Source organism: Neovison vison, chromosome 5, assembly GCF_020171115.1.
Source record: "Neovison vison isolate M4711 chromosome 5, ASM_NN_V1, whole genome shotgun sequence".
NCBI classification, from domain to species: domain Eukaryota; kingdom Metazoa; phylum Chordata; class Mammalia; order Carnivora; family Mustelidae; genus Neogale; species Neogale vison.
Genome location: NC_058095.1, coordinates 73,289,436 through 73,361,524, shown reverse-complemented (window position 1 = coordinate 73,361,524; position 72,089 = coordinate 73,289,436).

Sequence of the window (72,089 nt, the reverse complement as noted above, 5' to 3'; positions counted from 1 at the left end):
ACATTCTAAGATCTCCCTGGTAACAAACCAGCATTGTGTCCCACCTGCAAGAGATTCCATGTCAACTCAAGGACTTGCTACTTGCTACTTTGCTCCAGAGACAGCAGAACGAACCTGCCATGTTCTTCAACTGCAATGGTCAATGGAGTTGAGCTTTCCAGGCATACATGCGGAAGAGCTCTGCTACCCAAACTTTCCACATGAGAGAGCCTGGAGCAAGTAAACCGATTCCACCTGTCCAGTGGAATGAAACATTGCTGTGTGGATCAGCTCATAAGCCTCAGCGTGAAAACCCCTCTGTGGCCTCTGGACGCCACCCGTCTATTTGTCATACATCAACGACACAAACTCCAGGGTGAGCAAATATCTGACATCTGCCCTTACTCAGGTGCTGGATATCTCGAATAAGCCGCTGCACATAGGAACTGCCTTCCGCTTGCACTGAATTGAACCGTACCTTGTGTTTACAATTACATCCTCACCCGAGCTGTCCCCAGTCCCTCTTGATAGGGATTTCTGGAGCCACAATGCAGCATTCTGCCTTCCCTACAGAAAGAAGTGCCTGGTGAGTCTGGCCAGAAACACCACATGAGGATTAATCTGCTTGGCCCTCGAGGGAACCCAAATTTATAGGTTGCCCGGCCACTCGTGCTGTGTCAGACAGAGACTGGAAGGCCCCTGAGCCCACCCCAATATTGCCGGCCACTCAGGACGCAGATTCGCAGTATGAAATACCCTGATCACCTACATCCAGGGAGATAGCCATGTCAATGATCGTGAGTTAGAAGATTGAACCTGAAATGGCCCTAGGCCCTCAATGGAACCCCATTAGGTTTTCAGACATCTGTCCTCAGGGGCCTTTTTTGAATACCAATTTATGACACATGATGTGGTCCCTGAACCACATGACAGTACATCTCCTGTCCACAGCAGGATACAGTGCTCTTCGACCTGTGCCAAACGCTCAGGGTAGGAGAATCCTTCATGGCACCTTGGCAACGAGCACATTCTAAGAGCTCCTTGGTAACAAACCCGTATTGTGGCCCAACTGCAAGAGATTCCAAGGCCTTGGTACTTCAACTCAAGGCCTTGGTACTTGTCCCCAGAGCCAGCAGATCGAACCTGCCATGTTCCACAGTTGTAATGGTCAATGGAGGTGTGCTTTCCAGGCATCCAGGCCGAAGAGCTCTGCTTCACAAACTTTCCACATTGGGGAATCTAGAGCAAACAAACCAGACTTCACCTTCCCAGTAGAAGGAAACCTTACTGTTCGAAGCAGCTCACAGACCTCAGCGTGTGAACTCCTCCATGGACTCTCGACATCACCCTCCATTTGTCGGTCATCATAGAGACAAACTCCAGGGTGAGCAAATATCTGATATGCACCCTTATTTCGGTGCTGGATGTCTCGAATAAACCGCTGCACATTGGAACTGCCTTCCACTTGGCACTGAATTGAACCATGGCTTGTGTTTACAATTCCATCATCACCAGACTGGTCCCCAAGCCCTCTTGATAGGGAAATCTGGAGCCACAATGCAGCATTCTGCCTTCCCCATCAAAGGAAGAAGTGCCTGGTGAGTGTGCCCAGAAACCCCATATGAGGATCAATCTGCTCGGCCCTGGAGTCAACACCGAATTAAAGGTTGTCCTGACCACTAGTACTCTGTCTGACAGAGACTGAGCCCCAACCGAGTTTCAGCCACCAGTCAGCGGGCCCCATATCCAGCATTTTGGATGGTCATGGCCCAAATATGTCACCTCTACCCATCTTTGGTATTCAGGGACCTGTCCCCAGACCTTGGCTGGAATCCCTGATAATGGGGGAACCTGAAGCACAATAGAGATCTCCTCTTTCCCCACGGCAATAAACCGGGCTATTGGGATGGATGCCCAACCCTCAAAGGGGAGCCAATTACAAGACCAGTGAGACCTCGCCCACTCCTGAGGGCCATCCTGGGCACAAACAGGCACTGTGACCCTCAGTCTGAGTATGCATTCAAATAATCCCTCTCAGTTGCACCACCATGATCCCACATGCAGGCCTGTATGCCTCTAGGCACAAATCCTAAAACTTGGTGGGATTTTCCAGGTGCCCAGACCCAGAGCCCATCTCTGGAATCCCTGTTTTGGGGTACCCCTAAGATGGAAAAGATCACTCTTCCCTTCCCTGAAAAAGCCAACAAACTATGGGGAGCTGCCAGGATCCATAGAGAGGAAAAGTCTCTCATGGATGCATGAGAGCACACCTGCATTTCGAGGCAATCCTGGACACACAAACCAGAGTGAAAAGCCTGTGCTATCTCCTTCCAGTCACCCTAATTACAGTTACAGACGAACTGCCCTCCAGGTCTATGCATTGAGCCTGCAATCACATTGTCATTCACTCTAATCCGAATTTGTGTTTGCAGACTTCTCTACCAGAACCATGGCACACATGCCTTCCAGGATGGGGTCTCTGGATCCACATGAGAGCACTGTCCCTTCCATCCCCATGGAAACTGTTCCTGTCCAGTTGCCCAAACCTTCTAGATTAGGAGAAATCTGAAGGTCTCTGAGTCTACCCCAATATTGGCGGCCACTCTGAATGCAAATGCGCAGTCTGAAGCACCCAGATCACCTACATACAGTCAGATAGCCAAATCAATGGTCCCGAGTCAGAATAGTGAATGTAACATGCCCTAGGACTTCATTGGAACCCTAGATTCTGTTTTCAGACATCTGCCCTCGGAGGTCTGCTCTGGAATGTGAACTTATGATACAACATGTCCCTGGGCCACACAACAGAACATCTCCTGTCTCCAGAAGGAAACCGTGCCATTCCATCTGTGCCAAAGCCCAGGGTAGTAGAATCTTGCACAGCACCTTAGCCAACAGCACATTCTAAGATCTCCCTGGTAACAAACCAGCATTGTGGCCCATCTGCAAGAGATTCCATGTCAACTCAAAGACATGGTACTTCGCACCAGAGACAGCAGAACGAACCTTCCATGTTCCTCAGTTGCAATGGTCAATAGAGTGGAACTTTCCAGGCATCCATATGGTAGAGCTCTGCACTTAAACTTTCCACATGGGGACCCTGGAGCAAATAAAACAGACTCCACTTGTCCAGTAGAATGAAACCTTGCTCTTTAGGGCAGCTCATAAGCCTCTATGTGAAAACCCCTCCGTGGATTCTGGACGCCACCCCTCCATTTGTCACTCATCATAGACACAAACTCCAGTGTGAGCAAATATCTGACATCCGACCTTACTCAGGTAATGGATATCTCGAATAAGCCTCTGCACATAGGAACTGCCTTCTGCTTGGCACTGAATTGAACCGTAGCTTGTGTTTACATTTCCATCCTCACCCGACTGGTCCAAAAGTCCTCTTGATAGGGAATTCTGGACCCACAACACAGCATTCTGCCTTCCCTACAGAAAGAAGTGCCTGGTGAGTCTGGCCAGAAAACCCACCTGAGGATCAATCTGCTCAGTCCTCAAGGGAACCCCAATTTAAAGGTTGCCCTGGCCACTAGTGCTGTGTCTGACAGAGCCTGAGCCCCGTCCTAATGTCAGTCACCAGAGAGTGGACCCCACATCTAGCATTTGGGATTGTCATGGCCCAAGTACGTCATCTCTACCCATCCTTGGTATTCAGGCACCTGTCCCCAGACCCTTGCTGGAATAGCTGCTAATGGGGGATCCTGAAGCACAATAGAGAACTCCTCCTTCCTCATGGCAGGGCATTTGGCTGTTGGGAAGGGTGTCCAAACCTCAAAGTGGGAGCAAGTTACAAGACCAATGAGACTACGCACACTCTTGAGGGCTGCCCTGGTTTCAAACAGGCATGTGACCCTCAACCTGAGCGTGCTTTCAAACAATCCCTCTCAATTGTACCACCAAGATCCCACATTGCAGGCCTCATATGCCCCTAGGCCCAAATCCTAATACTTGGTGGGATGTCCCAAATGCCTTGAACTAGAGCCCGTCTCTGGAATCCCTGTTTTGGGGCACTCCTAAGATAAAAAACAACACTCTTCCCTACCCCGAAAAAGACACCAAACTATGGAGATCCGCCAGGATCCATTGAAAGGAAAAGTCTCCCATGGACCCATGAGACCACACCTGCATTCCGAGGCAATCCTGGACACACAATTCAGAGAGAACTGCCTGTGCTACTACCTTCCAGTCACCGTAATTAAATTTCCTGATGATCTGCCCTCCAGGTCTACGCATTGGGCCTGCGATCACATCACCACAAATTCGCTAACCTGAATTTTTGTTTTCCAACTTCACTCCAAAAACCATGGCACACATGCCTACCATAGTGGGATCTCTGCAGTCAAACCAGAGAACTCTGGCCCCCAATTGCAAGGACATTGTGCATTTCAAAGTTGCCCAAACCTTCCAGATTAGGAGAAACCTGCAAAGACCCTGAGCCCACCCCAATATTGCCAGACAATCTGGACACAAATGTGCAGTCTGAAACACCCTGATCACCTACATCCAGGGAGACAACCAAGTCAATGATCGTGAGTTAGAAGATTGAACCTGAAATGCCCCTAGGCCCTCAATGGAATCCCATTGAGTTTTCAGGCATCTGTCCTCAGGGGCCTGTTCTGGAATACCAAATAATGACACATCATGTGGTCCCTGAGCCACATGACAGAACATCACCTGTCCCCAGAAGGATACCGTGCTCTTCAACCTGTGCCAAACCCTCAGGGTAGGAGAATCCTGCATTGCCACATAGCAACCAGCATTCTAAGATCTCCCTGGTAACAAACCAGCATTGTGACCCATCTGCAAGAGAACCCATGTCAACTCAAGGCCTTGGTACTTCTCCCCAGAGCCCCAGAACGAACCTGCCATATTCCTCAGCTGCAATGGTCAAGGGAGGTGTGCCTTCCAGGAATCTATACCAGAGAGCTCTGCTTCACAAACTTTCCACATGGGAGAACCTAGAGCAAACAAACCAGACTTCACCTGTCCAGTACAAGGAAACATTACTGTTTGCATAAGTTCACAGGCCTCAGAGTGTGAACTTTCCATGGCCTCTCGGGGACACCACTCCATTTTTCGGTCATCATAGACACAAACTCTAGTGTGAGCAAACATCTGACATGCACCCTTATTCCAATGCTGGATGTCTCGTATAAACTCCTGCACATTAGAACTGCCTTCAGCTTGTCACTGAATTGAACTGTAGCTTGTGTTCACAATTCCATCCTCTCGCTACTGGTCCCCAGGCCCTTTTAATAGGTGATTGTAGAGTCACACTGCAGCATTCTGCCTTCCCTATAGAAATAAGTGCCTGGTGAGTCTGGCCAGAAACCCCAAATGAGGATCAATCTACTTGGCGCTTGAGGGAACCCCAATTTATAGGTTGCTCTGGCCATTAGTGCTGTGTCTGAAAGAGCTTGATCCCTGACCTATTGTCAGTCACCAGTCTATCTATCATTTGGGATTGCCATGGCTCAAGTACGTCATCTCTACCTATTCTTTGTATTCAGGCACCTGTCTCCAGACCTTTGCTGGAACCCCTGCCAATGGGGGAACCTGAAGCACAATAGAGAACTCCTCCTTCCCCATGACAGGAGACCTGGTTGTTGGGATGGGTGTCCAACCCACAAAGTGGGAGCCAGCTACATGGCCAATGAGACCACGGTCACTACTGAGGGCCACCCTGGGCACAAACATGCATTGTGACCCTCAGCCTGAGCATGCTTTCAAACAAGCCCTCTCAGTTTCACCAACATGATTCTGCATTGTAAGCCTGGTAAACCCTTAAGCCCAAATCCTAAAACTTGGTGGTATTTTCCAGGGACCCAGATCCAGATCTAATCTCAGAAATCCCTGTTTTGGGGCACCTCTAAGATGGAAATCAGCACTCTTCCCTTCCCCAAAAAAGCCACCAAACTATGGAGAGCCACCAGGATCCTAAGTGAGGTAACGTCTCCCATGGACGCAAGAGACCACACCTGAATTCAGAGTCCATCCTGGACACACAGTCCAGATAGAAAAGTCTGTGTTATCGCCTTCCAGTCACCCTAATTACAGTTCCTGATGAGCTGCACTCCAGGTCTATGCATTGGGCCTGCGATCACCTTTCCACTAACACTAACCCACATTTGTGTCTGTAGACTTTGCTCCCAGAACCATGGCTCATAGCCCTCCAGGATAGAGTCTCTGGATCCACACCACAGGACTGTGCCTGCCATCCCCAAGGAAACTGTGCCCGTCAAAGCTGCCCAAACCTTCCAGCTTAGGAGAAACATGCAAGGCCCCGAGCCCACCCCAATATTGTCAGCAGCGCTGGATGCAAATGCCAGTCTGAAACACCCTGATCACCTACATCCAAGCAGACAGCCAAGTCAATGTTCCTGGGTCAGAAGATTGAACATGACATGCCCCTAGGACCTCATTGGAACCCTAGATTAGGTTTTCAGGCATCTGTCTTTGGGTCCTGTTCTAGAGTACCAACTTAGGATACAACATGTGGTCCCTGAGCCACACAAAAGAATATCTTTTGTCCCCAGAAGGAAAACGTGTCCTTCGACCTATGCCAAACCCTCAGGTTTGGAGAATCCTGCAGAGTACCTTAGACACCAGCACATATGCTAGTTTGTGAGTTGCTCCAAATCACAAGGTTTCCATCTGCAGGACAGTTGAGTCCTGTTAAATGGCTCCAGATCGTCCCATACGGAAGGACTGGAGAGCAGGGTTCAAAGGATGGGTGCTTGTACCACATACCTCCCATACCCATTGGCTCTTTGCGTCAAGACATGTTTGAACTAATGGCTCTGGGGTGAGCTACCCAGGGGGCTGAATTGAAACGGACTATCCTGAGGATGGGTCGTAATGTGGGTTTGTGTCCATGGAGACCTTGGAATGTTCTTGTGGCTCAGGGGCCTTGCAGAATTTGCCTAACCGAAGGGTTTGATATGGCTCCAATAAAAAACTCCCCATGTTTAGATGAGAGAGGTTCTGTTTGGTGCCTCAGAGAAGCCCCAGATTCTGGTCTTCAAACCAGTTCTCTGAGGAGAGAAACCTGGAAACCAAAACTAGGGCTCAGATTAGGGCCTAGGTGCCTGTCCGTTTCAATCTTCTGTCTCTGGGGACACTGTCTGAGTGTCTAAGTGGAGATAGTTGCTCAGCTGGTGTCAGAGTGCCTCTCTTAGTCCAGGGCAGCCTACACTATTGGCATGGCCTCGGAGGCCTTGGAGGTTTCTCATAATCTGTAGGGTTCTGGCCAATGGATTGGGCACAGTTTCCTTGGAGAGAACAGGCACAGTCCTTTGGTGTGTCTCCATAGGCCCTAGCCTGGATGGTGTGTAGGTCCGGGCTGTGGGCACAGAAGTCTGAAAGCACTAATGAGGATTAGGTGTGGCACGGAGGGTATGGCAGGCCGGATCCACAGACCATGAGGGGAGCTCCTCGGCTTATGAAAGAAGGGCGACTGAGAGGCAGTCACGCAAGCTTTTGTCTCTGGATGTTGTGTCCAGGATAGCCGTGGAAAGAAGGAGTGGCCTCAGGGGCTGTGGAAGAGTCTCCCTCTCTGATGAGTTGGACCAGCTCCCAAGATTTTGTGGTCATTTTGGGGAAAGGGTGGAGTCCTGTTGTCTGCTTCAGGTGTTCCTCCAGGAGAGGGACTCCAGATCACAGGCCTGGGTACGAGCAACTGGATAACTTGAACTCTGGTGAGGAATGGGAGCATTGGGGCTTAGCAAGCCCCATATGTGGTCTCTTGGTCCAGGCCCTGACGGGCCTTACTTTGACATGGGGCTCACGCTGATGGTCACAATGCGAGTTTGTGCCCAAGGAGGCACTCAAGTATGTGCTTGGCCTCAGGGTCCATGAAGGTTTCTCCTACTCTGAAGGTGTGACTCTATGCCAATAGCAAGCTTTACAGCCATGGGGAAGGAGGAGTTCTGATTTGTGCTTCAGGTACCAACGTGTGCCAAGATTTGATATAATGTCTAAGTTCAGATGTCTGAAAACTCAGGTTGGGAAGAGATGACGGCATAAGGCCATGGCGTGTCCGATGTGCTGGGTGTGAGGCCAGGTGTCTCCTTGTCTGTCGGGACGTCTGGCCTCAGGCTGTGTCAGACAGAGCATTAGTGCCCAGGGCAGCCTATCCATTTGGGGTGCAGTCGAGGCCCGAGCATGTTGATCCTCATTTGGGGTTTCTGGAAAGCCCCATAGGGCAAAGTTTTTATTCTGGTGGGCAGGCAGAGGACTGTGTTGTGGTTCCGGAATTCCCAGTCTGGAGGGCTTGTTTGCCAGGAGTGTGAGGAAGGAAGTCTGAAAACACAAGCTAGCATTAGGTTTGGGGCCGAGGGCACGGCAGGCCCACTCTGTAGAGGCTGAATCAAGATCTCCTGAATCTGAGGTCAGGGTGAGTATCAGACGTTGCCTCAGGCTGGAGTTTGTGTTCATGATGGCCCCTTCCTGTAGGGGGTGGGGGCTTCATGAGGCCAGGGAAGTTTTCGTACATTGAGAGTTGTGAGCTGCTCCAAACCTCAAAGTTTCCTTTTGCAGGACAGTCGAGTCCTATTAGATGGTTCCTGGATACCCCATACGGAAAGACTCGAGAGCAGGGGTCTAAGCTTGGATGCCTGGAAACGCCACCTCACATACACACTAGCTGATCGGGGCAAGGAAGGCTCAATCTGTGGGCTCTTGGGCTAGCTACCCAGTTGGCTGAGTTGAAATGGACTCTCCTGAGGATGAGTCACAATGTGGGTTGGTGGCCATGGCTATCTTAGAATTTGGCGGTGGCTTAGGGACTCTGCAGGATTCTCCAACCCAAGGGTTTGACACAGCTCCAACAAGAAAGCTTCTAATGTGGAGACGAGAGATGTTCTGTTTGGTCCCTAAGGAAAGCCCCATACGCTGGTCTTCAAACCAAGGCCTCTGAAGAGTGACAGCTGGACACCAAAGCAAGAGTTTAGATTAGGGCCTAGGGGCCTGTCCAGTTTAATCTTCTGTCTCTGTGGACATCATTGTGCATGTCTGTGTGGAGGTAGTTGCTCAGCTTGTGTCAGAATGCCCCTGTTTGTCCAGGGTGGCTTACAGTAGTGGGATGTCCTCGGGGCCTTGATAGTTCTCCTATTCTGTGGGGTTGTGGGCAATTAAAATAGCACAGCCTCCTAGGAGAGAGCTGGAAAGTCCTGTGGTGTGGCTCCAGAGGCCCCAGCCTGGAGGCTGTGTGAGCCAGGGCTGTGGGGACAGACATCCAAAAACACAAACTCGGCTGAGGTTTGGGGCAGAGGTAATGGCATGAGTGATCTATAGTCTGCGAGGCAAGCTCTTCATGATTAGAAAGGAGGGCGAGTGAGAGGCGGTAATTCAAGTTTTTGTCTCTGGATGTTGTATTCACAATGGTCGTTTAATGTAGTGGAGGCCTCATGAACCATGGAAGAGTCTCCCTCTCTGATGATTTGTCAAGATCCCAAGAGTTTGGGATCGTTCTGTGGGAATGGAGGAGTCCTGTTTTCTGCCTAATGTGTCTCCCCAATAGATGGATCCTAGAGCAGAACCCTGGGTACAGACAACTGGAATACCCACCCTCTGGTTAGGCCTGGGGGCCTATGGGCATGGCAAGCCCCATATGCAGGCTCTTGGTCCAGCCACTGAGAGGTGTTACTTGAATAGTGGACTTATGCTGATGGTCTCAATGTGTGTTTGTGCCCAAGGCGGCCCTCAATCTTGGGTGGGGCCTCATTGAGCATGCAGATTTCTCCTACACTGAACCTTGGACATGCCAACCTAAAGGTTTCTTGCCACGGGGAAGGGGGAGTTCTTATTTCTACATCATGTTCACCTCTGGGCAGTGATTGGAGATAAGGTCTAGGTTCTGAAGTCTGAAAACCGAGGTTGGGAAGAGATGACGACACTAGGCCATGGCGGGTCCAATGTGTTCAGTTTGGGGTCAGCTTTCTAGGTGTCGTTCAGGAGGTCTGTGCTCAGGCTGTGCCGGACAGGGCATTCATGCCCAGATAGGCTGTATAATTGGGGTACAGTCAAGTGGCATGCAGAAGATAATCATTTGGGGATTTTCAGTAGCCAAATATGGCAAAGTTGTTCTTCTGGAGGGCTGAGAACACAAGTTTGGCTTTGGTTTTGGGGCGAGGACATGGCAGGCACACTCTGCAGAGCTGAATCGAGATTTCGTGCATCTGTAGTCAGGGCGAGGTTCAGACATTGGCTCAGGTTGGAGTTTCTGTCCATCATGGCCCCTTCATGAAGGGGGTTATCAAGACGCCATGGGGGTTTTCCCATTATGGGAGTAGTGCGATGCTCCAAACCACAAGGATTTTCTGTGGGTCAATTGAAAACTGTTGGATGGCTCCAGGACATCCCATATGGAACGACTCCAGAGAAGGGTTCTAAGGATGGATGTCTGGGCAGCCCGCCTCGCATTCCAATTGTCTTCTAGCGACAGGACACGTTTGATCTGCTGGCTCTGGCGTAGCACCCGATGGGGCTGAGTTCAAATGGATTCTCCTGAGGATGGGTCATAATGTGGGTTTGTGTCCATGGAGACCTATTTGAGATATCCAGCACCCAAGTAAGGGCGGATGTCAGGTATTGGCTCACACTGGAGTTTTTGTCTTTGATGACTGACAAATGGAGGGGTGGCTTCAAGAGGCCATGGATGGGTTTTCACGTTGAGGCTTATGAGCTGCTCCAAACAGCAAGGTTTCGTTCTACTGGACATGTGGAATCTGACTTATTTGCTCCAGGGTCCCCCATGTGGAACGTTTGGGTAGCAAGCTCCACCGCATGGATGGCTGGAAAGCTCAACTCTATTAACCATTGCAGCTGAGGAACAAGGCAGGTTCGTTCTGCTGTCTCTGGAGTGGAATATCAAGTCCTTCAGTTGACATGGAATCTCTTGAAGATGGGCCACAGTTCTGGTTTATTTCCAGGGAGATCTTATACTGTGCTGGTAGCAAAGTTTCTGTGTAGGATTCTACTACCCTGGGCTTTGGCACAGTAGGAAGGGCACGGTTTCCTTCTGGGGACAGGAGATGTTTTGTTGTGTGGCCCAGGGACTAGATGTTGCATCACAATTTCGCATTACAGAACAGGCTTTGGAGGACAGATGTCTGAAAACCGAATCTAGGGTTCCAAGAACGTCCTAGCAGTATGATAGGTTCACTAATCTTACTCAGGACCATTGAACTGGCTGTCTACCATGATGTAGGTGATCAAGTTTTGTCAGACTGTGCATATGCTTTCAGAGCGGCCGCCAATATTGGGGTAGGCCCAGGGGCCTTGCAGTTTCTCTTAATCTAGAATTGTTGGGCAACTGTGATGGCCCAAGTTTCTTTGGGTATGGCAAGGACAGTCCTGTGGTGTGGATCCAGAGAACCCATCCTGGAGGGCATGTGTGCCATGGTATCGGTAGAGAAGTCTGAAAACACAATTTCAGATTAGGGTGAGTGGCAAGGTGATCGCAGGCCCAATGCATAGACCTGGAGGGCAGCTCGTCTAGAATTATAATTAGGGTGGCTGGAAGGTGGTTTAAGAGGCTTTTCTCTCTGGATTGTGTGTCCAGGTTGCTGTCAGAATGCAGGTGTGTTCTCATGTGTCCATGGGAGCCTTTTCCTCTCTATGGATCCTTGGTGGCTTTTTCGGGGAAGGGAAGAGTGCTGTTTTCCAACTTAGGGGTGCCCTAAACAGGGATTCTAGAGACAGGCTCAAGGTTTGGGCACTTGGAAAATCCAAACAAGTTTTAGGATATGTGCCTAGAGGCAAACCAGGCCAGAAATGTGAGATCATGGTGGTGCAACTGAGAGTGATTGTTTGAAAGCATGCTCAGGCTGAGGGTCACAATACCTGTTTGTGCCCAGGGTGGCCCTCGGAGTGGGCGAGGTCTGATTGGTCCTGTAGCTGGCTCCCCCTTTGACGGTTGGACACCCATCCCAACTGCCAGGTTTATTGCCATGGGGAAAGAGGAGATCTATATTGTGCTTCAGGTTCCCCCATTGGCAGGGATTCCAGCCCAGGTCTGGGGACAGTTGCCTGAATAACAAGAATATGTAGAGATGAGGTACTTGGGCCATGACCATACCAAAATCTAGATATGAGGCCCACTCTCTTGTGGCTGAAACTCAGTCGGGGCTCAGGCTCTGTCAGACACAGCACTAGTGGCCATGGCAGCCTATAAATGGGGTTCACTCGAGGGCCGAGCAGATTGATCCTCATATGGGGTTTCAGGGAAGACTCACCAGGCACTTCTTCATTTGATGGGGAAGGCAGAATGCTGCGTCGTTGCTCCAGTTTTCCCTATCAAGAGGGCTTGGGGACGAGTAGGGTGAAGATGGAATATTAAATGCAAGCTATGGTTCAATTCATTGCCAAGTGGAAGGCATTTCCAATGTGCAGTGGTTTATTCGAGACATCCAGCACCGGGATAAGGGTGCATGTCAGATGGTTGCTTACACTGGAGTTTGTGTCTATGATGACCGTCCAATGGAGGGGTGGTGTCATGAGGCCATGGAGGCGTTCTCACGCTGAAGCCTGTGACCTGCTACAAACATTAAATTTCTTTATACTGGACAGGTGAAGTCTGGCTTGTTTGCTATAGGTGCCCCCATGTGGAAACTTTGTCAAGCAGAGCTCTCCAGCATGGATGTCTGGAAAGCATACCTCTTTGACCACTGCAATTGAAGAACATATCAGGTTCATTCTGGTGGCTCTGTGGCAAAGTACCAAGGCCTTGAGTTGACATGGAATCTCTTGCAGATGGGCCACAATGCTGGTTTGTTACCATGGAGACCTTAGAATGTGCTGGTTGCTAAGGCGCCATGCAGGATTCTCCTACCCTGAGGGTTTGGCAATGGTCAAAGAGTACATTATCCTTCTGGGGACAGGACATGTTCTGTTGTGTGGCTCAGGGACCACAGGATGAGTCATAAAATGGTATCCTAGAACAGGCCCTTGAGGACAGATGCCTGAAAACCTAATGGGGTTCCATTGAAGGCCTAGGAGCTTCTAAGGTTCAATCTTCAAACTTCCTATCATTGACTTGGCTGTCTCCCTGGATGTAGGTTATCAGAGTGTTTCAGACTGCACATTTGCGTCCGGAGTGGCCGGCAATATTGGGGTGGGCTCAGGGGCATTACAGGTTTCTCCTAATCTGGAAGGTTTGGGCAACTCTGATATGCACAGTGTCCGTGGGAATGGTAGCCAAAGTTCTGTGGTATTGCTCCAGAGATCCCATGCTGGTGGGCATGTGAGCCATTGTTTTGGGAGAGATGTTCAGAAACAAAAATTAGGGTTAACAACCTTGTGATCGCAGGCCCAATGTGTAAACTTTGTGAGGAGCTCGTCAGGATCTTTATTTAGGGTGACAGGAAGGCAGTAACACAGGCTTTTCTCTCTGGATTGTGTGTCCAGAATGGCCTCGGAATGCAGGTGTGGTCTCATGGGTCCATGGAAGTCTTTTCCTCTCCATGGATCCTGGCAGCTCTCCATAGTTTGGTGGCTCTTTCGGGGAAGAGAAGAGTGCTGTTTTCCATCTTAGGGGTGCCCCGAAACAGGGATCCCAGAGACGGGCTCTGGTTCTTGGCATCTGGGACATCCCACCAAGTGTTAGTATTTGGGCCTACGGGCATATGAGGCCTGCAATTCGGGATCATGATGGTGCAACTGAGGGACTGTTTGAAAGCATGCTCAGGCTGAGGGTAAAATGCCCGTTTGTGCCCAAGGTGGCCATCAGGAATGGGTGTGGTCTCATTGATGTTGTAACTTGCTTCCACTTTGAGGTTTGGATAACCATCCCAACAGCCAGGATTTTTGCCATGGGGAAATAGGATTTCTCTATTGTGCTTCAGGTTCCCTCATTGGCAGGTATTCCAGCCAAGGTCTGGGGACAGGTGCCTGAATATCAAGTATGGGTAGAGATGACATAATTGGGCCATGACCATCCAAAATGCTAGATATGGGGCCCCCTTTCTGGTGGCTGAAACTTGGTCAGGGCTCAGGCTCTGTCAGACACAGCACTAGTGCCCATGGCAGCCTATAAATGGGGTTGACTCAATGACCGAACAGATTGATCCTCATGTGGGGTTTCTGGGCAGACTCACAAGGCACTTCTTCATTCAATGGGGAAGGCAGAATGTTGCATTGCGGCTACAGATTTCCCTATCAAGATGGCTTGGGGACCAGTCGGGTGAAGATGGAATTGTAAACACAAGCTATGGTTCAATTCAGTGCCAAGCAGAAGGCAGTTCCAATGTGCAGTGATTTATTTGAGACATCCAGCACCGGGATAAGGGTGCATGTCATATGTTTGCTCACACGGGAGTTTGTGTCTATGATAACCGACCAATGGAGGGTTGACGTCAAGAGGCCATGGAGGAGTTCACACGCTGAGGCCTGTGAGTTGCTCCAAACATAAGTTTTCCTTCTACTGGGCAGATGATGTCTGGTTTGTTTGCTCTAGGTTCCCCTATGTGGAAAGTTTGCGAAGCCGAACTCTCTGGCATGGATGCCTGAAAAGCACTCCGCCATTGACCACTGCAGCTGAGGAACATGGCAGGTTCGTTCTGGTGGCTATGTGGAGAAGTACTAAGGTCTTGAGTTGACATTGAATCCTTTGCAGATGGGCCACAATGCTGGTTTGTTACATAGGAGATCTTAGACTGTACTGGTTGCTAAGTTGCCATGCAGAATTCTCCTACCCTGAGGGTTTGGCACTGGTCGAAGAGCACGTTATCCTTCTGGGGACGGGACATGTTTTGTCGTGTGGCTCAGGGACCACAGGATGTGTCAAAAAATGGTATTCCAGAACAGGCCCCTGAGGACTGATGCCTGAAAACCTAATGGGGTTCCATTGAAGGCCTAGCGGCATTTCAGGTTCAATCTTATAACTCTTGATCATTGACTTCACTTTCTCCCTGGATGTAGGTGATTAGGGTATTTCAGACTGCACATTTCCGTCCAGAGTGGCTGGCAATACTGGGTTGGGATCAGGGGCCTTACAGGTTTCTCCTAATCTGGAAGGTTTGGGCAACTCTGATATGCAAAATTTTCTTCGGGATGGAAGCCAGAGTTTTGTGGTGTCGCTCCATAGATCACATTCTGGTGGGCATGTGAGCCATGGTTTTGGGAGAGAAGTCTGGAAACACAAAAATCAGGTTAGCGAAAAATTGCGATGTGATCGCAAGCCCAACGCATAGACCAGGAGGGCAGCTTATAAGGAACATTAATTAGGGGCCTGGAAGGCAGTAGGCTTTTCTCTCTGGATTGTGTGTACAAGATGGCCTCGGAATGCAGGTGTAGTCTCACGGGTCCATGGGAGACTTTTAATCTCTATGGATCCTGGCAGCTCTCCACAGTTTGGTGGCACTTTCGGGGAAGGGAAGAGTGCCGTTTTCCATTTTAGGGGTGCCCCAAAACAGGGATTCCAGGGACGGGCTCTGCTTCTGGGTATCTGGGACATCCCACCAAGTGTTAGGATTTGGGCCTAGGGGCGTATGAGGCCTGAAATTTGGGATCATGTTGGTGCAACTGAGAGGGATTGTTTGAAAGCATGCTCAGGATAGGGTCACAATGCCTGTTTGCACCCAGGGTGGTCCTCAGGAGTGGGCGTTGTCTCATTTGTCTTGTTAACTGGCTCCCCCTTTGAGGGTTGGACACCCATCCCAACAGCCACGTTTCCTGCCATGAGGAAGGAGGAGTTCTCTATTATGCTTCAGGTTCCCCCATTGGCAGGGATTCCAGCAAATGTCTGGGGACTGGTGTCTGAATACAAATGATGGGTAGAGATGACTTTCCTGGACCATGGTAATCTCAAATGCTAGATGTGGGGCCCACTCTCTGGTGACTGACAAGAGGTCGGTGCTCAGGCTCTGTCAGACACAGTACTAGTGGCCAGGGCAACCTATAAATTGCGGCTCCCTCGAAGGCTGAGGAGATATATCCTCATGTGGGATTTCTGGCCAGACTCACCAGGCATTTCTTTCTATAGGGAAGGCAGAATGCTGCGTTGTGGCTCCAGATTACCTATCAAGCGGGCTTGGGGACTAGTCCGGTGAGAAAAAAAATTGCAAACACAAGCTACGGTTCAATTCAGTGCCAACTGGAAGACAGTTCCTATGTGCAGCTGCTTATTCGAGATATCCAGCACCTGAGTAAGGGCGGATGCCAGATATTTGCTCACCCTGGAGTTTGTGTCCATGATGACTGGAAATGGAAGGGTGGCGTCAAGAGTCCAAGGAGGGGTTTTCACATTGAGGCTTATGAGCTGCTATAAACAGCAAGGTTTCATTCTATTGGACAGGTGGAGGCTGTTTTATTTGCTCCAGGGTTCCCCATGTGGCAACTTTAGGTAGCAAAGTTCTATCGCATGGATACCTGGCAAGCTCAACTGCATTGACCATTGCAGCTGAGGAACATGGCAGGTTCGTTCTGGTGTCTCTGGAGCAAAGTACCAAGTCCTTGAGTTGACATGGAATCTCTTGCAGATGAGCCACAATGCTGGTTTGTTACCAGGGAGATCTTAGATTGTTCTGGTAACTAAGGTGCTGTGCAGGATTCTACTACCCTGGGCTTTGGCACAGATGGAAGGGCATGGTTCCCTTCGGGGGACAGGAGATGTTCTGTTGTGTGGCTCAGGGACCAGCTGTTGTATCTTTAGTTCTCATTCCAGAACAGGTCTCTGAGGACAAATGTCTGAAAACCAAATCTTGGGTTCCAAGAACGTCCTAGGGGCATGTTAGGTTCACTATTCTGACTCAATACCATTGATTTAACTGTCTGCCTGGATGTAGGGGTTCAGAGATGATCATCTGTTTTGTGTGTGTTGAGTTTGAGGAGTTCAGACTGTGCATTTGCATTCAGAGGGGCCGCCAATATTGGGGTAGGCACAGATGCCTTGCAGGTTTCTCCTAATCTAGAATTGTTGGGCAACTGTGATGTCCCCAGTTTCTTTGGGCATGGCAAGGACAGTCCTGTGGTGTGGATCCAGAGACCCCATCCTGGAGGGCATGTGTGCCATGTTTTAGGTAGAGAAGTCTGCAAACCCAAATTCGGATTAGGGTGAGTGGCAAGGTGATCGCAGGTCCAATGCATAGATCTGAAGGGCAGCTCATCTGGAACTGTAATTATGGTGACTGGAAGGTGGTAGAACAGGCTTTTCTCTCTGGATTGTGTGTCCAGGATGGCCTTGGAATGCAGGGTGTTCTCATGGGTCCATGGGAGACTTTTCTTCTATGGATCCTCGTGATTCCCTATAGTTTGGTGGCTTTTTCGGGGAAGGGAAGAGTGTTGCTTTCCATCTGATGGGTGCCCCAAAACAAGAATTCCAGAGATGGGCTCAGGGTTTGGGCACCTGGAAAATACCACCAAATTTTAAGATTTGTGCCTAGATGCGTACCAGGCCTGCAATGCGGGATCATGGTGGTGCAACTGAGAGGAATTGTTTGAAGGCATGCTCAGGCTGAGGGTCACAATGCCTGTTTCCGCCCAGGGTGGTCCTCAGGAGTGCGCGTGGTCTAATTGGTCTTGTAACTGGCTCCCCTTTTGAGGGTTGGACACCCATTCCAACAGCCACGGTTATTGCCATGGGGAAAGAGGAGTTCTCTATTAGCTTCCCGTTACCCCATTGGCTGGGTTTCCAGCCACAGTCTGGGCACAGGTTCCTGAATACCAAGGACGGATAGATATGATGTACTTGTGCCATGACCATACCAAATGCTAGATATGGGGCCCACTCTCTAGTGGCTGAAACACTGTTGGGCCTCAGGCTCTGTCAGACATAGCACTAGTGGCCATGGCAGCCTATAAATCAGGATTGACTTGAGGGCCAAGCACATTGATCCTCATGTGGGGGATTATGGGCAGACTCACCGGGCACTTCTTCATTCGATGTGGAAGGCAGAATTCTGCATTCTGGCACCAGATTTCCCTATCAAGAGGGACTCGTGACCTGTTGGGTGAGGATGGAATTGTAAACACAAGCTAAGGTTCAATTCAGTGCCAAGCAGAAGGAAGTTCCAGTGTGCAGCGGTTTATTCAAGACAACTAGCACTGGAATAAGGGTGGATGTCAGATGTTTGCTCACACTAGAATTTGTGTCTATGATAACCGACAAATGGAGGGTTGGCGTCATAGGTTCACAAGCAGGGCTTCCTTCTGGGTCCAGGAGATCTTCTGTTCTGTGGCTCAGAGACCACATATTGCATATTAAGTTGGTATTCCCGAACAGGCCTCTGAGGACAGATACCTGAAAACCCAATCTAGTGTTCCAATGAAGTCCTCAGGGCATGTCAGGTTTAATCTTTTGACTCAGGATCATTGACTTGGATGTCTGCCTGAATGGAGGTGATCAGGGTTTTTCAGACTGCCAATTTGAGTCCAGAGTGGCCTCCAATATTGAGATGGTCTCAGGGGCCTTGCGGGTTTCTCCTAATCTAGAGATTTGGGGCAACAGTGACGGGCACAGTTTCCTTGAGGAAGGCAGGCATAGTCCTTAGGTTTGGCTCCAGATACCACAATCTGGAGGGCATGTGAGCCATGGTTTTGGGAGTGAAGTCTGCAAACACAAACTTGGGTTAGGGTTAGTGGTGAGTTGATCGCAGGTCCAATGCATAGATTTGGAAGTCAACTCATCAGGAATTGTAAATTAGATGACTCGAAGGGGGTTGCACGGGCTTTTGTATCTGCATTGTGTGTCCAGGATGGCCGTGGAATGCAGGTGTGGTCTAATGGATCCATGGAGGTTTTCCTCTCTAAGCTACCTGGTGGCTCTCAATAGTTTGGTGGCTTTCTCGGGGAAGGGAAGAGTGCTGTTTTCCATCTTGGTGGTTCCCCAAATTAGGGAATTCCAGAGACTGGCTCTGGGTCTGGACCCCTGGATAATCCCACTAAGTGTTAGGATTTGGGCCAAGGGGCGTACCTGGCCTGCAATGCGGGAAACTTTTGGGTCAAGTGAGAGGGCTTGTTTGAAAGCATTCTCAGGCTGGGGTTCACATTGCCTGCTTGTGCCCAGGGTGGCCCTCATGAGTGGGTTTAATCTCCTTGGCCATGCAGCCAGGGCCCACTTTGTGGTTGGACACCCATCCCAACAGCCAGGATTCCTGCCATGGGGAAGGAGGAGTTCTCTATTGTGCTTCAGGTTCCCCCTTTGGAGGGAATTACAGCAAAGTTCTAAGGACAGATGCCTATCTAGGACAGATACCAATGATGGGTAGAGGTGACAGACTTGGGCCATTCCTAGTCTCACATGCTGGATATGGGCACCAATCTCTTGGTGATTGACACAAGGTCTTTGTGCAGACTCTGTCAGACACAACACTAGGCCCAGGACAGGCCTATAAATTGGGGTTCCCTTGAGCACAGAGAAGATTGATCATCATGTGGAGTTTCTCACAGATTCACCAGGCCCTTTTTCTTTCTATTGGGAAGACAGAATGTTGTGTTGTGTTGTGGCTCTAGAATTCCCTATCAATAGGACTTGTGGACCAGGAGGCTGAGAATGGAATTGTAAACACAAGCTATGGTTAAATTCAATGTCAAGTGAAAGACACATCCAGTGTGCAGTGGTTGAATTGAATATACAGCACTTTAGTAAGGGCGGATGTCAGATATTTGCACATCCTGGAGTTTGTGTCTATGATGACCGACAAATGGAGGGTGGCGTCAAGAGGCCATGGAGGATTTCCCAGGCTGGGGCTTGTGAGATGATCCAAACAGGAAGGTTTCCTTCTACCGGACAGGGGCAGTCAGATTTGTTTGCTCCAGGGTTCACCTTGTGGAAAAATTGGATAGCATAGCTCTCCCGCATGGATGCCTAGAAGGCACACCTCCATTGAACATTGCAGTGAAGGAACATGGCAGGTTCATTCTGGTGGCTCTGAGGCGAATATCCAAGGACTGGATTGGACATGGATTCTCATGAATATGGGTCCCAATGCTTATTTGTTACCAGGGAGATCTTAGAATATGCTGGTGGTTAAAGGGCCGTGCAGGAATCATCTAGCCTGAGGATTTAACATAGGTCCAAGAGCCCGGATTCTGTCTGGGGATAGGAGATGTTCTGTTGTGGGGCTCAGCGACCATATGTTGTATTATAAGTTGGTATTCCAGAACAGGCCTCTGAGGACAGATGACTGAAAACCTAATCTAGGGTTCGAATGAGGTCCTAGGGGAATGTCAAGTTCAATCTTCTGACTCAGGACCATTAACTCTGGTGTCTGCCTGGAAAGAGGTGATGAGGGTGTTTCAGACTGTGCATTTGCATCCAGAGTGGCGTCCAATACTAGGGTGGGCTCAGGTTCCTTGCAGGTTTCTCCTTATCTGGAGGGTTTGGACAACTGTGATGGGCAGTTTCCTTGGGGATTGCAGGCACAGTCCTGTGGTGTGACTCCGGAGACCCCATCCTGGAAGGCAGGTGTGCCTTGGTTTTGAGAGAGAAGTCTGCAAACACAAACTCGGCTTTGGTTTAGTGGCGAGGTGATCGTCCATATATCTGGAGGGCAGTAAGTCTGGAACTGTAAACCAGGTGACTCAAAGGTGGTAGCACAGGCAATTATATCTGGATTTAATTTCCAGGATGTCCTTTAATGCAGGTGTGCTCTCATGGGTGCATGGGAGATTTTTCCTCTCAAGGATCCTTGATATTCCCAATAGTTCGGTGGATTTCTCAGGGAAGGGATGAGTGCTGGTTTCCAGGTTAGGCGTGCCCCAAAACAAGGATTCCAGAGATGGGCTCTGGGTCTAAGCTCTTGGAAAATCCCACCAAGGGTTAGAATTTGGGCCTAGGGCCATACCAGGCCTGCAGTGCGGGATCCTGGGGGTGTAACTGAGAGCGTTTGTTTGAAAACATGCTCAAGCTGAGGGTCACAATTCCTGCTTGTGTCCAGGAGGCCATCAGGAGTGGGCGTTGTCTACTTGGCCATTCAGCCGGTTCCCATTCTGAGTGTTGGACATCCATCTGAAAGCCAGGATTCCTGCCATGGGGAAGGAGGACTTCTCTATTGTCCTTCAGGTTTCCCCATTGGTGGGATTCCAGGTAAAGTCTAGGGGACAGATGCATGAATACCAAGGATGGGTAGTGATGATGGCCCTGGGCCATGGCCAGTCTCACATGTTCGATATGGGCCCCACCCTCTGGTGGCTGACACGAGGTCGGGGCTCAGGCTCTGTCAGACACAGCACTAGTGGCCAGGGCAAACTCTAAATAGGGGTTCCCTACTGGGTTGGGTATATTGATCCTCATGCGCAGTTTCTGGGCAGACTCACAAGGTTCTTCTTTCTATGGGGAAGGCAAGTGTTGTGTTGTGGCTCTAGAAGTCCCTATATAGAGATATGGCGGACCAGTAGGGTGAGGATGAAATTGTAATTCGAATCTAGGGTTAAATTCAGTGCCAAGGGAAAGGCAGTTCTAGTGTGCAGCAGCTGATTCCAATATCAGCACCTGAGTATGTGCGGATTTCAGATGTTTGCTCAGGCTGTAGTTTGTGTCTATGATGACCAACAAATGGAGGGGTGGAGTCAAGAGGCCATGGAGGATATCCCACCCTGGGCTTGTGAGATGCTCCAAACATCAAAGTTTCTTTCTATCTGACAGGGGGAGTCTGGTTTGTTTGCTCCAGTTTTTCATGTGGAAAATTTGTGTAGCAGAGCACTCCCCTAAGGAGGTCTGGAAAGCACAGCTCCATTGACCATTGCAGCTGAGGAACATGGCAGGACCATTATGGTTACTCTGGGCGAAGTACCACGGCCTTGAATTGACATGGAGCCTCATGAAGATGGGTCACAATGCAGGTTTGTTACCAGGGAGATCGTAGAATGTTCTGGTGGCTAAGGGGATGTGCAGAATTCATATACCCTGAGGGTTGGACACAGGTCCAAGAGCACGGCTTCCGTCTGAGGACAGGAGGTTTTCTGTTGTGGGGCTCAGGGACCATATGTTTTATCGTAAGTGGGTATTCCAGCAGATACCTCTGAGGACAGATGCCTGAACAGCTAATCTAGGCTTCTAATGAGGTCCTAGGGCCATGTCAGGTTCAATTATCTGACTCAGGACCATTGACTTGGGTGTCTGCCTGGATGGAGGTGATCAGGGTGTTTCAGACTTTGCATTTGCATCCAGAGCGGCCTCCAATATTGGGGTGGGCTCAGGAGCCTTGAAGGTTTCTCCTAATCAGTAGGCTTTGGGCAACTGTGATAGGCCCAGTTTCCTTGGGGATGGCAGGCACAGTCTTGTGGTGTGACTCTAGGGGCCCCATCATGGAGGGCATGTGAGCCATGGTTTTTGGAGAGAGATCTGCATGTGAGACTGGGAATGGCCCAAGTCTGTCACCTCTACCCATCATTGGTATCTGTCCTAGATAGGCATCTGTCCTTAGAACTTAGAACAAACTCAGGATAGGTTTAGTGGCGAGGTGATCACAGTCCCAATCTTAGACCTGGAGGGCAGCACGTCAGGATCTGTAAATCAGGTCACTCGAAGGCAGTAGCACAGGCTATTGTATCTGGATTGTGTATCCACGATGGCCTCGGAATGCACGTGTGGCCTCATTTGACCATGGGAGATATTTCTTCTCAAGGATCCTAGGGGTTCCCAATAGTTTGGTGGCTTTCTCAGGGAAGTGAAGAGTGATCTTTTCCATCTTAAGGGTGCCAAAAAACAGTGATTCCAATGATGGGCTCTGGGTATGTGAAAATGGAAATTCCCACCAAGTGTTAGGATTTTGTCCTAGGTGCATACCAGGCCTGCAGTGCATGATCCTGGAATGCAACTGAGCGTTTCTTTGAAAGCGTGCTCAAGCTGAGGGTCAAAATGGCTGCTTGTACTGAGGGAAGCCCTCATGAGTAGGCGTTGTCTCCTTGGCCATGCAGCTGGCTCCCACTTTGAGGTTTGGACACCCATATCAACATCCAGGATTCCTGCCATGGGGAAAGAGGAGTTCTTTATTGTGCTTCAGGTTCCCCCATTGGCAGGGATTCCAGCAAACGTCTGGGGACAGATGCCTGTATACCAAGGATGGGTAGAGGTGACGGACTTGGGCCCTGGCCGATCATACATGCTGGATATGGGTTCAGATCTCTGGGTGGCTGACACTAGATCTTGGTTCAGGCTCTGTCAGACACAGAACTAGTGCCCAGGACAGCCTATAAATCAAGGTTCCCTCGAGAACCAAGCAGATTGATCCTCATGTGGAGTTTCTGGGCAGATTCACCAGACCCTATTTCTTTCTATTGGGAATTCAGAATGTTGCTTTGTGGCTCTCGAATTCCCTCTCAAGAGAGCTTGCAGATCAGGAGGCTGGGGATGGAATTCTAAACCCAAGCTGTGGTTAAATTCAGTGTCATGCAAAACGAAGTTTCAGTGTGTAGTGCTGGAAATGAAAATCCAGAACCTAAATAAGAGGGGATGTCAGATATTTACTCATGCTGGAGTTTTTGTCTATGAATGACCGACAAATGGAGGGGTTGTCTCAAGAGGCCATGGAGGATTTTTCACGCTGGTGCTTCTGAGATGCTCCAAACAGAAGTTTCCCTTCTACCGGTCAGAGGCAGTCTGGTTTGTTTACTCCAGGGTCCCACATGTGGAAAGACTGTGTAGCAGAGTACTCCAACATGGATGCCTGGAAAGCACACCTCCACTGACCACTGCAGCTTAGGAACATAGCAGGTACATTCTGGGGGTTCTGGGGCAAATTACCACGGACATGGAATCTCATGAAGATGGGTCACAATGCTGGTTTGTTACAAGGGAGATCTTAGAATGTGCTGGTGGCTAAGGGGCTGTGCAGAATTCATATACCCTGAGGGTTGACACAAGTCGAAGAGCACAGATTCCATCTGGCGACAGGAGATTTTCTGTTGTGGGGCTCAGGGACCATATGTTGTATCATGTTGGTATTACAGAATAGGCCTCTGAGGCGAAATGCCTGAAAAGTTAATCTAGGCTTCCATTGAGGTCCTAGGGGCATGTCAAGTTCAATCATCTGAATCAGGACCATTGACATCGGTGTCTGCCTGGATGGAGGTGATCAGGGTGTTTCAGACTGCACATTTGCATCCAGAGTGGCCTCCAATATTGTACAGGGCTCAGTGTCCTTGCAGGTTTCTCCTAATCTGTAGGGTTTGGGCAACTCTGACAGTTTCCTTGGGGATGGCAGGAACTTACCTGTAGTGTGGCTCCAGAGACCACATCCTGGTGGGTATTTGAGCCATGGTTTTGGGAGAGAAGTCTTCAAACACAAACTGGAGTTAGGGTTAATGGCGATGTGATAACAGGCCCAATGCATAGGTCTGTAGGGCAGCTCGTTTGGAACTGTAAATAGGGTGACTCGAAGGCAGTAGCATAGGCTTTTAAAACTATCTGGATTGTGTGTTCAGGATGGCCTCGGAATGCATGTTTGTTTTCATGGGTCCATGGGAGATTTATCCACTCTAAGGATCTTGGTGGCTCCCAATAGTTTGGTGCCTTTCTCGGGGATGGGAAGAGTGCTGTTTTCCATCTTATGTGTGCCCCAAACAGGGATTCCAAGAAGAGCTCTGGGTCTGGGCACCTGGAAAATCCCACCAAGGGTTAGAATTTGGGCCTAGCGGCATACCAGGTCTGCAGTGCGAGTACTGGAGAATCAACTGAGAGAGTTTGTTTGAAAGCGTGATCAGCCTGAGGATCACCATTCCTCCTTGTGCCCAGGTCAGCCCGCAGGAGTGGAAATAGTCTCATTGGCCCTGCGGCTGGCTCCCATGCTGAGGGTTGGACAACCATCCCAAAGGCAGGATTCCTGCCATGGGGAAGGAGGAGTTCTCTATTGTGCTTCAGGTTCTCCCATTGGTAGGGATTCCGGGAAAGGTCGGGGACAGTTGCTTGGATAACAAGGATAGGTAGAGATGACGTCTCAGGGCCAGGGCCGATCTCTCATGCTGAATATGGGCCCCGACCTCTGGGTGGCTGACACGAGGTCGGGGATCAGGCTCTGTCAGACTCAGCACTAGTGGCCAGGGAAAACTATTAATCAGGGTTGCCTCATGGGCCGAGTAGATTGATCCTCATGTGCAGTTTCTGGGCAGACTCAACAGATACTTCTTCTTTCTATGTGGAAGGCAGAATGTTGCATAGCGGCTCAAGAATTCCCTCTCAAGAGATATTGCGGACCAGTAGGGTGAGGATGAAATTGTAAACCCAAGCTATGGTTACATTCAATCAAGCAAAAGGCAGTTCCGGTGTGCAGTGATTGAATTGAAAATCCAGCACCTGAGTAAGGGCGGATGTCAGATGTTTGCTCATGTCGGAGTTTGTGTCTATGATGACCAACAAAAGGAAGGGTGGCATCAAGAGGCCATGGAGGATTACCCACGCTGGGGCTTGGGAGAAGGTCCAAACAGAACATTTCCTTCAAACGGACAGGGGCATTCTGGTTAGTTGTCTCCAGTGTACCCCATGTGGAAAGTTTGTGTAGCAGAGCACTCCCGTATGGATGCCTAGAAAGCACATCTACACTGACCATTACAGCTTAGGAACATGGCAGGTTCATTCTTGTGTATCTGGGGCGAAGTACCAAGGACTTATTTTGACAGGAATCTCATGCACATGGGTAACAACGCTGGTTTGTTCCCAGGGAGATCTTAGAAACGCCGGTGGCTAAGGAGCCATGCAGGATTCATCTACATTGAGGGTTTGACACAAGTCCCAGCACAAGTATTCCGTCTGGGGTAGGACATGTTCTATTGTGGGGCTCAGGGACCATATGTTGTATCCGAAGTTGGTATTCCAGAAGAGGCCTCTGTGGACAGATGCCTGAAAAACTAATCTAGGCTTCCAATGAGGTCCTAGGTGCATGTCAGGTACAATCATCAGACTCAGAACCATTGACTTGGGTGTCTGCCTGGATGGAGGTGATGAGGGTGTTTCAGACTGTGCATTTGCGTCCAGAGTGGCCTCCAATATTGGGGTGGACTCAAGGGTCTTCCAGGTTAATCCTAATCTGGAGGAATTGAGAAACTGTGATGGATACAGTTTCCTTGGGGATGGAAGGCACAGCCCTGTGGTGTGACTCCATAGACCCCATCCTGGAGGGCATGTGAGCCATGGTTTTGGGAGAGAAGTCTGCAAACAAACTCAGGGTAGGGTTAGTGGTGAGGTGATTGCAGGCCCAATGCATAGACCTGGAGGGCAGCATGTCAGAAACAGTAAATCAGGTGACTCGAAGGCAGTAGCACAGGCTATTGTATCTGGATTTTGTATCCACGATGACCTCGGAATGCAGGTGTTGTCTCATGGGTCCATGGGAGATTTTTTCTCTGAAGGATCCCAGTGGAAATTCAACATATGGTCCAACCGTGGTCCATGAGCCGTACAAGAGGACACCTCCTGTCCCAGAAGGAAACCTGGCTTCTGGGTACTGGGTCTAATCCTCAGGATAGGGAATCCTGCATGGCCTAAGAGACGCCAACACATTCTAAGGTCTCCCTAGACACCAAGCAGCATTGGGACCCATTAGACTGAGAAATTCCGTCAACGCAGATCACTTGGAACATGGAATCAGTGTCATTGGTTCAAGCCTGCCCTGTCCTCAGCTGCAATGGTAAGGCGAGATGGGCTTTCCAGACCTCCATTCAGAGAGCTCTGCTATTGAATCTTCCATATGGGGGACCCTGGAGCCCTGTAAGCAGACTTCTCCTGTCCCGCAGTAGGACACCTTGATGTTTTGAGCAACTCACAAGCTCCAGCTTGGAAAAACCTCCAAGAATTCTTGAGGCCAACCCACCATTCGTTGACCATCATGGATACAAACTCCAGGGTGAACAGACATCTGACCCTCACCCAGGTGCTGGAGATCTCGAAACAACTGTTGTATATCAGAACGGACATATGCTTGGCACTGAGCATAACCGTAGCTTGTGTTTTCAGAATTCTGTCCTCACACTCCTTGCCTGCAAGGCCTCCAACTTGGGTATTTTGGAGCCATAATGCAGCCATCTGCCTTCTCACCAGAAAGAAGAAATCTTTCTCTTTTGGGGGGCAGGCAGAGTGCTTCATTGTGGTCCCAGAATTCCCAATCGGGAGGGCTTGTGGGCCAGGCGTGTGAGGACAGAAGTCTGAAAACACAGGATAGGGTGAGGTTTGGAGCCAAGGGCACGGTAGGCCCACTCTGCAGAGGCTAAATTGAAATCTCCTGCATCTGAAGTCAGGGTGAGGATCAGACGTTGGCTGAGGCTGGAGTTTGTGTCTATGATGGCACCTTCATGAAGCGGGGGCCTCATGAAGCCAAGGAAGTTTTCTCACGCTGAGTTTGGATGTTTCTCCAAACCACAAGGTTTCCTTCTGCGGGACAGTCGAGTCCTGTTGGATGGGCCCAGGACGTCCCATACGGAAGGACTGGAGAGCAGTGTTCGAAGGATGGATCACAGTGCAGAATGCCTCGCATTCCCATTGTCCATTAGCGACAAGACATGTTTGATCTGCTGGCTCTGGGGCAAGCTACCCAGGGGGCTGAGTTGAAATGGACTCTCCTGAGGATGTGTCATAATGTGGGTTTGTGTCCATTGAGACCTTGGAATGTGCTGGTGGCTCAGGGGCCCTGCAGAATTCTCCTACCTGAAGGGTTTGATACATCTCCAATAGGAAAGCTCCCCATGTGGAGACAAGAGAGGTTAGGTTTTGTGCCTCAGAAAAGCCCCACATGCTGGTCTTTGAAACCAGTCCTCTGAGGAGGGACACCTGGAAACCAAAGCTAGGGTTCAGATTAGGGCCTAGGGACCTGTCCATTTCAATCTTCTGTCTCTGGGGACACTGTCTGAGTTTCTAAGTGGAGAAACCTTAAGGTTTCCTTCTGCAGGACAGTCGAGTCCTATTGGATGGTTCCACGATGCCCCATACAGAAAGACTCGAGAGCAGCGGTCTAAGCATGGATGCCTGGAAATGCCACCTCACATTCCCACTGTAGGGTCAGGACAAGGCAGGCTCAATCTGTGGGCTCTTGGGCGAGCTACACAAAGGGGTGATTTGAAATGGACTCTCCTGAGGATGGGTCATAATGTGGGTTGATGGTCATGGAGACCTTGGAAAGTGGTGGTGGCTCAGGGAATCTGCAGGACTCTCCATCCTGAAGGGTTTGACCCAGCTCCAACAAGGAAGCTTCCCATGTGGAGACGAGAGGTGTTCTGTTTGGTGCCTCAGGAAAGCCCTATATGCTGGTCTTCACACCCACGCCTCTGAGGAGTGACACCTGGAAACTAAGGCAAGAGTTCAGATTAGGGCTTAGGGGCCTGTCCGTTTCAATTTTCTGTCTCTGTGGACATCTATCTGCATGCCTGCATGGAGATAGTTGCTCAGCTTGTGTCAGAATGCCCCTGTTTGTCCAGAGCAGCTTACAATAGTGGGATGTCCTCGAGGGATTTGAAGTTTCTCCTATTCCATTTGTGGCCAATTCCTATTCTTGTGGCCAATTCCATTTGTGGCCAATGGAATGGGCACAGTTTTCTAGGAGAGAACAGGCACAGTCCTGTGGTATGGCTCCAGAAGACCCAGCCTTTAGGCTGTGTTTGCCAGGGCTGTGGGGACAGATGTCCGAAAACACAAACTTGAGTTAGGTTTGGGGCCAAAATTATGGCTGGCCTGATCTCCAGTCCGTGAGGGGAGCTCCTCTGTATATGAAAGGAGGGTGAGTGGGAGGCCGTTGCTCAGGGTTTTGTCTCTGGGTGTTGTGTGCAGAATGGCTGTTTAATGTAGGGGTTGACTCATGTGCCGTGGAAGAGTCTCATTCTCTGGGGATTGGCCAAGCTCCCAAGTGTTTGGGGTCATTCTGTGGGAAGGGAAGAGTCCTGTTTTCTGCCACAGGTGTCCCCCCAGTAGAGGGATTCTAGAGCAGAGCAGTGGGTACTGACAATTGGAATACCAGCCATCTAGTTAGGCCTTGGTTCCTATGGGCATGGCAAGCCCCATATGCAGGCTCGTGGTTCAGCCACTGAGAGGTTTACTTGAATAAGGGACTCAGGCTGAGGGTTACAGTGCGTGTTTGTGCCCAAGGCAGCCCTCAAGCTTGGTTGGGACCTCATGGTCCACACAGGTTTCAACTACACTGAACGTTGGACAACATGCCAACTACAAGGGTTCTTGCCATGGGGAAGGAGTTATGATCTCTGCATCATGTTCAACCCTGGGCAGTGATTGGAGATAAGGTCTAGGCTCTGAGCCTGAAAACCGAGTTTGGGGAGAGATGACGACCTAAGGCTATGGCGGGACAGATGTGCTCAGTGTGCGGCCAGCTGGCTGGGTGTGGGTTGGGAGGTCCAGGCTCAGGCTTTGTCTGAAAGGGCATTAGTGCCCAGGGAAGCCTGTTTAATTTTGGTACAGTCAAGTGGCGTACAGAAAGATTCTCATTTGGGTTTTGTGGGTAGGCCCACAAAAGGGAAGGCAATGTTTTTCTTCTGGAGGGCAGGCAGAGTGCTGCATTGTAGTTCGTGACTTGCCAGTCTGGAGGGCTTGTGGGCCAGGATAGTGAGGACGGATCTGAGAACACAAGCTAGGCTTAGGTTTCTGGGCGAGGGCACAGCAGGCACACTCTGCAGAGCTGAATCGAGATCTTGTGAAGCTGAAGTCAGGGCGAGGATCAGACGATCACTCAGGTTGGAGGTTCTGTCCCTGATGGCTCCTTCATCAAGGTCGGGGGGGAATCACGAGGCCATGGAGGTTTTCCCAAGATGGGAGATGTGAGATGCTTTAAACCACACAGATTCTTGTAAGGTACAATTGAGACCTGTTGGTTGGCTCCAGCACTTTCCATAAGGAACGATTCTGAGCAGGGGTCTAAGGATGGATGGCTAGGCAGCCTGCCTCTCATTCCAATTGTGTCCTAGCGACAAGACAGTTTAGATCTGCTGGATCTGGGGGAGCAACCGAGGGTGCTGAGTTGAAATGGACTCTCCTGCGGATGGGTCTTAATGTGGGTTGAGTCCATGGAGACCTTGGCATGAGGCAGTGGCACTGGGACCCTGAAGGGTTCTCTTAACCAGAGGCGTTGACACAGCTCCAATGTGCAAGTTTCCCATGTGGAGACGAGATTTGTTCTGATGGGTGCCTCAAGAAACAGCCATATGCTGGTATTGGAATCCAGGCCTCTGAGCAGAGATGCCTAGAACCAAAGAAATGGATCTGATTAGGGCCTAGGGGCCTGTTCGTTCCAATTTACCTCTGGGGACATCTGTGTAAGGGTCTGAGTGCAAATATGTGCTGATATGGGCTCAGATTGCCCCTGTTTTTCCTGGGCATCCAACACTATTGGGATGTCCTGGAGGACATTGGAAGTTTATCCTATTTGTAGGGTTGTGCCCAATGAAATAGGCAGAATTCCCTTGGAGAGGGCAGGTACAGCAGGACTAATCTACAGACCGTGAGTTGAACTCTTTGGATTATGAACAAAGGGCGAGTTGAGGAGCTTGCTCAGGCTTTTGTCTCTGGAAATTGTGTCACTGAAGGCCATGGAATATCTGGGTGACCTCTTGGACAATGGACGAGTCTTCCTCTCTGGGATTTAGCCTGATCCCAAGAATTTGGGGCCATTCGGTGGGACGGGAGGAGTCCGTTTTTTTTTGTTTGTTTGTTTGTTTGTTTTTTACCTCAGGTGTCCCACCAAAAGAGGGATTCCAGTGCAGAGCCCTGGGTAGGGGAGACTGGGCCACCAGAAATCTGGTTAATAATTGGGGCACAGGGGAATGGCAAGCCCATTATGACGTCTAATGGTCCAGCCACTGAGAGGACTTACTAGAGGACAGGACTCACGCTGAGGGCCACAATGCGTGTTTACGCCCTCATAGCACTCAAGCATGGGTGGGCCCTCAGGATGAACCCTGGTTTCTCCTACACTGAACGTTGGACAACATGCCAACCACAAAGTTTCTTGCCATGGGTAAGGAGGAGTTCTGATTTCTGCATCACGTTTGCCCCTTGGCAGGGTTTGCAGTTAAGTCTAATTTGTGAAGCCTGAAAAGCCAGGTTGGGAACAGATGACGAGCTAAGGCCATGGCGAGTCCGATGTGTCTGGGTGCTGGTCAGGAGGTCCGGGCTCAGGCTGTGTCAGACAGTGTATTAGTGCCCAGGTTAGACCATATAATTTGGGTACAGTAGAGTACCGTGTAGGTCTATCCTCATTTGGGGTCTGGAAAGCTCCATAGGGCAATATTTTTCTTCTGGAGGGCAGGCGGAGTGCTGCATTGTGAGTCTGGAATTGCCAAACTTGAGGTCTTGTGAGCCTGTAGTGTGAGGACGGAAGTCTGAGAACAGAAGCTAGACTCAGTTTTCTGGACGAAAGCAGGGCAGGCACACTCTGCAGAGCTGAATTGAGATCTCTTGCATCTCAAGTCAGGGCGAGGATCAGACGTTGGCTCAGGTTGGAGTTCATTTCCATGATTTCCCCTTCATAAGGTGGGGGGGCATCACAAAACCACCGAGTTTCTTGCATGTTGGGAGGTGTGAGATGCTCCAAAACGCTAGTATTCTTTCTCCAAGATATTTGAGACATGTTGGATGGCTCCAGGATATCCCGTACAGAATGACGAAAGAGCACTGTTTTTAGGATGGATGTTGGGGCAGCCCGCCTCGCATTCCAATTGTCTCCTAACGACAAGACAGGTTTGATCTGCTGGTTCTGGGGGAGCAACCAATGGGGCCGATTTGAAATGGAATCTCCTGCAGATGGGGCCTAATGTGGGTTTGTGTCCATGGAGATTTTGGAATGGGGTGGTGGCACCGGGGCCCTGAAGGATTCTCCTAACTGGAGATTTTTGAGAGAGCTCCAAAGAGCAAGTTTCCCAAATGGACACAAGTTTTGTTCTAATTGTTGCCTCAGGAAGCCCGCATATGCTGGTATTGAAAACCAGACCTCTTAGGAGAGATCCCTTGAAAGCACAGCAATGGATCCCATTAGGGCCTAGGTGACTGTCCGGTTCAATATTCTTCTCTTGCGACATCTTTCTATTGTATGGATGGAGGTAGTTGCTCAGCTGGTGTCAAACTGCCCCTGTTTGTCCGGGCGGCCTAGACTATTGGGATGGCCTCAGGGACTTTGGAGGTTTCTTCTAATTTGTACGATTGTGGACAATGTAATGGGCAGAATTCCCATGAAGTGAGCAGGCACAGACTTGATGTATGGCTCCAGGGGCCGCGTCTAGAGGGTGTGTGTGCGAGGAATGTGGGAACAGATGTCTGAAAACACAAACTCAGCTTAGGTTTGGGGATGTAGGTATGGCAGGCCCTATCTACAGACCGTGAGGAGAACTCTTTGGGATATGAAAAAGGGCGAGTGTGAGGCGCTTATTCAGGCTTTTGTCTCTGGATTTTGTGTCAGCAAAGGCCGTGCAAAGTCAGAGAGGCCTCATGGAATATGGACGAGTCTCCCTCTCTGTGGATTTGGCACAATCCCAATTGTTTTGGGTCAATCTGTGGGAAGGGAGGAGTCCTTTCAGATTTGTTACCTCAGGTGTCCCACCAAAAGAGGGATTCCATAGCAGAGCCCTGGGGAGGGGCGACTGGACAACCATAAATCTGGTTAAAAATTGGGGCCTAGGGGCATGGCAAGCCCAATATGCTTACTAATGGTCCAGCTACTGAGAGGCCTTCCTTGAGGACAGAACTCACACTGAGGGTAAAAATGTGTGTTTATGCCCTCATGGCACTAAGGCATAGGCGAGGATTCAGGGTACACTCTGTTTTCTCCTAAACTGAAGTTTGGACAACATGCCAACCACACATATTCTTGCCATGGGGAAGTATTAATTCTGATTTTTGCATCTCAGTCACCCCTGGGCAGTGAATGGAGATAAGGTCTAGGTTGAGAAGTCTGAAGACCGAGTTTGGGAAGAGATGAAGACCTAAGGCCATGTCGGGTCCAATGTGCTCAGTGTGGAGCCAGCTGTCTGGGTGTTGGTCGGGAGGTTCAGACTCAGGCTGTGTCAGACAGGGCATTAGTGGCCAGGATAGATTGTATAATTGGGGTACAGGCAAGTGCCGTGCAGGTTGATCCTCATTTGGTGTTTCTGGGTAGCCTCAAGGGTAACGTTTTTCTTCTGGAGGGCAGGCAGAGTGCTGCATTGTGCCTCCGAAATTCAAAAACTGGATGCCTTGTAGGTGAGGAGTATGAGGACAGAAGTCTAAGAACACAAGTTAGGCACAGGTATCGGGGCGAGGGCATGGCAGGCACCCTCTGCAGATCTGAATCGGGATTTCGTGCATCTGAAGTCAGGGCAAGGTTCAGACCTAGGCTCAGGTTGGAGCTTCTGTCCATTATGGCCCCTTCATGAAGGGGGCAGCATCTCGAGGCCATGGACGTTTACCCACGATGGGAGTTGTGAGATGCTCCAAACTGCAAGGATTCCTTCTGATTGACAATTGAGACCTGTTGAATCGCTCTATGACATACCATAGGGAATGACATGAGAGCAGGGATCTAAGGATGGATGCCTAGGCAGCCCGCCTCGCATTCCAATTGTCTCCTAGTGAGTAGAAAGGTTTGATATGCTGGCTCTGGGGGAGCAATCGAGGGTGCTGAGTTGAAATGGACTCTCCTTCGGATGGGTCCTACTGTGGGTTTGTGTCCATGGAGACCGTGGAATGGGGTGGTGGCACACCGGCCCAGCAGGCTTCTCCTAACAGGAGGTTTTGAGACATCTCCAAAGGACAAGTTTCCCATGTGGAGAACAGATTCGTTTTGATTGTTGTCTCAGGAAACACCCATATACTGATATTGGAAACCAGGCCTCTGAGGAGAGATACCTGGAAACCAAAGCAATGGATCTGATTAGGGCCTAGGGGTCTGTTCAGTTCTTTCTTCTTCTCTGGGGACATCCCTCTACGGTATGAGTGGAGGTAGATGATCAGCTCTTGTCACCCGTCCCTGTTTGTCCTGGGCAACCTACACTATTGTGATGGCCTTGGGGATTTTGGAGGTTTCTCCTAATTTTTACGATTTTGGTCAATGGATTGGGCAAAATTCCTGTGGAGTGGGCAGGCAGTGTCCTGAATTGTGTCTCCAGGGACCTCATCCTGGAGGGTGTTTGGACCAGGACTGTGGGGACAGAAGTCATAAAACACAAACTCGGCTTAGGGTTGGGGACATAGGTATGGCAGGCCTGATCTACAGACCATAAGGAGAACTCTTTGGGATATGAAGAGAGCGAGTGTGAGGTGCTTATTCAGCTTTTTGTCTCTGGATTTTGTGTCAAAGATGGCCGTGGAATGTCAGGGAGACCTCATGGGCCATGAACGCGCCTTTTTCTCGGTGGATTTGGCCCGAACCCAATTGTTTCGGTTCAATCTGTGGGATGGGAGGAGTCCTTTCAGTTTTGTTAACTCAGGTGTCCCACCAAAAAAGGGATTCCAAAGCAGAGCCATGGGGATGGGCGACTGGACTACCCGAACTATAGTTAAAAATTGGGGCTTAGGGGCATGGCAAGCCCAATATGCCGTCTCTTGCTCCAGCCACGGAGAGGCCTTACTTGAGGACTCGGCTCATGCTGAGGGTCACAATGCGTGTTTGTGACCAACACGGCCCTCAAGCATGGGCGGGACCTCATGGGCCACACTGGTTTCAACTACACTGAACGTTGGACAACATGCCAACCACAAGGTTTCTTTCCATGGGGAAGGAGTTCTGATTTCTGCCTCATGTTCAATCCATGGGCAGTGACTGGAGATAAGGTATGGCTTCTGAAGCCTGAAATCCAAGGTTGGGAAGAGATGATGAACTAAGGCCATGGCGGGTCCGATGTGCTCAGTGTGTGGCAAGTTAGCTGGGTATGGGTTGGGAGGTCCAGGCTCAGGCTGTGTCAGAAAGAGCATTACTGCCCAGAGAAGCCTGTATACTTCGAGTACAGTCAAGGGGCGTGCATGTTGATCCTCATTTGTGGTTTCTGGGTACCACAGAGGGCAATGTTTTTTTTGTTTGTTTGTTTTTTGTTTATTTTCTAGAGGGCAGGCAGAGTGCTGCATTGTAGTTCTGGAATTGCAAAACTGGAGGGCTTGTGGGCCAGGAGTGTGAGGACGGAAGTCTGAGAACTCAAGCTAGACTTAGATTTCTGGGCAAGGGCACGGCATGCACACTCTGCAAATCTGAATCGAAATCTCGTGTATCTGAAGTCAGGGCGAGGATCAGACGATCGCTCAGGTTGGAGTTTCTGTCCCTGATGGCCCCTTCATCAAGGAGGGGGATCACGAGGCCATGGAAGTTTTCCCACGATGGGAGTTATGAGATGCTCCAAACCGCAAAGTTTCTTCTGCGGGACCAAGAGACCTGTTGGTCGGCTCCAGGACTTCCCATACAGAATGATTCCAAGCAGGGTTCTAAGGATGCAAGTCTGGGCAGCTCGCTCTCTCATTTCAATTGGGATGGCCTCAGCGACTTGGAGGTTTATCCTATTTGTAAGGTTGTGGCCAGTGGAATGGGAAGAATTACAATGGAGAGGGCTGGTACGGTCCTCAGGTTTGGCTCCAGGGGCCTGAGCCTGTAGGGTGTGTGGGCCAGGGCTGTGGGGACAGTGGTCTCAAAACACAAACTCGACCTAGGTTTTGGGTCATCAGTTTGGCACGACTGATCTACAGACTGTGAGGAGAACTCTTTAGGATATGAACAAAGGGCGAGTGTGAGGCTCATGCTCAGGCTTTTGTCTCTTGATATTGTGTCACCAATGGCCGTGGAATGTCGGGGAGGCCTCATGGGCAATGGACAAGTATTCGTCTCGGGGAATTTGGCTTGATCCCAAGAGTTTGCGGTCATTCTGTGGGATCGGGGGTGTCCGTTTTTTTTTTTTTTTCCCTTAACCTCAGGTGTCCCACCAAAAGAGGCATTCCAGAGCAGAGCTCTGGGGAGGAGCAACTGGACAACCAGAAATCTGGTTAAAAATTGGGGCCTAGGGGCATGGCAAGCCCAATATGCCTTCTAATGGTCCAGCCACTGAGAGGCCTTCTTTGAGGACAGAACTCACGCTGAGGGTCACAATGCGTATTTTTGCCCTCATGGTGCTCAAGCATGTGTGGGGACTCATGGTGCACGTTGATTTCTCCTACACTGATTGTTGGACAACATGCCAACCACATGTATTCTTGCCATGGGGAAGGAGTAGTTCTGATTTCTGCATCTCATTCACCCCTGTGCAGTGACTGGAGATAAGGTCTAGCTTGTGAAGTCTGAAAATCGAGGTTGGGAAGAGATGACGACCTAAGGCATGTCGGGTCCAATGTGCTCAGTGTGGAGCCAGCTGTCTGGGTGTTGGTCGGGAAGTTCAGCCTCAGACTGTGTCAAACAGGGCATTAGTGCCCAGGGTAGATTTTATAAATGGGGTACAGACGAGGGCCGTGCAGGTTGATCCTCATTTGGCGTTTCTGGGTAGCCCCAAGTGCAATGTTTTTTTTTGTTTTTTTTTTTTTTGTTTGTTTGTTTTGTTTTGTTTTTTGTTTTGTTTTGTTTTTCTGGAGAGCAGGCAGAGTGTTGCATTGTGCTTCCAGAATTCCAAAACTGGATGCCTTATGGGAGAGGAGTGTGAGGATGGAAGTCCGAGAACTCATATTAGGCATAGGTATTGGGGCGAGGGCACGGCAGGCACCCTCTGCAGTTCTAAATCGGAATTTCATGCATCTGAAGTCAGGGAGAGGTTCAGACCTAGGCTCAGGTTGGATTTTCTTTCCATTAATGCCCCCTCATGAAGGGGGCAGAATATCAAGGCCATGAAGGTTTACACACGATGCGGGTTGTGAGATGCTCTAACCTGCAAGGATTCCTTCTGATCGACAATTGAAACCCACTGGATCACTCCAGGATGTCCCATATGGAATGACACCAAAGAAGGGATCGATGGATAGATGCCTGGGCAGTCGGCTCAACTCCAATTTTCTCCTAGCGAATAAACAGGTTTGATATGCTGACTCTGGGGGAACAATCAAGGGGGCTGAGTTGAAATGGACTCTCCTGCACATGGGTCCTAATGTGGGTTTCTGTCCATGGAGACCTTGGAATGGGGCAGTGGCTCCAGGGACCTGCATGTTTCTCCTAGCTGGAGGATTTGACACATCCCCAAAAAACAACATGCCCACGTGAAGACGAGATTTGTTCTGATTGTTGCCTCAGGAAACACCCATATGCTGATACTGGAAACCTGGCCTCTGAGGAGAGATACCTGGAAACCGAAGCAATGAATCCGATTTGGGCCTAAGGGTCAGTCCGATTCAATCTTCTTCTCTGGGGACATTTCTCTATGGTAGAGTGGAGATAGATGCTCAGCTGGTGTCATTCCACCGCTGTTTGTCCCGGGCAGCCTAAACTATTGGGATGGCTTCGGGGATTTTGGAGTTTTCTCCTAATTTGTACGATTGTGGACAGTCGAATGGGCAGAATTTCCATGGAGTGGGAAGGCACAGTCCTGATGTGTGGCTCCAGTGTCCCCAGCCTGGAGGTTGTGTGGGCCAGGACTGTGGGAACAGAATTCTGAAAACACAAACTCGGCTTAGGTTGGGGGACTTAGGTATGGCTATGATCTACAGACCCGATCTACAGACCGTGAGGAGAACTCTTAGGGATATGAAGAAAGAGCGAGTGTGAGGTGCTTATTCAGGCTTTTGTCTCTGGATTTTGTGTCAACGATGGCCGTGGAATGTCGGAGAGGCCTCATGGATCATGGACGAGTCTCCCTCTCTGTGGATTTGGGCTGATCCCAATTGTTTTCGGTCAATCTGAGGGAAAGATGAGTCCTTTCAATTTTGTTAATTCAGGTGTCCCACCAAAAGAAGGATTCCAGAGCACAGTCTAGGGAGGAGCACCTGGACAACCAGAAATCTGGTTAAAAATTGGGGCTAGGGGAATGGCAAGCCCAATATGCCTTCTAATGGTCCAGCCACTGAGAGGACTTCGTGGAGGACAGAACTCACTCTAAGGGTAACAATGTGTGTTTATGCCCTCGTGGCGCTCAAGCATGGGGGGGAATCATGGTGCACACTGTTTTCTCCTAAACTGAACATTGGACAATAGGCCAACCACATGTATTCTTGCCATGTGGAAGTAGTAGTTCCAATTTCTGCATCTCATTCACCCCTGGGCAGTGACTGGAGTTAAGGTCTAGCTTGTGAAGTCTGAAAACTGAGATTGGAAAAAGATTACGGCATAAGGCCATGTCGGGTCCGATGTTCTCAGTGTGGAGCCAGCTGTCTGGGTGTTGGTCGGGAGGTTCAGGCTCAGGCTGATTGTATAATTGGGGTACAGTCGAGTGCCGTGCAGGTTGATCCTCATTTGGCGTTTCTGGGTAGCCCCAAGGGCAACACTTTTCTTCTGGAGGGCAGGCAGAGTGCGGCATTGTGGGTCCGGAATTGCGAAACTTGAGGGCTTGGGGGCCAGGAGTGTGAGGACAGAAGTCTGAGAACACAAGCTAGACTTAGTTTTCATGGCGAGGGCAAGCAGGTACAATCTGCAGAGCTGAATCGAGGTCTCATGCATCTGAAGTCAAGGCGATGATCAGATGTTGGCTCAGGTTGGAGTTCCTGTCCATGATTTCCGCTTCTTAAAGAGTGCAGTCATCACAAAGCCATCGAGGTTTTCCCACGTTGGGAGTTGTGAGATGCTCCAAAATGCAAGGATTCCTTCTTGCAGGACATTTGAGACATGTTGGATGGCTCCAGGTCATCCCATACAGAACGATGCCAGAGCAGGTTTCTAAGGATGGATGACTGGGCAGCCCGGCTCACATTCCAATTGTCTCCTAGCAACAAGACAGGTTCGAACTGCTGGCTTTGAGGGAGCAACCAAGGGGGCTGTGTTGAAATGGAATCTCCTGTGGACGGGTCCTAATGTGGGTGTGTGTCCATGGAAACTTTGGAATGGGGAGGTGGCACTAGGCCCTGAAGATTCTCCTAACCGGAGATTTTGAGACAGCTCCAAAGAGCAAGTTTCCCATGTGGAGACAAGATTTGTTCTAATTGGTGCCTCAGGAAACCCCCATATGCTGGTATTGGACCAGGCCTCTGAGGAGAGATACCTGGGAACCATAGCAATGGATCTGATTAGGGCCTCGGGCCCTGTCCGGTTCAATCTTCTTCTCTGGTGACATCTGCCTATCGTATGAGTGGAGGTAGTTACTCAGCTGTTGTCAGACGGCCCCTGTTTGTCCACGAAGCCCACTATTGGGATGGCCTTGGGGACTTTGGAGGTTTCTCCTTATTTGTGCGATAATGGGCCATGGAAGGGGCAGGATTCCCATGGAGTGGGCAGGCACAGACCTGATGTGTGGCTCAAGGGGCCCCAGCCTGGAGGGTGTGTGGGCCAGGAATGTGGGGACAGATGTCTGAAAACACAAATTCAGCTTAGGTTTGGGGACGTACGTATGGCAGGCCCAATCTACAGACCGTGAGGAGAACTCTTTGGGATATGAAAAAGGGAGAGTGTGAGGAGCTTGCTCAGGCTTTTCTCCCTGGATGTTGTGTCAATGATGGCCATGGAATGTTGGGGAGGCCTCATGGGCCACGGACGAGTCTTCCTCTCTGTGGATTTGGACCGATCCTAATTGTTCTGGGTCAATCTGAGGAATGGGAGGAGTGCTTTCAGATTTGTTACATCAGGTGTCCCACCAAAGGAGGGATTCCAGAGCAGAGCCCTGGGGAGGGGCGACTGGACAACCAGAAATCTGGTTAAAAATTGGGGCCTAGGGGTATGGCAAGCCCAATATGCCTTCTAATGGTCCAGCCACTGAGAGGCCTTCTTTGAGGACAGAACTCACGCTGAGGGTCACAATGCGTATTTATGCCCTCGTGGCTCTCAAGCATGGGTGGGGACTCATGGTGCATGCTGGTTTCTCCTACACTGAAGGTTGAACAACATGCCAACCACATGTATTCTTGCCATGGGGAAGGAGTAGTTCTGATTTCTGCATCTCATTCACCCCTGTGCAGTGACTGGAGATAAGGTCTAGCTTGTGAAGTCTGAAAATCGAGGTTAGGAAGAGATGACGACCTAAGGCCATGTCGGGTCCAATGTGCTCAGTGTGGAGCCAGCTGTCTGGGTGTTGGTCGGGAAGTTCAGCCTCAGACTGTGTCAAACAGGGCATTAGTGCCCAGGGTAGATTTTATAAATGGGGTACAGTCGAATGCTGTGCAGGTTGATCCTCATTTGGCGTTTCTGGGTAGCCCCAAGGGCAACGTTTTTCTTCTGGAGAGCAGGCAGAATGCAGCATTGTGCCTCCGGAATTCCCAAACTGGATGCCTTATGGCCAGGTGTGTGAGGAGGAAGTCTGAGAACAGTTGTTAGGCATAGGTATTGGGGCGAGGGCACGGCAGGCACCCGCTGCAGATCTGAATCAGGATTTCATGCATCTGAAGTCAGGGCGAGGTTCAGACCTAGGCTCAGTTTGGAGTTTCTGTCCATTATGGCCCCCTAATGAAGGGGGCCATGGAGGTTTACTCACGATGGGTCTTGTGAGATGCTCCAAACCGGAAGGATTCCTTCTGATCGACAATTGAGACCTATTGGCTCGCTCCAGGACTTTTCATATGGAACTACTCCATAGCATGGATCTATGGATGGATGCCTGGGCAGACCGCCTCGCATTCCAATTGTCTCCTATTAAATAGACAGGTTTGATATACTGACTCTGGTGGAACAACCCAGGGGGCTGAGTTGAAATGAACTCTCCTGCAAATGGATCCTAATGTGCGTTTGTGTCCATGGAGACCTTGGAATGGGGCAGTGGCACACTGGCCTTGAAAAATTCTCCTAAATGGAGGTTTTGAGACATCTCCAAAGGACAAGTTTCCCATGTGGAGAACAGATTTGTTCTGATTGGTGCCTCAGGAAATACCCATATGCTGATATTAGAAACCAGGCCTCTGAGGAGAGAAACCTGGAAACCAAAGCAATGGATCCGATTATGGCCTACTTGCCTGTCCTGTTCAGTCTTCTCCTCTGGGTACATCCCTCTATGGTATGAATGGATGTAGATGCTCAGCTGGTGTCAGACCGCCCCTGTTTGTCCCCGGCGGTCTACACTATTGGGATGGCCTCGGGGACTTTGGAGGTTTCTCCTAATTTGTACGATTGTGGACAATGGAAAGGGCAGAATTTTCGTGGAGTGTGCAGGCACAGTTCTGATGTTTGGCTCCAGGGACCCCAGCCTGGAGGGTGTGTGCACCAGGACTGTGGGGACAGAAGTCTGAAAACACAAACTCGTCTTAGGTTTAGCGGACGTAATATGGCAGGTCTGATCTATAGACCATGAGGAGAACTCTTCGGGATATGAAGAAGGCGAGTGTGAGGTGCTGATTCTGGCTTTTGTCTCTGGATTTTGTGTCAACCTTGGCTGTTGAATGTCAGGGAGGCGTCAGGGGCCATGGACGAGTCATCTTCTCTGTGGATTTGGCCCGATCCCAATTGTTTTGGATTAATCTGTGGGATGGTAGTACTCCTTTCAGTTTAGTTTCCTCAGGTGTCCCACCAAAAGAAGAATTCCAAAGCAGAGCCCTGGGGAGGGGTGACTGGACAACCCGAACTATGGTTAAAAATTGGGGCCTAGAAGCATGGCAAGCCCAATATGCCATCTTTTGCTCCAGGCACTGAAAGGTCTTACTTGAGGACTGGGCTCACGCTGAGGGTAACAATGCGTGTTTGTGGCCAACGCGGCCCTCAAGCATGGTTGGGGCCTCATAGGCCACACTGGTTTCAACTTCACTGAACGTTGGACAACATGCCAACCACAAGGTTTCTTGCCATGGGGAAGGAATTCTGATTTCTGCCTCATGTTCAACCATGGGCAGTGATTGGAGATAAGATATAGGTTCTGAAGCCTGAAAACCGAGGTTGGGAAGACATGACGATGTAAGGCCATGGCAGGTCCGATGTGCTCAGTGTGTGGCAAGCTGGCTAGGTGTGGGTCCGGAGGTCCAGGCTCAGGCTTTGTTTGAAAGGGCATTAGTGCCCAGGGAAGCCTGTATAATTGGGGTACAGTCAAGGGGCATGCAGGTTGATCCTCATTTGGGGTTTCTGGGTAGACCCAAAGGGCAATTTTTTTTTTTCTGGAGGGCAGCAGAGTTCTGTTTTGTAGTTCTGGAATTGCCAGACTGGAGGGCTTGTGGGCCAGGAGTGCGAGGACCGTAGTCTGAGAACCCAAGCTAGGCTTAGGTTTCTGGGCATCTGCACTGCAGGCACACTCTGCAGAGTTGAATAGAGATCTCGTACATCTGAAGTCAGGGTGAGGATCACACGATCACTCAGGTTGGAGTTTCTGTCCCTGATGGCCCCATCATGAAGTGAGTGGGGATCACAAGGCCATGGAGGTTTTCCTACGATGAGAGTTGTGAGATGTTCCAAACCGCAAAGATTCTTCTACAGGACCTTTGAGACCTGTTGCTTGGTATCAAGAATTCCCATGTGGAATGATTCCAAGCAGGGTTCTAAGGATGACTGGCTGGGAAGCCCGCCTCTCTTTCCAATTGTCTCCTAGCGACAAGACAGGCTAGATATGCTGGATATGGGGGAGCAACCGAGGGGGCTGAGTTGAAATGGACTCTCATGTGGATGGGTCCTATTGTGGGTTTGTGTCCATGGCGACCTTGGAATGAGGAAGATGCATGAGGGCCCTGAAGGGTACTCCTTACCAGAGGCTTTGACACAGCTCCAACGTGCAAGTTTTCCATGTGGAGACAAGATTTGTTCTGATCGGTGCCTCAAGAAACAGCCATATGCTGGTATTGGAATCCAGGCCTCTGCGGAGTGATGCCTGGAAACCAAAGCAATGGATCCAATTGATGCCTTGGGGCTTGTTTGTTCCAATTTACCTCTTGGGACATCTGTCTATGGGTCTGAGTGCAGGTAGGAGTTCAGATGGATTCAGATTTCCCCTGTTTGTCCTGGGCAGCCAACACTATTGGGATGGCCTCGGGGATTTGGAAATTTATCCTTATTTTAGGGCTGTGGCCAATGGAATGGGCAGAATTCCCTTGGAGAGTGCAGGTACATTCCTCAGGTTTGGCTCCAGGGGCCTAAGCCTGTAGGGTGTATGGGCATGTGCTGTGAGGAGAGTTGTCTGAAAACACAAACTCGGCTTAGGTTTCGGGTCGTAGGTATGGCAGGACTGATCTACAGATCGTGAAGAGAACCCTTCGGGATATGAGCAAAGGACAAGTGTGAGGTGATTGTTCAGGCATTTTTCTCTGGGTATTTTGTCACTGATGGCTATGGAATGTCCAGGTGGCCTCATGGGCAATGGATGAGTCTTCCTCTCTGGGGATTTGGCCCGATCCCAGGAGTCTGGGGTCATTCTGTTTGTCGGAGGAGTCCGTTTTTTTTTTTTTTTTTTTTTTTTTTTTTTTTTTTTTTTTTTTTTTTTTTTTTTTTACCTCATGTGTCCCACCAAAAGAGGGACTCCAGAGCAGAGCCCAGGGGAGGGGCGACTGGACAAGAAGAAGTCTGGTTAAAAATTGGGACCTAGGGGTATGGCAAGCCCATTGTGTCGTCTAATGGTCCAGCCACTTAGAGGACTTACTAGAGGACAGGACTCACAGTGAGGGTCACAAAACATGTTTATGCCCTCGCAGCACTCAAGCATAGGCGGGGCCTCATGGTGAACACTGGCTTCTCCTACCCTTAAGGTTGGACAGCATGCCAAACACAAGGTTTCTTGCCATGGGTAAGGAGGAGTTCTGATTTCTGCATCACGTTCACCCTTTGGCAGGGTTTGGAGTTAAAGTCTAAGTTCTGAAAACTGAAAAGCTAGGTTGGTAAGAGATGACGAGCTAAGGCCATGGCCGGTCCGATGTGCTCAGTGTGTGGTCAGCTGTCTGGGTGTTGGTCAGGAGGTCCGGGCTCAGGCTGTGTTGGACAGTGCATTAGTGCCCATGTTAGAATACATAATTTGGGTACAGTAGAGTGCCGTGTAGGTCTATCCTCATTTGGGGTTAGTGGGAATTTCCATAGGGCAACAATTTTCTTTTGGAGGGCAGGCAGAGTGCTGCATTGTAGGTCCGGAATTGCCAGACTTGAGGGCTTGTGGGCCAGGAGTATGAGCACAGAAGTCTGAGAACACAAGCTAGACATAGGTTTCAAGGCGAGCGCAAGGCCGCATACTCTGCAGAGCTGAATCGAGATCCCATGCATCTGAAGTCAGGATGATGATCAGACGTTGGCTAATGTTGGAGTTCCTGTCCATGATTTCCCCTTCATAAAGGAGTGTTGGGGGCATCGCAAAGCTATCGAGGTTTTCCCACATTGGGAGTTGTTAGATGCTCCGAAACACAAGGATTCCTTCTGGAGGACAATTAAGACCTGTTGGATGGCTCCAGGATGTCAAATAGGGAACGACGCCACAACAGGGTTCTAAGGATGGATGCCTGTGCAGCCCGCCTCGCATTCCAATTGTCTCCTAGCGATAAGACAGTTTCAATATGCTGGCTCTGGGGAAGCAACCACGGGGGCTGAGTTGAAATGGAATCTCCTGCAGATGGGGCCTAATGTGGGTTTGTGTCCATGGAGACCTTGGAATGGGGTGTTGGCACTGGGGCCCTGAAAGATTCTCCTAAACGGAGATTTTGAGACATCTCCAAAGAGCAAGTTTCCCATGTGGAGGCAAGATTTGTTCTAATTGGTGCCTCAGGAAACCCCCATATGCTGGTATTGGAAACCAGGCATCTAGAGAGATACCTGGAAACCAAAGCAATGGATCCTAATAGGGACTAGGGTCTGTCCGGTTCAAGCTTTTTCTCTGTTGATATCTGTCTATGGTATGAGTGGAGGTAGTTGCTCAGCTGATGTCAGATCACCCCTGTTTGTCTGGGCGTCTACACTATTGGGATGGCCTCGGGGACATTGGAGGTTTCTCCTAATTTGTTCGATTGTGAACAATGGAAAGGGCAGAATTCCCGTGGATTGGGCAGCCACAGACCTGATGTGTGTCTCCAGGGGCCCAGCCTGGAGGGTGTATGTTCGAGGACTGTGGGGACAGATGTCTGAAAACAGAAACTCGTCTTAGGTTTGGGGACGTAGTTATGGTGACCCGATTTACAGACCGTGAGGAGAACTCTTCAGGATATGAAGAAAGGGTGAGTGTGAGGCGCTTATTTAGGCTATTGTCTCTGGATTCTGTGTCAACGATGGCCGTGGAATGTCTTGGCTGCCTCAGGTGACATGGACGAGTCTTCTTCTCTGTGGATTTGGCCCCATCCCATTGTTTTGGGTCAATCTGTGGAATGGGAGGAGTCTTTTCAGTTTTGTTACGTCAGGTGTCCCACCAGAAGAGGGATTCCAGAGCAGAGCCCTGGGAAGGGGCGACTGGACAACCCAAACTATGGTTAAAAATTGGGGCCTAGGGGCATGGCAAGCCCAATATGCCGTCTCTTGCTCCAGGCACTAAGAGGCCTTCCGTGAGGACTGATCTCACGCTGAGGGTCACAATGCGTGTTTGTGACCAACGCGGCCCTCAAGCATGGGCAGGGCCACATGGGCCACACTGGTTTCAACTACACTGAACGTTGGACAACATGCCAACCACAAGGTTTCTTTCCATGGGGAAGGAGTTCTGATTTCTGCCTCATGTTCAACCCTTGGCAGTGATTGGAGATAAGTTATAGGTTCTGAAGCCTGAAAACCAAGGTGGAAGAAATGATGACCTAAGGCCATGGCGGGTCCGATGTGCTCAGTGTGTGGCCAGCTGTCTGGGTGTGGGTTGGTAGGTTCAGTATCAGGCTGTCATAATGTGCATTAGTGCCCAGGGAAGCCTGTAGAATTGGGGTACAGTCAAGTGGCGTGCACATTGATCCTCATTTGTGGTTTCTGGGTAGCCCCAGAGAGCAAAGTTTTTCTTCTGGAGGGCAGGCAAGGTGCTTCATTGTAGTTCTGGAATTGCCAAACTGGAGGGATTGTTGGGCAGGGGTTTGAGGACCATAGTCTGAGAACACAAGCTAGGCTTATGTTTCTGGGCGAGGACACGGCAGGCACACTCTGCAGAGCTGAATCAAGATCTCATGCATCTGAAGTCAGGGTGAAAATCAGACGATCACTCAGGTTGGAGATTCTGTCCCTGATTGCCCCTTCATGAAGGGGGGTGGGGATATCGTGGCCATTGAGGTTTTCCCACGATGGGAGTTGTGAGATGCTCCAAATCACAAATATTCTTCTGCGGAACCATTGAGACCTATCGGTTGGCTCCATGACCTCTCATACAGACGATTCCGAGCAGGGTTCTAAGGATAGCTGGCTGGCAGCCCGCCTGTCACTCCAATTGTCTCCTAGAGACAAGACAGTTTACATCTACTGGATCTGGGGGAGCAATTGAGGGGACTGAGTTGAAATGGACTCTCCTGCAGATGAATCCTAATGTGGTGTGTCCATGTAGACCTTGGAATGAGGCAGTGGGACCGAGGCCCTGAAGGGTACTCCTAACCAGAGGCTTTGACACAGCTCCAACGTGCAAGTTTTCCATGTGGAGACAATATTTGTTCTGATGGGTGCCTCAAGAAACAGCCATATGCTGGTATTGGAATCCAGGCCTCTGAGGAGAGATGCCTGGAAACCAAAGCAATGGATCTGATTAGGGTCTAGGGGCCTTATCGTTCCAATTTACCTCTAAGGACATCTGTCATGGGTCTGAGTGCAGGTAGGAGTTCAGATGGATTCAGATTTCCCCTGTTTGTCCTGGGCAGCCAACACTATTGGGATGGCCTCGGGGATTTGGAAATTTATCTTAATTTTAGGGCTGTGGCCAATGGAATGGGCAGAATTCCCTTGGAAAGTACAGGTACATTCCTCAGGTTTGGCTCCAGGGGCCTAAGCCTGTAGGGTGTATGAGCATGTGCTGTGGGGACAGTTGTCTGAAAACACAAACTCGGCTTAGGTTTCAGGTATGGCAGGACTGATCTACAGACGGTGAAGAGAACTCTTTGGGATATGAACAAAGTGTGAGTGTGAGGCAATTGCTCAGGCTTTTGTTTCTGGATATTGTTTCACCGATGGCCATGGACTTTCCAGGTGGCCTCATGGGCAATGGACGAGTCTTCCTCTCTGTGCATTTGGCCCGATCCCAAGAATCTGGGGTCATTCCGTGGGATGGGAGGAGTCCTTTTTGTTTTATTACCTCAGGTGTCTCACCAAAAGAAGGTTTCCAGAGCAGATCCTTGGGGAGGGGTGACTGGATAACCAGAAATCTGGTTAAAAACTGGGACCATTATGACGTCTAATGGTCCAGCCACTGAGAGGACTTACTAGAGGACAGGAGTCACGCTGAGCATCACAATCCGTGTTTATGCCCTCGCTGCACTCAAGCGTGCACGGGGACTCAGGGTGAATGCTGGTTTCTCCTTCACTGAACATTAGACAACATGCCAACCGCAAGGTTTCTTGCCATGGGTAAGGAGGAGTTCTGATTTCTGCATCACGTTCACCCCTTGGCAGCGTTTGGAGTTAAGATCTAAGTTCTGAAGCCTGAAAAGCTAGGTTGGGAACAGATGACGAGCTAAGGTTATGGTGGGTCCGATGTGCTCAGTGTGCGGTCAGCTGTCTGGGTGTCAGCTGTCGAGAGGTCCGGGCTCAGGCTGTGTCAGACAGTGTATTATTGCCCAGGTTAGACTATATAATTTGGGTACTGTAAAGTGCCGTGTAGGTCTATCCTCATTTGGCCTATGTGGGAAACTTCATACGGCAACATTTTTCTTCTGGACGGCAGGCAGAGTGCTACACTGTGGCTCTGGAATTCCCAAACTGGAGGGCTTGTGGGCCAGGAGTGTGAGGATGGAAGTCTGATAACACAAGAGAGACTTAGGTTTTGGGGCAAGGGCACGACAGGCACACTCTGCAGAGCTGAATCGAGATCCCGTGCATCTGAAGTCAGGGCGAGGATCAGACCTTGTCTCAGTTTGGTGTTTCTGTCCATGATGGTCCTTTCATGAAGGGGTCGGGGCAACACGAGGCCATGGAATTTTTCCCTCAGTGGGAGTTTTGAGATGCTCCAAACCGCCAGGATTCCTTCTGCGGGACAATTGAAAACTGTTGGAGGGCTCCAGGATGCCCTATGCGGAATGATTCCAGAGCTCAGTTCTAAGGATATACGCCTGGGTAGCCCTCCTCGCATTCCCATTGTCTCCTAGTGACTAGACAGGTTCGATTGGTTGCCTCTCATAGAGAAAGCAAGGGGGGTGAGTTGAAAGGGACTCTCCTGCAAATGGGTTTTAATGTTGGTTTATGTCCATGCAGACCTTGGAATGGGGCAGTGGCACCGAGGCCCTGAAGGATTCTCCTATCCGGAGGGTTTGACATAGCTCCAACCACAATTTTCCCATGTGGAGACGAGATTTGCTCTGATGGTGCCTCAGGAAACCAACATATGCTGGTATTAGAAACCAGTCCTCTGAGGAAAGATGCCTGGAAAACAAAGCAATGGATATGATTTCATCCTGGGGGCCTGTCCTGTTCAATCTTCTTCTCTGTGGACATCTGTCTACGGTTCTGAGTGGAGGCTGTTGCTCAGCTGGTGTCAGATCACCCCTTTTTGTCCTGGGAAGCCTACACTATTGGGATGGCCCAGGGGACTTTGGAAGTTTCTCCTAATTTGTATGGCTGTTGCCAATGGAATGGGAAGAATTTCCTTGGAGAGGACAGGCACAGTCCTGAGTTGTGGCAACAGGGGCCCCAGCATGGAGAGTGTTTGGTCAGGGCTGTTGAGACAGAAGTCTGAAAACAAACTTGGCTTTTGTTTGGGGACGTATGTATGGCAGGCCTGATCTACAGATTGTGATGAGACATCTTCAGGATATGAACAGAGGGCGAGTGTGAGGCGCATGCTCAGGCTTCTGTCTATGGATTTTGTGTCACCAATGGCCGTGGAATGATGGGGTGGCCTCAAGGGACACGGACGAGTCTCCAAGCTATGGGGATTTGGCCCGATCCCAAGAGTTAGGGGTCATTCTTGGGATAGTAGGAGTCATTTCTGTTTCCTATCCAGGTCTCCCACAAAAAGAGGGATTTTTGAGCAGAGCCCTGGGGAGAGGCGACTGGACATCCAAACCTTTGGTTAATATTGGGGGCCTAGGAGTGTTGCCAGTCCCATATGCGGGCTCTTGCTCCAGCCACTGAGAGGCCTTACTTGAGGATGGGGCTCGTGCTGAGTGTCACAATTCATGACTGTGCCCAATGCTGGCCTCAAGCATGGGCAGGGCCTCATGGGCCACAAGTTTTCTCCTACACTGAATGTTGGAAAACATGCCAACCACAATATTTCTTGCCATGGGGAAGGATGAGTTCTGATTTCTGCATCACATTAAAGCCTTGGCAGTGATTGGAGATAAGGTCTAGTTTCTGAAGCCTGAAAAACGAGGTTGGGACGAGATGACTACCTAAGGCCATGGCGGGTCCGATGTGCTCAATGTGCAGCCAGCTGTCTGGGTGTTGGTAGGGAGTTCCAGGCTCAAACTGTGTCAAACAGTGCTTTAATGCCCAGGGTAGACTGTATAATTGTTGTACAGTCGAGTGTCGTGCAGGTTGATCCCCATTTGGGGTTTCTGGGTAGCCCCATAGGGCAACGTTTTTCTTCTGGAGGGCAGTCAGAGTGTTGCATTGAGGCTCCAGTATTGCCAAACTGGAGCACTTGTGGGCCAGGAGTGTGAGGATGGAAGTCTGAGAACACATTTAGGCTAAGGTGTCAGGGCAAGGGCACAGAAAGCACCCTCTGCAGAGCTGAATCGAGATCCCATGCATCTGAAGTCAGGGCGAGGTTCAGACGTAGGCTCAGGTTAGTGTTCTTGTCCATGATGGCCCCTTCATGAAGGGGTCGGGCATCACAAGGCCATGGAGGTTTTTGCATGGTGGAAGTTCTGAGATGCTCCAAACCACAAGGATTCCTTCTGCGGGACAGTCAGGACCAGTTGGATGGCTCCAGGACGTCCCGTACAGAACGACTCCAGAGCAGGGTTCTAAGGATGGATGCCTGGGCTGCCTGCCTCGCGTTCCAAATGTCTGCTAGTGACAAGACCGGTAAGATCTGCTGGCTCTGGGGGAGCAACCAAGGGGACAGAGTTGACATGGACTCCCCTGCATATGGGTCCTAATGTGGGTTTGTGTTCATGGAGACTTTGGAATGGGGTGGTGGCAATGGGGCCCTGAAGGATTCTCCTAACCGGAGGGTTAGACACAGCTCCAAAGAGCAAGTTTCCCATGTGGAGACGAGATATGTTCAGATAGATGCCTCAGGAAACCCCCATATACTGGTATTGGAAAACAGGCCTCTGAGAAGAGATGCCTGGAAACCAAAGCAATGTATCCGATTAGGGCCTATGGTCCCATCTGGTACAATTTTCTTCTCTGTGGACATCTGTCTATGGTTTTGAGTGGAGGCTGTTGCTCAGCTGGTGTCAGATCACCCCTATTTGTCTTGGGTGGCCTACACTATTGGGATGGCCTTGGGAGCGTTGGAGTTTTCTCCTAATATGTACGGTTGTTGCCAATGTAATGGACAGAATTCCCTTGGAGAGGACAGGCACAGTCCTGAGTTGGGGCAACAGGGGCCCCAGCATGGAGGGTGTTTTGTCAGGGCTGTTGGGACAGAAGTCTGAAAACACAAACTCGGCTTAGGTTTGGGGACATAGGTATGGCAGGCCCGATCTACAGACCGTGAGGAGAACTCTTCGGGATATGAACAAATGGCGAGTGTGAGGAGCTTGTTCAGACTTTTGCCTCTGGATTTTGTGTCAGCAATGGCCGTGGAATGTCAGGGTGGCCTCAAGGGCCATGGACGAGTGTCCCTCTGTTGGAATTGGCCCAATCCCAAGAGTTTGGGCGCATTTTGTGGGATGGTTTTTTTTGTTGTTGTTTTTGGGTTTTTGTTTTGTTTTGTTTTTTAACCTTTGTAGTCTCACCAAAGTGGGATTCTAGAAGAGAGCACTGGGAATGGGTGAATTGATAGCCCGAGGTTAAGGATGGGGCCTAGGGGCACGGCAAGCCCCACTGAGAGGTAAAGGATGGGGCCTAGGGGCATGGCAAGCCCCATAAGCGGGCTCTTGGTCCAGCCACTGAGAGGCCTTTGTTGAAAAGGAGGCTCATGCTGAGGGTCACAATGCGTGTTTGTGCCGAACACTGCCCTCAAGCATGGGCGGGGCCTCATGGGCCACAAGGTTCCTCCTACATTGAATGTTGGACAACATGACATCCACAATATTTCTTGCCATGGGGAAGGATGAGTTCTGATTTCTGCATCACGTTCACCCCTGGACAATGATTGGAGATAAGGTCTAGGTTCCGAAGCCTGAAAAACGAGGTTAGGAAGAGATGAGGACCTAAGGTGATGGCGGGTCTAATATGCTCAGTGTGCGGCCAGCTGTCTGGGTGTTGGTCAGGAGTTCTGGGCTCAGGCTGTGTAGGACAGGGCATTAGTGCCCAGGGATAGACTGTATAATTGGGGTAGAGTCTAGTGGCATTCAGGTTGATAGTCACTTGGCATTTCTGGGTAGCCCCAGAGGGTAACATTTTTCTTCTGGAGGGCAGGCAGAGCGCTGCATGGTGGCTCTAGTACTGCCAAACTGGAGCACTTCTGGGCCAGGAGTGTGAGGACGGAAGTCTGAGAACACAAGTTAGGCTTAGGTTTCAGGGCGAGGGCACGGAAGGCACTCTCTGCAGAGATGAATTGAGATCTCATGCATCTGAAGTTAAGGCGAGGTCAGACGTTGGCTCAGTTTGGTGTTTCTGTCCATGATGGCCCCTTCATGAAGGGGGAGAGAGCATCACGAGGCTATGGAATTTTTCCCACGATGGAACCTGTGAGATGCTCCAAACCGCAAGGATTCCTTCTGTGGGACAATTGAGACCTGTTGGAATGCTCCAGGAATGTCCCATATGGAAGGATTCCAGAGCACGGTTCTAAGGATAGATGTCTGGGCAGCACGCCTTGCATTCCAGCTGTCTCCTAGTGACAAGACGGTTTCGATCTGCTGGCTCAGGGGGAGCAACAGAGGGGGCAGAGTTGAAATGGACTCTCCTGCGGATGGGTCCTAATGTGGGTTTGGGTCCACGGAGACATTGGAATGGGGGGAATTTCATTATAGGGACAGGAGGTGTTCTGTTGTGTGACTCAGGGAACAGATGTTGCATCATAAGTTGGCTTTAGAGAACAGCCTTCTGATGACAGATGCCTGAAAACCTATTCTTGGGTTCCAGTGATGTCCTAGGGGCATGTCGGGTTCAATGTTCTGACTCAGGATCATTGAGTTTGGTGTCTGCCTGGATGTAGGTGATCAGGGTGTTTCAGACTGTGCATTTGCATCCAGAGCCGCTTCCAATATTGTGGTGGGATCAGGGGCCTTGGAGGTTTCTCCTAATCTGCAGGGTTTGGGCAAATGTGATGGGCAAAGTTTCCTTCGGGACGGCAGGCACAGTCCTGTTTTGTGGCTCCAGAGACCCCATCCTGGAGGACATGTGAGGCATGGTTTTGGGAGAGAAGTCTGAAAATGAAAACTAGGTTTAGGTTTAGTGGCACGGTGATCACATGCCAATGCGTCGACCTTCAGTTCTTCAGGAACTGTAACTAGGGTGACTCGGTGATGGTAGCACAGCCTTTTTTATCGGCATTGTGTGTCCAGGATGACCTCGGAATGGAGGTGTGGTCTCATGGGTCCATGGGAGATTTTTCATCTCTAAGGATCCTGGTGGCTCCTAATTGTTTGGTGGCTTTTTTGGGGAAGGGAAGAGTGCAGTTTTTCATCTTGTGGTGCCGCAAAACAGGAATTCCAGAGATGGACTTTTAGTTTGGGCACCAAGAAATTCCCACCAAGGTTTAGAATTTGGGCCTAGGGACATACCAGACCTGCAATGTTGGATCCTGGTGGTGCAATAGAGAGGGCTTGTTTGAAAGCATTCTCAGGCTGAGAGTCACACTGTCTGTTTGTTCTGAGGGCGCCCCTCAGGAGTGAGCATGGTCTCATTGCCCATGCAACTGGATCGCTCTATGAGGGTTGGACAACCATCCCGACAGCTAGGTTTCCTGCCATGGGGAAGGAGGAGTTCTCTATTGGACTTCAGGTTTTCCCATTGGAAGGGATTCCAGCAAAGGTCTGAAGACAGATGCCCGAATATCAAGGATGCAGAGAGAGGACGGATTGGGTCATGACAAGTCTCACATGCTATATATGGGCCCCGCTTTCTGGGTGGCTGACACGAGGTTGGGTGTCAGGCTCTGTCAGACACAGCACTAGTGGCCAGGGCAGCCTATGAAATGGGGATCCTCGAGGGACGAGCAGATTATCCTCATATAAGGTTTTTGGGCAGTCTCACCAGGCACCCCTTCTTTCTATGGGGAAGGCAGAATGCCACGGTGTGGCTCCAGAATTCCCTATCAAGAGGGCATGGGGACAAGTAGGGTGAGGATGGAAATGTAAACACCAGTTGCGGGTGAATTCAGTGCCAATCAGAAGGCAGTTCCAATGTGCAACGGCTTATTTGAGATATCCAGCACCTGAGTAAGGGCAGATGTCAGATGTTTGCTCACACTGGAGTTGGTGTTTATGATTCCCAACAAATGGAGTGGTGGCTTCAAGACGCCATGGAGGATTACCCATGCTTTGGATTGTGAGATGCTCCAAACAACAAGGTTTCCTTCTACTGGACAGGTGGAGTCTGGTTTGTTTGCTCCGGGGTCCCCATGTGGAAAATTTGGGTAGCAGAGCTCTCCCACATGGATGCCTGTAAAGCACATGTCCAATGAACATTACAGCTGAATAACATGACAGGTTAGTTCTGGTAGCTCTGGGGCCAAGTGCCAAGGCCTTGAGTTGACATGGAATCTCTTACAGATGGGTCCCCATGCTGGTTTGTTACCATGGAGATCCTAAAGTATGCTGGTGGCTAAGGTGCCATGCAGGGTACTCCTACCCTGAGGGTTTGGCACAGGTCGAAGAGCACAGTTTCCTTCTTGGGACAGGAGATGTACTGTTGTGTGGATCAGGGTCCACATGTTGTATCCTTATCTGGTATTCCAGAATAGACCTCTGAGGACAGATGCCTGATGCCTAATCTAGGGTTCCAAGTATGTCCTAGGGGCATGTGTGGTTCAGTTTTCTGACTCAGAATAATTGATTTGGGTGCCTACCTGGATGGAGGTGATCAGGGTGTTTCAAACTTTGTGTTTGAGTCCAGAGAAGCTTCCTATTTTGGGGTGGGATCAGGTGCTTTTGAGGTTTCTCCTAATCTTCAGGGTTTGGTCAAATGTGATGGACAAAGTTTCCTTGGTGATGGCAGGCACAGTCCTGTGGTGTGGCTCCAGAGATCCCATCCTGGAGGACATGTGAGGCATGGTTTTGGGAGAGAAGTCTGAAAACGAAAACTAGGTTTAGGCTTAGTGGCACGGTGATCGCAGTCCAATGAGTCGACCTGGAGGGCAGCTTGTCAGGAACTGTAATGAGGGTGACTCAATGGCGGTAGCACAGCCTTTTTTATTGGCATTGTGTGTCCAGGATGGCCTCAGAATACAGCTGTGGTCTTATGGGTCCATGTGAGATTTTTCTTCCCTAAGGATTCTGGCAGATCCCTATAGTTTGGTGGCTTTTTCGGCGAAGGGAAGAGTGCTGTTTTCCATCTTAGGTGTGCCCAAAAACAGGGATACTAGAGACGGGCTCTGGGTCGGGCACCAAGAAATTCCCACCAAGGGTTAGGATTTGGGCCTAGGGGCTACCAGGCCTGCAATGAAGGAGCCTGGTGGTGAAACTGAGAGGGCTTGTTCGAAAGCATGCTCAGGCTGAGGGTCACAATGCCTGTTTGTTCACAGGACACCCTTCAGGAGTGGGAATGGTCTCATTGCTCATGCAGCTGGCTCCTTCGCTGAAGGTTGGACGCCCATCCCAACAGCTAGGTTTCCTGCCATGGGGAAGGAGCAGTGCTCTCCTGGGCTTCAGGTTCCCCCATTGTCAGGGATTCCAGCATGGAGACAAATGCTCAAATACCAAGGATGGGTAGTAAGCACGGACTCTGCCATGGCCGGTCTCACATGCTGGATATGGGTCCTGCTCTCTGGATGGCTGACACGAGGTCTGGGCTCAGGCTCTGTCAGACACAGCATTAGTGGCCAGAGCAACCTACAAATTGGGGATCTGCAAGGGCCGAGCAGATGACACTCATGTGGGTTTTTTGGACAGTCTTACCAGGCACTTCTTTCTATGCAAAGGCAGAATGCTGCATTGTGACTCCAGAATTCCCTATCAAGATTACTTCGGGACCAGTAGAGTGAGGATGGAATTGTAAACACAAGCTAGGGTTAAATTCAGTTCAAAGCAGAAGGCAGTTCAAACGTGCAGCGACTCATTCGAGACATCCAGCAACTGAGTAAGGGCAAATGAAAGATGTTTGCTCACACTCGAGTTTGTGTCTATGATGACTGACATATGGAGAGGTGGCGCCAAGAGGCCATGGATGATTTCCCATGCTGAGGCTTGTGAGATGCTCTAAATAGCCAGGTTTCCTTCTGCTGGACAGGCGGAGTCTGGTTTGTTTGCTCTGGGGTCCCTCATGTGGAAATTTTTGGTAGCATAGTCCTTCTGCATGGATGCCTGGAATGCACAAGTGCAATGATCTTTGCAGCTGACGAACATGCCATGTTCGTATTGGTGGCTCTTGGTCCAAGTCCCGAGGCCTTGACTTGACATGGAATCTCTTACAGATGGGTCCCAATACTGGTTTGTTACCCGGTAGGTCTTAAAATGTGCTGGTGGCTATGGGGCCATGAGGGATTCTCCTATCTTATGGGTTTGACACAGGTCGAATGCACAGTTTCCTTCTTGGGACAGGAGATGTTCTGTTGTGTGGCTCAGCGTCCACATGTTGTATCCTAACTTGGTATTCCAACAGAGGCCCCTGAGGTCAGATACAGGAAACATAATCTAGGGTTCCTATGATGTCCCAGGTGCATGTCAGGTTCAATTTTCTGACTCAGGACCATTGACGTGGGTTTCTGCCTGGATGTAGGTGATCAGTGTGTTTCAGACTGCATTTGTGTCCAGAGTGGTTTCCAATATTGGGATGGGATCAGGGGCCTTCGAGGTTTCTCCTAATCAGGAGGGTTTGAGGAAATGTGATGGATAAAGTTTCCATGGGGATTGCACACACAGTCCTGTAGTGTGGCTTCAGAGACCCCATTTTGGATGGCATGTGATTCATGGTTTTGAGAGAGAAGTCTGCAAACAAAAACTCAGGTTAGTGTTAGTTGCAAGGTGGTCGCAGGCCCTATCCATAGACGTTGAGTGCAGCTCGTCAGGAACTGTAATTAGGGTGATTGGAAGTCGGTAGCACAGGCTTTTCTTTTCTTTTCTTTTAAGGATTTTATTTATTTATTTGACATACAGAGATCACAAATAGGCAAAGAGGCAGACAGAGAATGGTGGATGCAGGCTCCCCGCTGAGCAGAGACCCTGATGTGGGACTCGATCCCTGGATCCTGGGATCATGACATGAGCTGAAGGCAGAGGCTTTAATCCACTGAGGCACCCAGGCACCACAGCACAGGCTTTTCTATCTGGATTGTGTGTCCAGGATGGGCTCAGAATTTAGGTGTGGTCTCATGGGTCCATAGGAGAGTTTTCCTCTGTAAGGATCCTGTCGGCTCCCCATAGTTTGGTTACTTTTTGGATGAACTGAAGAGTGCTGTTTTCCATCTTAGGTGTGCCCAAAACAGGGATTCCAGAGATGGGCTCTGAGTCTGGGTGCCTGGACAATCCCACCAAAGTTTAGAATTTGGGCATCGGGGCATACTAGGCCTGCAATTCGGGATCCTGGTGGTGCCACTGAGAGGGCTTGTTTGAAAGCATGCTCAGGCTAAGGGTCACAATGCCTGTTTGTGCCCAGGGAAGCCCCTAGGAGAGGGCACTGGCTCACTGGCCATGGAGCTGGCTCCATATTGAGGGTTGGACACCCATCACAACAGCCAGTTTTTCTGCCATTGGAAGGAAGAGTTATCTATCATGCTTCAGGTTCCCCCAATGGCAGGGATTCTAGCAAAGGTCTGGGGACAGATGCATGAATACCAAGGATTTGTAGAGATGATGGAGTAGGGTCATGGTCGGCTCTACCTGCTAGTTATAGGTCCCACTCTCTGGGTGGCTGACACTAGGTCGGGGCTCAGCCTCTGTCAGACAGAGCACTAGTGGCCAGGACAACCTATAAATTGTGGTTCCCTCAAGGGCCGAGCATATTGATCCTATGTGGGTTTTCTGGGCAGACTCACCAGGCACTTCTTATTTCTATGGGGAAAGCAGAATGCTGCGCTTAGGCTTTAGAATTCCTTTTCAAGAGGCCTTGGGGACCAGTAGGGTGAGGATGGAATTGTAAACATTAGCTAGGGTTCAATTCATTGCCAAACAAAAGTCATTTCCAGTGTGCAGCGGCTGATTCGAATATCCAGCAGTGGAGGAAGGGCAAATGTCTGATATTTGCTCACATTGGAGTTTGTGTCTATTATGACCGACAAATGGAAGGGTGGCGTCAAGAGGCCATAGAGGATTTCCCATGCTGAGGCTTGTGAGATGCTCCAAACAACAAGGTTTCCTACCAGTGGACAGGTGGAGTCAGGTTTGTTTGCTCAAGCGTTCCCCATTGGAAAGTTAGGATGCAGAGCTCTCCCGCATGGATGCCTTTTAAACACACCTCAACTGAAGACTGCAGCTGAGGAACATGACAGGTTGTTTCTGGTGGCAGTGGGGTGAAGTACAAAGGCCTTGATTTAACATGGAATGTCTTGCAGATGGGCCACAATGCACGTTTTTTTATCAGGGATATCTTAAAATGTGTTGGTGCCCAATGTTACGTGCAAGATTCTCCTACCCTGAGGGTTTGGCACAGGTAGAAGAGCACAGTTTCTTTATGGGGACAGGAGATTTTCTCTTTTGTGGATCAGGGACAACATGTTGCATCATAAGTAGGTATTCAGAACAGGTCCCTGAGGGCAGGAGCCTGAAAACCCAATCTAGGGTTCCAATGAGGTCCTAGGGGCATGTCAGGTTCAATCTTCTGACTCAGGATCATCAACTTGGCTGTCTGCCTGGATGGAGCTGTTTAGAATGTTTCAGACTGAACATTTGCACCCACAGCAGCTGCCAATATGGGGTGTGCTCAGGTGTCTTTTGTTTTCTCCTAATCTGTAAGGTTTGGGAAACTGTGATGGGTACATTTTCCTTGGGGATGGCAGGCACAGTCCTGTGCCTTGAGAGGCCCCATCCTGGAGGCCATGTGAGCCATGGTTTTGGGAGGGAAGTCTGAAAACACAAATTCGCGTTCGGGTTAGTTGCAAGGCGATTGCAGGCCCAGTGAACATTCCTGGAGGGCAGCACATCAGGAACAGTAATTAGGGTGACTGGAAGGTGGTAGCATAGGTTTTTCTACCTGCATTGCGTGTCCAGAAAGGCATCGGAATGCAGGAGTAGTCCCATGGGCCCATGGGAGACTTTTCTTCTCTAAGGACCCTGGCGGCTCCCCATAGTTTGGTGGCTTTTTCGGGGAAGGTAAGACTTCTGTTTTCCATCTTAGAGGTGCCCCAAACCAGGGATTCCAGAGACGGGCTATGGTCTGGGTGCCTGTAAAATCCAACCGAGGTTTAGAATTTGGGCCTAGGGTCGTACCAGGCTTGCAGTGCAGGAACCTTGTGGTGGAACAGAGAGGACTTGTTTGAAAGCATACTCAGGCTGTGGGTCACAATGCCTGCTTGTGCCCAGGGCATCCCTAATGAGTGGGTGTGGTCACATTGGCCATGGACCTGGCTCCCACTTTGAGGGTTGGACACCCATCCCAACAGCCAGGTTTCCTGCCTTGGGGAAGGAGTAGTATTCTATTGTGCTTCAGGTTGCCTGATTGGAAGGATTCCAGCAATGTCTGGAGAATGAAGCCAGAATACCAAGGATGGATAGAGATGACAGACTTGGGCTATGGCCAGTCCCACATGCTAGATATGGGGCCCACTCTCTGGGTGGCTGACACAAGGTCTGGGCTCAGGCTTTGTCAGAAACAGCACTAGTGGTCAGAGCAGGCTCCAAATAAGAGTTCCTTTGAGAGCTGAGCCGATTGATCCTCTTGTGGGGATGATGGGCAGACTCAGCAGGCACTGAGAGGCCTTAGGGACCAGTATGGTGAGGATGGAATTGTAAACCCAAGCTACTGTACAATTCAGTGCCAAGCAGTAGGTAGTTCAAAAGTGAAGCCTCTTTCTCGAGATATCCAGCAACTGAGTAATGGCGGATGTCAGATGTTTGCTCACATTAGAGTATGGGTCTTGATGACCAACAAATGGAGGGGTGGTGTAAGTGGCCATGGGTGATTTCCCACATTGAGGCTTGTGAGATGCTCCAAATAGCAAGGTTTCCTTCTACTGGAATGGTGGAGTCCGGATTGTTTGCTCCAGGGCCCACCATGTGGAAAGTTTGGGTAGTAGAGCCCTCCTGTATGGATGCCTGGACAGCACACAGCCATTGAGCATTGCAGCTGAGGAACAAGGCAGATTCGTTCTGGTGCCTATGCGGCAAAGGACCAAGGCCTTGAGTTGACATGGAATCTCTTGCAGATGGGCCACAATGCTAGTTTGTTACCAGGCAGATCTTAGAATGTGCTGGTGGCTCAGGTGCCATAAGGATTCTCCAACCCTGAGGATTTGGCACACGTCGAAGAGCATGGTTTCCTTCTCAGGACAGGAGATGTTATGTTGTGAGGCTTAGGGACAGCATGTATCATATGTTGGTATTCCAGAACAGGCCCCTGTGGACAGATGCCTGAAAATATAATCTAGGGTTCCAAAGAGGTCATACGGGCAAGACAGGTTCAATCTTCTGACTCAGGACCTTTGACATGGCTGTCTGACTGGATATAGGTGATCAGGGTGTTTCAGACTGCAAGTTTGCACCAGAGCGACCACCATAATAGAGGTGAGCTCAGGGGATTTGCTGGTTTCTCCTAATCTTGAAGGTTTGGGCAACTGTGACGGGAACTGTTTCCTTGGGGATGGCAGGCACAGTCCTGTGTTATGGCTCCAAAGGCCCCATCCTTGGTGGCATGAGAGCCATGGTTTTGGGAGATAATTCTGAAAACTGAAATTCGGGTTAGGGTTAGTGGGGAGGCGAATTGTCCCAATGCACAGATCTAGAGTGCAGCACATCAGGAACTGTAAATAGGGTGAATAGAAGGCAGTAGAACAGGCTTTTCTCTCTGGAATTTGTGTCCAAGATGGCCTTGGAATGCAGGTGTGGTCTCATGGGTCCATTGGAGAATTTTCCTCTCTAAGGATCCTGACAACTCTCCATAGTTTGGTACCTTTTTCGGGGAAAGAAAGAGTGTTGTTTTACATCTTAGGGGTGCCCCAATACAGTGATTCCAGAGATGGGCTCTGGGTCTGGGCGCCTGGACCCAGCCAAGGTTAGGATTTGAGCCTAGGGGAATACCTGGCCTGCATGCAAAATCCTGGTGGTGCCACTGTGAGGGCCTGTTTGAAAGCATGCTCAGGCTGAGGGTCAAAATGCCTGTTTGTGCCCAGGGCGGATCTCAGGAATGGGCGTGGTTTCATGGGCCATACAGCTGGCTTCCTCTCTGAGGGCTAGACACCCATCCCAATAGCCAGGTTTCCTCCCATGGGAAAGGAGGAGTTCTCTATTGTGCTTCAGGTTCCCCCATTTTCAGAGATTCCAGCAAATGTTTGGGGGCAGGTGCCTGAATAACAAGGATGGGTAGAGATGACAGACGTGGGTCATGGCCGGTCTCACATGCTGGATATGGGGCCCAATTTCTGGAGGGTTGAAACTTAGTCTGGTCTCAGGCTCTGTCAGACACATAAATAGTAGCCATGGCAGCCTATACATCAGGGTTTCCTCGAGGGCCAAGCAGATTGATCCTCATGTGGGGTTGCTGGGCAGACTTATCAGGAACTTCTTTCTATGGGGAAGGCAGAATGCTGCGTTGTGGCTCCAGAATTCCCTATCAAGAGATCTTGGGAGCCAGTAGGTTGAGGATCGAATTGTAAACACAAGCTATGGTTCAATTCAGTGCCAAGCAAAAGGCAATACCAATGTACAGTGTCGGATTAAAGATATCCAGCACCTGAGTAAGGGCGGATGTCAGATGTTTGCTCACACAGGTGCTTGTGTCTATGAGGGCTGACAAATGGAGGGGTTGCGTCAAGAAGCCTTTGAGGATTTCCCATGCTGAGACTTGTGAGATGCTGCAAACAACAAGGTTTTTTTTTCCTACCAGACAGGAGGAGTTTGGTTTGTTTTCTCCAGTGTCCCCCATGTGGAAAGTTTGGGTAGCAAAGCTCTCCCACATGGATGCCTGGAAAGCACACCTCCATTGACCATTGCAGCTGAGGAACATGGCAGGTTCATTCTGGTGGTTCTGGTGGAAGTACCAAGGCCTTAAGTTGACAGGGAATCTATTGCAGATGGGCCACAATCCTGGTTTGTTACCAGGGAGATCTTAGAATGTGCTGGTGGCTAATGTGCCATGCAGTATTCTCCTACCCTGAGGGTTTGGCACAGGTGGAATGCATGGTTTCATTCTGGGGAAAGGACAAGTTCTGTTGTGTAGCTCAGGGACCAAAAGTTGTATTATAACGTGGTATTCCAGAACAGGCCTTGATGCCTGAAAACCTATTTTAGGGTTCCAATGAAGTCTTAGGGGCATGTCTGTTACAATCTTCTGCCTCAGGCTCATTGACTTCGGTGTTTGCCTGCAGTTAGGTGATCAGGGTGTTTCAGACTGCATTTGCTTCCAGAACGACCTCCAATATTGGAGTTGGCTCAGGGTCCTTGCAGATTTCTCCTAACCTGGTGTGTTTGGGCAACTGTGACTTGCAAAGATTCCTTGGGGATGGCAGGCCCAGTCCTGTGTTGTGGTTCCAGATACCCCATCCTGGAGGGAATGTGATCCATGGTTTTGGGAGAGAAGTCTGCAAACACGAACTCGGGTTAGGGTTAGTGGCGAGGTGATCTCAGGCCCAACGCATAGAGCTTGAGGGCAGCCCATCAGGAACTGTAATTAAGGTGACTGGAAGGAGGTAGCACAGGCAGGCCTTTTTATCTGGATTGTGTGACCAGGATGGCCTCGGAATGCAGGTGTGGTCTCAAGGGTCCATGGGAGATTTTTCCTCTCTAAGGATGCCCTCTTCTCCCAAAACTTTAGTGGCTTTTTCAGGGAAGGGAAGAGTGCTGTTTTCCATCTTAGTTATGCCCCAAAACTGGGATTCCAGAGATAGGCTCTGGGTCTGCATGCCTGGAAAATCACACAAAGGGTTAGGATTCGGGCCTAGGGGCATCCCAGGACTGCAATGCGGGAAACTGGTGGTGCAACTGTGAAGGCTTGTTTGAAAGCATACTCTGGCTGAGGGTCACAATGCCTGTTTGTTCCCAGGGAGGCCCTTAGGAATGGGCGTGGTCTCATTGGCCATATAGCTGGCTCTCAATTTGAGGGTTGGACACCCATCCCAACAGCCAGGTTTCCTGCCATGGGGAAGGAGGAGTTCTCTATTGTGCTTTAGGTTCCCCCATCGGCAGCGATTCCAGCAAAGGCCTGGGGACAGGTGCCTGAATACCAAGGATGTGTAGGGTTGATGGACTTGGACCCTGGGTGGTTTCAAATGCTGGATATGGTGCTCTCTCTCCAGGTGGCTGACATGAGTTTGGGGCTCAGGCTCTGTCAGACACAACACTAGTGGCCAGGGTGACCTGTAAATTAATGAATCCTAAAAATCCCTCGATGGCCAAGCAGATTAATCCACATTTGGCGTTTCTGGGCAAAGTCACCAGGCACTTCTTCTTTCTATGGGGAAGGCAGAATGCTGCAATGTGGCTTAAGAATTCCCTACCAAGAGAGATTTGGGTCCATGAAGGTGAGGATGGAATTCTAAACACAAGCTATAGTTAAATTCAGTGCCACACAGAAGGCAGTTCTAGTGTGCAGCGGCTTATTCGAGATATTCATCACCTTAGGAAGGATGATGTCAGAGTTTTGCTCACACTGGAGTTTGTGTCTATGATGACCAACAAATGGATGGGTGGCGTCAAGAGGCCATGGAGGATTTTACTCGCTGGGGCTTGGAAGATGCTCCAAACAGTAAGGTTTCATTCTACTGGACAGTGGAGACTGGTTTGTTTTCTCCAGTGTCCTCCATGTGGAACGTTTGGGTAGCAGAGCACTTCTGCAAGGATGTATGGAAAGCACACCTCCAATGGCCATTGCAGCTGAGGAACATGGCAGGTTCGCTTTGGTGGCTATGGCGCAAAGTATCAAGGCCTTGAGTTGACATGGAATCTCTTGCAGATCAGTCTCAATGCTAATTTGTTACCAGGGAGATCTTAGTATGTGCTGGTCCCTAAGGGGCCATGCAGGATTCTAACACCCTGAGTGTTTGACACAGGTCCAAGAGCATGGTTTCCTTCTGGGGACAGGAGATGTTCTGTTGTTTGGCTCAGGGAACACATGTTGTATTATAAGTTGGTTTTCCAGAACAGGCCTCTGAGGACAGATGCCTGAAAACCTAATCTAGGGTTCCAATGAGGTCCTAGGGGCATGTCAGTTTCAATCTTCTGACTCAGGACCATTGATTTGTGTGTTTGACTGGATGGAGGTGATCAGGGTGCTTCAGACTGGGCTTTTGCATCCAGAGCTGCCTCCCATATTGGGGTGAGCTCAGGGGTACTTCAAGTTTATCCTAATCTAGAGAGATTGGGCAACTGGGGCAGGAACAGTTTTCTTGGGAATGGCAGGCACAGTCCTGTGCTGTGGCTCCAGAGACCCCATTCTGCAAGATATGTGAGCCATGGTTTTGGGAGAGATGTCTGCAAACCCAATTCGGGTTATGGTTAGTGGTGAGGTGATCACAGGCCCAATGCATAAACCTGAAGGGCAGCTCATCAGGAAATGTAATTATGGTGACTGAAAGGCAGTAGCACAGACTTTTCTATCGGGATTGTGTGTCTAGGATGGCCTCGGAATACATGTGTGGTCTCATGCATCCATGGGAGACTTTTTCCTCTCTAAGGATCCTGGCAGCTCCCCATAGTTTGGTGGCTTTTCAGGGAAGGGAAGAGTGCTGTTCTCCATCTTAGGCGTGCCCAAAAACATCCTTTCCAGAGCCAGGCTCTGGGTCTGGGCACCTGGAAAATCCCACGAATTGTTGTGATTTGGGCCTAAGGGCATACCAGGCCTGCAATTTGGGATCCTGGTGGTGCAACTGAGAGGGCTTGTTTGAAAGTATGCTCAGGATGAGGGTCATAATGTCTGTTTGTGCTCAGGGCTACCCTCAGGATTGGGTGTGGTTTCATTGGTCATGCAACTGGCTCCCACACTGAGTGTTGGACACCAATCTCAACAGACAGGTTCCTGCCATGTGGAAGAAGGAGTTCTCTATGGTGCTTAAGGCTCCCCTGTAAGGGTCTGGTTGGCCAGAGGGAGTCATTTTGTGTTTATGTAGTGAACTTAGATTGACCCTATGCAGTAAACTTAGATTGAACCCACCCTTCACAAGGAACTTACTTGCAAAGCCTAGATACAAGGGAAGTTCAGGCCATGTGAAGACATCCAATCAGTGGGGCACGCATATATCTACTAGGGTAAATTGAAATACAATTGGGCACTTGTGTTTACCTAGCATTTTTTTTTTCTGTGTGTGGTGATTTAGCATGACTGAGCAGTGTTCTCTTTGTATTGCAATCTCATTGGCCATATTTGTATAGCCTGGCTAAATACCTCTATAAAAGTTAGTCTGTGAGCCTAGGAGGGGTCGCCTCTTTGCAAGAGACGGCCCTGACCAGTCAGTTTTATTCTCAGTGCTGGCACGAAATAAAGCTATGTTTGACCTTCATTCTGTATCAGTCTTGCTCCTTTGATTATGGACCCTAACATTGGAGGGGGCAACCAGATTCAAATGATGAGAACTGAGCCAGCATTGGAATTTTTGGGAAAAGTGTCCAGAAGTAAGATCACGGGATCCTATCTGTCTGTCTGGTTAGAGATCCAGGGTATGGCCCACCAGGGAGAAGATGGATGCATCCGTGCCCCCAGGGCTGGAGTGGATGCGGGGACGCCCCATCCCTCTGCTGGTAGATCAATGGGGGGTTCAATTCACCCAGGTGGTCAGGGGTTTCTAGTCACCCTAGGCTGTCGCCGGGGTGTTTTAGTCCCCCAGTCAGTCAGGGGCCTGCCGGGGGGTTCGAGTCCCCCTAGGCGATTGGGGGCTTCGAGTCCTCCAAGATGGCCAGGAGCCTGATGAGGGACTCGATCCCAGGACCCTGAGATCATGACCTGAGCCGAAGGCAGCAGCTTAACCCACTGAGCCACCCAGGCGCCCTGTTGATAGGATTTAAACCATTGATAAACCTTGGGTTACATTTGGGAAAATGACATGCATTTCCTAAAGTTTTAATACATTGATAGATCATCACTTGATTTTGTGATTATGGAAATGTTACGTGTCACAGAAGTAACCTGATTTTCTTGCCACTTACATTGTAAATTCCCATCTCACCAGCTCTTTACAAAATCTGTTCTGAGTTTTTTTCATTTGTAATTGTTTTAATTCTCTTGGAAAATAAATTCCGTCTCAAAGAAAATTCATATGGGAGACTTTCAGGACAAATAGAGGTCTTTGATATGTTGAAATTCTGGAACTGAAATGGGTAAGAATTTACAGAAGTAAAAGCTGCATTCGGACTAAAACAAAATTATTAACATGGGATAGGTGATCTGAAAGACTGTAATGTTGCATCTCTTAATGTTTTTTTATTTATTTTCAGAAAAACAGTATTCATTATTTTTTCACCACACCCAGTGATCCATGCAAGCCGTGCCCTCTATAATACCCACCACCTGGTACCCCAACCTCCCACCCCTCCGCCACTTCAAACCCCTCAGATTGTTTTTCAGAGTCCATAGTCTCTCATGGTTCACCTCTCCTTCCAATTTACCCAAAAGCACATACCCTCCCCAATGTCCATAACCCTACCCCCCTTCTGCCAACCCCCCTCCCCCCAGCAACCCACAGTTTGTTTCGTGAGATTAAGAGTCACTTATGGTTTGTCTCCCTCCCTATCCTGTCTTGTTTCATGGATTCTTCTCCTACCCACTTGAGCCCCCATGTTGCATCACCACTTCCTCATATCAGGGAGATCATATGATAGTTGTCTTTCTCCACTTGACTTATTTCGCTAAGCATGATACGCTCTAGTTCCATCCATGTTGTCGCAAATGGCAAGATTTCGTTTCTTTTGATGGCTGCATAGTATTCCATTGTGTATATATACCACATCTTCTTTATCCATTCATCTTTTGATGGACATCTAGGTGCTTTCCATAGTTTGGCTATTGTGGACATTGCTGCTATAAACATTCGGGTGCATGTGCCCCTTTAGATCACTACGTTTGTTTCTTTAGGGTAAATACCGAGTAGTGCAATTGCTGGGTCATAGGGCAGTTCTATTTTCAACATTTTGAGGAACCTCCATGCTGTTTTCCAGAGTGGTTGCACCAGCTTGCATTCCACAAACAGTGTAGAAGGGTTCCCCTTTCTCCGCATCCTCGCCAGCATCTGTCATTTCCTGACTTGTTGATTTTAGCCATTCTGACTGGTGTGAGGTGATATCTCATTGTGGTTTTGATTTGTATTTCCCTGATGCCGAGTGATATGGAGCACTTTTTCATGTGTATTTTGGCCATCTGGATGTCTTCTTTGCAGAAACGTCTGTTCATGTCCTCTGCCCATTTCTTGATTGCATTATTTGTTTTTTGGGTGTTGAGTTTGTTAAGTTCTTTATAGATTTTGGACACTAGTCCTTTATCTGATATGTCGTTTGCAAATATCTTCTCGCATTCTGTCAGTTGTCTTTTGATTTTGTTAACTGTTTCCTTTGCTGTGCAAAAGCTTTTGATCTTGATGAAATCCCAATAGTTCATTTTTGCCTTTGCTTCACTTGCTTTTGGCGATGTTCCTAGGAAGATGTTGCTGCGGCTGAGGTCAGAGAGGTTGCTGCCTGTGTTCTCCTCAAGGATTTTGATGGATTCCTTTCTCACAATGAGGTCCTTAATCCATTTTGAGTTTATTTTTGTGTGTGGTGTAAGGAAATGGTCCAATTTCATTTTTCTGCACGTGGCTGTCCAATTTTGCCAACACCATTTATTAAAGAAGCTGTCTTTTTTCCATTGGACATTTTTTCCTGCTTTGTCAAAGATTAGTTGACCATAGAGTTGAGGGTCTATTTCTGGGCTCTCTATTCTGTTCCATTGATCTATGTGTCTGTTTTTGTGCCAGTACCATGCTGTCTTGATGATGACAGCTTTGTAATAGAGCTTGAAGTCCGGAATTGTGATGCCAAGAACTTTGGCTTTCTTCTTCAATATCCCTTTGGCTATTCGAGGTCTTTTCTGGTTCCATATAAATTTTAAAATTATTTGTTCCATTTCTTTGAAAAATATGGATGGTACTTTATAGGAATTGCATTAAATGTGTAGATTGCTTTAGGTAGCATAGACATTTTCCCAATATTTATTCTTCCAATCCAGGAGCAAGGAACATTTTTCCATTTCCTTCTGTCTTCATCAATTTCTTTCATGAGTACTTTATAGTTTTCTGAGTATAGATTCTTAGCCTCTTTGGTTAGGTTTATTCCTCGGTATCTTATGGTTTGGGGTGCAATTGTAAATGGGATTGACTCCTTAATTTCTCTTTCTTCTGTCTTGTTGTTGGTGTAGAGAAATGCAACTGACTTCTGTACATTGATCTTATATCCTGATACTTTACTGAATTCCTGTACAAGTTCTAGCAGTTTTGGAGTGGAGTCTTTTGGGTTTTCCACATAGAGTGTCATATCATCTGCGAAGAGTGATAATTTGACTTCTTCTTTGCTGATTTCGATGCTTTTAATTTCCTTTTGTTGTCTGATTGCTGAGGCTAGGACTTCTAGTACTATGTTGAATAGCAGTGGTGATAATGGACATCCCTGCCGTGTTCCTGACCTTAATGGAAAAGCTTTCAGTTTTTCTCCATTGAGAATGATATTTGCGGTGGGTTTTTCATAGATGGCTTTCATGATATTGAGGTATGTGCCCTCTATCCCTACACTTTGAAGAGTTTTGATCAGGAAGGGGTAATGTACTTTGTTAAATGCTTTTTCAGCATCTATTGAGAGTATCATATGGTTCTTGTTCTTTCTTTTATTGATGTGTTGTATCACATTGACTGATTTGCGGATGTTGAACCAACCTTGCAGCCCTGGGATAAATCCCACTTGGTCGGGGTGAATAATCCTTTTAATGTACTGTTGAATCCTACTGGCTAGTATTTCCGTGAGAATTTTCACATCTGTGATCATCAAGGATATTGGTCTATAGCTCTCTTTTTTGATGGGATCCTTGTCTGGTTTGGGGAACAAGGTGATGCTGGCCTCATAAATGAGTTTGGAAGTATTCCTTCCATTTCTATTTTTTGGAACAGTTTCAGAATAGGAATTAGTTCTTCATTAAATGTTTGGTAGAATTCCCCCGGGAAGCCGTCTGGCCCTGGGCTTTTGTTTGATTGGAGATTTTTAATGACTGTTTCAATCTCCTTACTGGTTATGGGTCTGTTCAGGCTTTATATTTCTTCCTGGTTCAATTTTGGTAGTTTATATGTTTCTAGGAATGCATCCATTTCTTCCAGATTGTCAAATTTTTGGTGTAGAGTTGCTCATAATATGTTCTTATAATAGTTTGTATTTCTTTGGTGTTAGTTGTGATCTCTCCTCTTTCATTCATGATTTTATTTATTTGGGTCCTTTCTCTTTTCTTTTTGATAAGTCTGGCCAGGGGTTTATCAATTTTATTAATTCTTTCGAAGAACCAGCTCCTAGTTTCGTTGATTTGTTCTATTGATTTTTTGGTTTCTATTTCATTGATTTCTGCTCTGATCTTTATGATTTCTCTTCTCCTGCTGGGCTTAGGGTTTCTTTCTTGTTCTTTCTCCAGCTCCTTTAGGTGTAGGGTTAGGTTGAGTACCTGAGACCTTTCTTGTTTCTTGAGAAAAGTTTGTACCGCTATATATTTTCCTCTCAGGACTGCCTTTGTTGTGTCCCACAGATTTTGAACCGTTGTATTTTCATTATCATTTGTTTCCATAACTTTTCTCAATTTTTCTTTAATTTCCCGGTTGACTTATTCATTCTTTAGAAAGATGTTGGTTAGTCTTCATGTTTTGGGGGTTCTTTGCAAACTTCCTCTTGTGGTTGAGTTCTAGCTTCAGAGCATTGTGGTCTGAGAATATGCAGGGAATGATCCCAATCTTTTGATACTTGTTGAGTCCTGATTTAGGACCGAGGATGTGATCTATTCTGGAGAATGTTCCATGTGCACTAGAGAATAATGTGTATTCTGTTGCTTTGGGATGAAATGATCTGAATATATCTGTGATGTCCATCTCATCCAGTGTATCATTTAAGGCCTTTATTTCCCTGTTGATCTTTTGCTTGGATGATCTGTCCATTTCAGTGAGGGGAGTGTTAAAGTCCCCTACTATTATTGTATTATTGTTGATGTGTTTCTTTGATTTTGTTATTAATTGGTTTATATAGTTGGCTGCTCCCACGTTGAGGGCATAGATATTTAAAATTGTTAGATCTTCTTGTTGGACAGACCCTTTGAGTACTATTATTATAGTCTTTGGCTTAAAATCTAATTGATCTGATATAAGGATTGCCACTCCTGCGTTTTTCTGATGTCCATTAGCATGGTAAATTCTTTTCCACCCCCTCACTTTAAATCTGCAGGTGTCTTCGGGCTTAAAATGAGTTTCTTGGAGGCAACATATAGATGGGTTTTGTTTTTTTATCCATTCTGATACCCTGTGTCTTTTGATTGGGGCATTTAGCCCATTAACATTCAGGATAACTATTGAGACATATGATTTTAGTGCCTTTTTATTGCCTGTAAGGTGTCTGTTACTTTATATTGTCTCTGTTCCTTTCTGATCTACCATTTGTAGGCTCTCTCTTTGCTTAGAGGACCCCTTTCAGGTTTTCTTGTAGAGCTGGTTTGGTGTTTGCAAATTCTTTCAGTTTTTGTTTGTCCTGGAAGCTTTTAATCTCTCCTTCTATTTTCAATGATAGCCTAGCTGGATATAGTATCCTTGGGTGCATGTTTTTCTCGTTTAGTGCTCTGAAAATATCATGCCAGCTCTTTCTGGCCTGCCAGGTCTCTGTGGATAAGTCAGCTGCCAATATAATACTTTTACCATTGTATGTTACAGACTTCTTTTCCCGGGCTGCTTTCAGGATTTTCTCTTTGTCACTAAGGCTTGTAAATTTTACTATTAGGTGACGGGGTTTGGGCCTATTCTTATTGATTATGAGGGGCGTTCTCTGAACCTCCTGAATTTTGATGCTCGTTCCCTTTGCCATATTGGGGAAATTCTCCCCAATATTTCTCTCCAGTATAACTTCTGCTCCCCTCTCTCTTTCTTCTTCTTCTGGAATCCCAATTATTGTAATGTTGTTTCATCTTATGGTGTCACTTATCGCTCGAATTCTCCCCTCATGGTCCAGTAACTGTTTTTCCCTCTTTTGCTCAGCTTCTTTATTCTATGTCATTTGGTCTTCTATATTGCTAATTCTTTCTTCTGCCTCATTTATCCTAGCAGTGAGAGCCTCCATTTTTGATTGAACTTCATTAATAGCTTTTTTGATTTCAACTTGGTTAGATTTTAGTTCTTTTATTTATCCAGAAAGGGCTTTTATATCTCTGGAGATGGTTTCTCTAATATCTTCTATGCCTTTTTCAAGCCCGGCTAGAACCTTGAGAATTGTCATTTTGAACTCTAGATCTGACATATTACCAATGTCTGTATTGATTAGGTCCCTAGCCTTTGGTACTGCCTCTTGCTCTTTTTTTTTTTTTTGTTGTGAAATTTTCTGCCTTGTCATTTTGTCCAGCTAAGAATATATGAAGGAGCAAGTAAAATACTAAAAGGGGGGCAACAATCCCAGGAAAATATGCTTTAACCAAATCAGCAGAGATCCCAAATCGTGAGGGGAGATTTCTCCCCAATCACGATTGGGTGAGGGATCTCCTCTGTTTGGGATCTCCTCTGATTGGGATCTCCCAATCTCTTCTGATTAGTAAATCTTCTGATTTGGGGATAAAAAGAGGTTCAAAAAGAAAGAAAGAAAAAAAAAGAAAAAAAAGAATTAAAAAAAAGAGGTTGAATTAAAAATTCAATCAAGAATTAAAAAAAGAGATTGAAGAGATTGGAATCTCTTCTGATTTGGGGATAAAAAGAGGTTCAAAAATAAAGAAAGAAAAAAAGAAAAAAAAAGAATTAAAAAAGAAAACGAATAAAGAAAAGTATATATATATATATATATATATATATATATATATTAGATAAACTATTTAAAAACGTTAAAAAAGGAAAGGGTAAAAGTTAAAAAATTATAGCAGAAGAAGAGAAAAATAAAAATGAAAAAGAAAAAAATTAAATTAACTGTAATACTAAAAAATCACAGGGAGAAAGCCATGAGTTCCGTGGTTTGTTTTCTCCTCCTCTGGAATTCTGCTGCTCTCCTTGATATTGAAACTGCACTCCTTGTTAGGTGAACTTGGTCTTGCCTGTATTTCTTGTTGATCTTCTGGGGGAGGGGCTTGTTGTAGTGATTCTCAAGTGTCTTTGCCCCAGGCAGAATTGCACCGCCCTTATTACCAGGGGCCAGGCTGAGTGATCCGCTCGGCTTTGCTTTCAGGAGCTTTTGTTCCCTGAGTACTTTCCATAGAATTCTGGAGTACGGGAATACAAATGGCGGCCTCCTGGTCTCTGGCCCGGAGGAGCCGAGAGCCCGGGGCCCCGCTCCCCAGTGCGCCCTCAACGAACATCTCCTAATAACTCCCGTCTGCCTAACCTCTGGCCACGCTCCAAGCTCACCGAGCCTGCGACCGGTTCAAGGCAACACCGAGCTGTGAGCCTATTGTCGGCTCTATCTCTGCAGCCAGCTTTCCCGTTCCAATATCCGCAAGCTCTGCAACACTCAGACACCCCCGATCCTTCTGTGACCCTGCGAGACCTGAGGCCACGCCGACCCTCCGTGGGCTTCGCCCCGGTTTAGCCTCTGGGGCGATGTCCCTCAGAGGAACACACTTTTAAAAGTCCTGATTTTGTGC